This window comes from Leucopleurus acutus, assembly GCF_964270905.1.
Source record: "Leucopleurus acutus genome assembly, chromosome: 2".
NCBI lineage: Eukaryota > Metazoa > Chordata > Mammalia > Artiodactyla > Delphinidae > Leucopleurus > Leucopleurus acutus.
In genome coordinates, this window is record NC_139143.1 from 167,970,290 (window position 1) to 168,034,973 (window position 64,684).

Here is a 64,684-nt window from a genome sequence, read left to right on the forward strand (position 1 = left end):
ATAATCTCTTACATTGATTACATGCTGAAATGATAATATTTTGAGTATGAGTTAAACAAAACATATTAAACAAATAATTTTAACATTAATGTTATGTAATCTCTTTTCTTTTTAAATGTGGCCACTAGAAATTTAAATTTTTTATTTTTTAATTAACATACAGTAAAATTCACCCTTTTTGGTGCACAATTCTGAGTTTTGACAAAGGCATAGAGTCACGTAACTAGTACCACAATCAAGATGCAGAACAATTCTCTGTCACCCCCCAAAAAACCTCCCTTATGCTGAACCTTAGTAGTTAACACCCCTCCATCCCCCCCATCTCCTGGCAACCACTGATCTGTTCTCTGTCCCTATAGCTTTGCTTTTTCCAGAATGGCATATAAATGAAATCTTACAGCATATAGTCTTTTTGTAAATTGTGAGATAGATATATAGATATCTATCTATATATATGGATAGATAGATATCTATCCATATATAGAGATATATATGGTTAATATTTGCCATTTTAAACATTAAGTGGTAGTTTTTTTGTTTTGTTTTGTTTTGTTTTGCGGTACGCGGACCTCTCACTGCCGTGGCCTCTCCCGCTGCGGAGCACAGGCTCCAGATGCGCAGGCCCAGCAGCCATGGCCCACGGGCCCAGCCGCTCCACGGCATGCGGGACCCTCCCGAACCGGGGCATGAACCCGCGTCCCCTGCATCGGTAGGCGGACCCCCAACCACTGCGCCACCAGGGACGCCCCAAGTGGTAGTTTTTTGAGTCTGATTTCTCCCCCTTCACATAATTTATTTGAGATTCATCCATGTTGTTGCATGTAACACTAGTTCCTCCCTTCTTTATTGCTAAGTAATATTCCATTGTACAGATGTAACACCCATTTATCTATTCACTAGTTGAAGAACTTTTGGATTGTTTCCAGCTTGGGACATTTATGAAAAACAAAAAAGCTGCTATAAACATTCACAATGGATTTTTTTGTGTGAACCTAAGTTTTCATTTCTCTTGGGTAAATACTTAAAAGTATTTACTTCTTAGGAGTAAATACTTAGGAGGGTTTCCAGGGCATACACTAGGTGTGCATTTAACTTGATTAAAAACCGCCACACTTCTTTCCAAAGTAGCTGTATTCTTTTTTCATTCCCACCAGCAACGTATGAGAGTTCCTGTGCTCTACATCCTCGCCAGTGCTTGGTATTGTCAGGTTTTGTTTCTGTTTTTAGCCTCTAGTAGGTGTGTGGTGGTTTTGCTTCGCATTGTGGTTTTAATTTGTATTTCCCCAATGACTAACGCCATTGACCATCTTTCCATGTGCTTATTTGCCATCCATATATCTTCTTTGGTGTAGTTCAAATCTTTTGCTCATTTTTTAAAGATTGAGTTGTTTCGATGTGTTTCAAGATTTTTTTTTTTTTTTTTTTTTTTTTTGTGGTACGCGGGCCTCTCACTGCTGTGGCCTCTCCCGCTGCGGAGCACAGGCTCCAGACACGCAGGCCCAGCGGCCATGGCTCATGGGCCCAGCCGCTCCGCGGCACGCGGGATCCTCCCGGACCAGGGCACGAACCCGTGTCCCCCGCACCGGCAGGCGGACTCCCAACCACTGCGCCACCAGGGAAGCCCAAGATTATTTTTTAAAGAAAGCTTCAGCCCTGCCTCCAGTCTGTAGTCCCGTCTTCATGCTGAGGTGTTGTAGACCTTGCCACTTTGTCTTCTTGTGTTTTAAAGTGTGTAAGGGACCTTCAGTCAACATCACAGAATTCTTGCAATCCAGACATCCACCAGAAAAGTTATCTTTTAATGATTGGCTGCTGACAAGCCCTTGCCAAAAGCCTGGTGTGTATGGTTGCTCAGAGGCTCAAAGGAATGTGCTTTTTTTCCTCTAGATTTTATGAGCTCTGTCTCTGCATCAAGCTACACACTTAGACAATATGAGTTTATTATTTAGTGTTGTGTACTTGAGGTTTATTGATGGTCCATATTAGAAATAGCCCTTATGAATTCTATAAAACTGCTGATAAAGAATTTGCCCATAATATTTTTTCAATATCCCTTTTATTTTATTTCATTATTTATTTATTTATTTCTGGCTGTGTTGGGTCTTCATTGCTGCTCGCAAGGTTTTTCTAGTTGCGGTGAGGGGGGGCTACTCTTCGTTGCAGTGCACAGGCTTTTCACTGCGGTGTCTTCTCTTGCTGCAGAGCATGGGCTCTAGGTGCGTGAGCTCAGTAGTTGTGGCTCGTGGGTTCTAGAGCGCAGGCACAGTAGCTGTGGCGCACAGACTTAGTTGCTCCGTGGCCTGTGGGATCTTCCCAGACCAGGGCTTAAACCTGTGTCCTCTGCATTGGCAGGCGGATTCTTAACCATTGTGTCACCAGGGAAGTCCCTCAATATCCCTTTTAGAGGGAACTGTTTAATAAATTCCTTTTAGAGTTTAGTGACAGAAAAATTACCTTTCTCCTGACAAATAGCCATTTTCCTATTATTATACAACAAGAACTATTACATTTAGCCATCTTTCTGCTTATATTTTTGGCTGCTAGAAAACTCAGAACTATATTTAATATTCAGTTATACTAACGACCTTTAGCTTTAATTATCCTTTTGCTCTCCATGGCTTTTCACTGGTCCTGTATTGAGACAGTATTGTTCCAGTTACTTTTGCCATACAGCATCCATCCCAAACTTGGTGGTATAAAACAACAACCACTTGGAACTTCCCTGGCGGTCCAGTGGTTAGGACTCAGCACTTTCACTGCTGTGGGCCAGGTTCAATCCCTGATCTGGGAACTAAGATCCCACAAGCCATGCGGTATGGCTAATAATAATAATTATAATTACAAAAGAACCATTTTATGGGGCATATTGATTCTGTGGGTTATGAATTCTGAAAGGGTACAGTGGGGGCTGCTCTTCTGTGCTCCACCCCATCCCGGGCCTCAACTGGTGGCTGACAGCTAGGAGTTAGAATGCTAGTTGCAGGAGTCACTCCAAAACGGCTTCTTCACTCACATGGCTGAGCCTGGGCTGGAGAGGCTATGTACATGGCCTCTCCACATGGCTTGGTTTTTCACTGCACGGTGGCTGGCTTCCATGGGGCAGCAAACCCAGAGGGAGTGTCCCAAGAGCCAGCATTCCAAGAGAGCTAGGTGGAAGGCACATGGCCTTTCCTAGTCTCTGAGCATCACTTCTGCCATACACAACATGGTAGAGCCATCATAAGCCCACCCAGATTCAAGAGGAGAGTATAAAAACCCCACCTCTCAATAATATAAGTATTGAAAAAATTAAATGTCACTTTCAAAACTACAGACATAAATAATACAAATAATAAACTCATGGCTGATCTTCAGTTAAAGAGATCTAAATAGAAGGTGTCTCAGCATTTATCCCTGCTCAGACCACATGGCTAGAGATGGGGGAGACACAAGGTAGGAGAGGCCTCTTCAGCTCCCTACCATCTTCCCACGTTTGTTATAGAACCATTTTCTTTTTTTGACTTTTAAAAAAAAATTTTATTGGAGTAGAGTTGATTTAGTGTTGTGTTAGTTTCTGCTGTACAGCAAAGTGAATCAGTTAGACATATACATATATCCACTCTTTTTTAGATTCTTTTTCCATATAAGTCATTACAGGGTATTGAGAAGAGTTTCTGTGGTATACAGTAGGTCCTTATTAGTTATCTATTTTATATATAGTAGTGTGTATATGTCAATCCCAATCTCCCAAATTAATTAATTTTTTTTTATTGAATGAAAGATTCTTTAAATTCTACAGTGCTGGGCTTCCCTGGTAGCACAGTGGTTGAGAGTCCGCCTGCCGATGCAGGGAACACGGGTTCGTGTCCCGGTCCGCGAAGATCCCACATGCCGCGGAGCGGCTGGGCCCGTGAGCCATGGCCGCTGAGCCTGAGCGTCCGGAGCCTGTGCTCCGCAAAGGGAGAGGCCACAACAGTGAGAGGCCTGTGTACCGCAAAAAAAACAAAAAACAAAAAAACAAAAAACTCTACAGTGCTTTACCATTTTCAAAAGTTTTACACACATGATTTCATAATCACCTTTTTTTCCCCTACCCCTATCTTGCCCCTCCTCCCTTCCCTCTCCCCGCTGGTAACCACTAGTTTCGTCTCTACATCTGTGAGTCTTATAGAGACATTTTTACAACTCACCAAAGCTGCAGAACTAAGGGGAAAAGCTAGCTAAAATTAGACATATTACTAACTTGGTAACAACAAGATTATCTGGGGCCCAAATAATTTTTTCAAAGGACTTTCAGAAGCTATTATTTCAGTCATGAAAGACTGATGACGGACATCTTTCCTTTTAATGACCAGTGAAAAGACATCTTTTCCTCTAGTTGGGAATAATAAGTTCAGCAAACACCTGCAAAGAGACAAGTCTAACAGCCATTATTCCTCGTCCTTTTCTTCCTCCTATTCCCTTCTCTTCCCGAATTATTTGGAAGAAATTCCTTTATTAAGCACCTAAAATGTGCTATTATTTTTGTCACTCAAATAATGCTTCAAAGCACAGATTTAGCAGCTAATTCAATAATGTGATTAAAATACAACATTTCGGGCTTCCCTGGTGGCGCAGTGGTTGAGAGTCCGCCTGCCGATGCAGGGGACACGAGTTCGTGCCCCGGTCCGGGAGGATCCCACATGCCGCGGAGCGGCTGGGCCCGTGGGCCAGGGCCTCTGAGTCTGCGCGTCCGGAGCCTGTGCTCCGCAACGGGAGAGGCCGCAAAAGTGAGAGGCCCACGTACCGCAAAAAAAAAAAAAAAAAAAAAAAAAAAAAAATACAACATTTCAGGGGTTAGCAAACTTTTCTGTAAAGGGCCAAATAGTATTTTATACTTTGCGGGCAACACAGCTCTTCTACAATGATTCAGCTCTGCTGTCATAGGGAAAAGCAGCCATGGACAATTTATAAATAAGTATGCATGACCGTGCTCCAATGAAACAATTTATGGACACTTACGTTTGAATTTCATCCAATTTTCACATGTCACAAAATAGTATTCCTCTTTTGATTTTGTTTCAATCACTTAAAATTTAAAAACCAATTTTAGTTCATGGAAAAATACAGGCAGTGAGTCAGGTTTGGCCTGTGGGCTGTAATTTGCCTATCCCTGCAAACTTAAATGAAAAAGCAGGGTACAGAATTGTATTCACGGTATGATTTCCTATAACTTTAAAGAGGAGACTTACACATAAAGGAAAAGCTGAAAGTAAATTTACAAAATGTGGGTTTTGTTTTTCATTTTAATGCTAAGATGGTTGATTTTCCTCCATGCAGTTTTTGGTAGTTTCAGATTTTATTGATAGGAATACTTTAATGATGGAAATAAAAGTTTTTGAAAGGATAAATGTAGTAGTATTCCCCTTAACAGCACATACACCAAAAATCAGTAAGAGGGAGAAAATTAGAATGAATTCTGTGCTGTTGGGCTGGAATTGGGTTTACCTGTCTGTATGTCAATCTATCTCTCTGTTTATCTGCGTATCTATGGAAATATCCGCTGAGAGGGCCTGAAAACAGCAACTCTCATAAGCAAGGAACACACCATGCATCCAGATTTTGGTTTCTAAATAACTGTTCTCCACTAAAAAGAACCAAAGCTCCTTGGAGAAGTATCTGATTCTGGGGCTGGGGCAGGAAAAAGGGACACGATGAGCCTGGAACATCTTGTGTAAGAAAGGAATAAAGTGTTCAAATAACTATAGGGACACATCAAATGGACACAAAAGTTGGCTTCAATGGGCTTCCACTGGCCAAATCTGGGATACTTTGAGTATTAAAATAAATGATTGCAACAGATTACAGCCCAATGAATAAGCAGGAATCCATGAGTCCATATGACTTAATAAAATAAATAGTTGAGGGAGATTAAGAAGTACAAACTTCCAGTTGCAAAATAAATGAGTCACGGGTATGAAAGTTACAGTGTGGGGAATACAGTCAATAATTATGTAATGCCTTTGTGTGGTGAGAGATCATAACCAGACCTATCCTGGTGATCATTTTTGAAATGTATGGAAATATCTAATCACTGTGTTGTGTAGCAGGAGCTAACACAGTGTTGTAGGTCAATTATATGTCAAAAACAAACAAACTCACAGAAAAAGTGATCAGATTTGCGGTTATCGAAAGGGGAGGGGGAGTTTGAGGGGGTGGGGGGGAGGTGGGAATTGGATGAAGGCAGTCAAAACAGACAAACTTCCAGTTATAAGTACTAGGGATGTAATGTACAACATGATAAATATAACTAACACTGCTGTATGTTATATATGAAAGTTGTTGAGAGTAAATCCTGAGTTCTCATCACAAAGAAAAATATTTTTTCTATTTCTTTAATTTTATATCTATATGAGGTGATGGATGTTCATTAAACTTGTGATAACCATTTCATGATGTATATTACTCAAATCATTATGCTGTACACCTTAAACTTATGCAGTGCTGTATGTCAATAATATCTGAATAAAACTGGAAGGAGGGCTTCCCTGGTGGTGCAGTGGTTGAGAGTCCGCCTGCCGATGCAGGGGACACGGGTTCGTGCCCCGGTCCGGGAAGATCCCACATGCCGCGGAGCGGCTAGGCCCGTGAGCCATTGCCGCTGAGCCTGCGCGTCCGGAGCCTGTGCTCCACAACGGGAGAGGCCACAACAGTGAGAGGCCCGGGTACCACAAAAAAAAAAAAAACAAAAACAAAAACAAAAACAAAACTGGAAGGAAAAATTAATGAATAAAATTTTAGCGGTTTGATGAGAAATGCGTGATGTATATAGTTTCAAAGTATCTCGCTACAAATGGGAAAAGTGTACCTTTACAGTGGAGAAGCTCAGCAGACATCATTTTAATCAAGGATCAAAATGAACGTCATCAGTAATGAAACAAATTGACAAAGTGGGCCACTGATGTGATGCTTTGAGAAGAATGCATTGAAAGTCCTGTGAGAGTCCTGCCTAAACGCATAGCCTGAATCTAGTCGAGATGAGACACACAAAACCGAGAGGGAGATGCTACAGATTAGCTGGCCTGTCCTCCCACCCGCCACCACCTCCGCTGCTCCATCCGACGGGCCGCTCGTCACTCGCCACGCAGCCTGAGCCTGGCCAGACGCCGACCCTCCGGAAGTCCTCGGCGTCCAACGGCTACAGTCCTCGGCCCCGGCTCCGCGCCGCCTTCCCGCCGCCGCCGCCGCCAGGAGGCTCCGCACGCCTTCCCGCCTTTCCTGGCGCCGCGGCCGAGCTGGGCCGAGCAGCCAGGGGGGCGCGGCGCTCGGCAGGGGCGGCCCGGAGGGCGCGGCCATTGTGCCGCACACCCTCTGAAGCGCGCAGGCGGGCCGGGCCGACGTGGCGGCCGCGCAGTCCGGGAGCCGGTGCGCCCAGCTACCACCCGCCTTGCCGCCGCCCCGAGGCCGGGTCCTCGGAGCCGGACGGCCGCGTCTCCTTTGTGACCGTCTCCAGCCCCTCCGAGCCGGCGTGCCGCCGCCCCTGCGCCCGAGGCTGCAAATGGTGCCCGCTCGCCTCTGCGCCTCCCGCCGCTCTCGGGCCCCGGGGACTTCTGGGGGGCACCGCACCCGGGCCGCATCCCGCCGCCACCGCCGCCGCAGCCGCCCGGGGCCAGAGCCCGCGGCGCCTCCGCCCGCGCCTGGGCCAGCAGAGAGGCTCGCGGGCCAGTCCCGGGGCTGCCCCGACGCCCTCCCGGGAATACCTAACGGGAGTCCTACTAAATAGACTTTTTTTTTTTGTAAAATGCATATAAAATTTATCATTTTAAAGTACAATTCAGTGGCATCAAGTATATTCACAGTGTTGTACAATCATCACCACTATCTAGTTCCGGAACTTTTTCATCCTCTCAAAGGGAAACCACCCATTACATCTGAGTGGTTATATCCCTCCCCAACCAGCTGCTGGCAACCACTACTCTGCTTTTTGTCTCTATGGGTTTGCCTATTCTGAGTATTTTCTATAAATGGAATAATACAGTACGATATCCTTTGTGACTTCTCTCAGCATAATGTTTTCCAGGTTTGTCCATGTTGTAGCATGTATCAGAACTTCATTCCTTTTAATGGATGAATAATATTCTGCTGTATGCATACAACACATTTTGTTTTTATCCTTTCATCAGTTGATGGATATTTAGGTGTTCCCACCTTTTGGCTATTATGAATAGAACTGCTAAGAATGTTTGCGTACAAGTTTTTGTTCGAACACCTGTTTTCAAATTCAATTCTTTTGGGTATATAACTAAATAGACTTTTGCTCCCCTTCTAATCAAAAACACAACAGCCATCTGCAGCTTTCCTCCCATTGATTCTCGGAATTCTTGGAGCTGTATGAGGCATGCGCCCAAATTTCCTGTCTGCCTTGACTTTCTTGGTATAGGAGACATATATGTCAATATAGCTGCCCTCTCTAAGGCCCCTTCTTAGGGGCTCTGCCTCTCATACTGTCATCACCCACCCAAGTAACATCCAAATAATATCCCCTGACGCCTTGACCCCCAACCCTCATCTCCAGCCAGAGCCCTCCTCTGCCCAAGTTACCATGTGACCCAAGGGAACCCATCCTTTGCTGGGCAGAAACTGAGGTGTTTTCCTTTGGAGGATTTTAACTGAAGGACAGGTAGGGGCTGGGGCAGTCATTTAGAATTGATAAATGGGCAGAAAAAAAGCTAGTCTGAGAATGGCTGGGGAGCCTCACACAGGCACAGCAAGGTGGACAAGGACCATAACAGCCTCAGTCCTGACTTTCTAATTCTGGGTGATCTGCTGACTTCCTCTCCTAGAACACTCACAATGTCGCTCATTTTACTCTTTTTTTTTTTTTTTTTTTTGCGGTATGCGGGCCTCTCACTGTTGTGGCCTCATGGGCCCAGCCGCTCCGCGGCATGTGGGATCTTCCTGGACCAGGGCACGAACCCGTGTCCCCTGCATTGGCAGACGGACTTGCAACCACTGCGCCACCAGGGAAGCCCTCATTTTACTCTTGAAATAAGTCCTCTTAAAACTGATCTCAAACTTTAGCTTGAAGCAGAATGCTTCTAGGGATGATGCTGATGTTGCTGGTCCTAGAACCATACTTTGAGAACCATTGTCTTAAGCTTGCTTGAGTGCTTGTTCCTTGAAACCAAAAGTGCCCTGACAAAGAGGGGCACTTGGATGTCTGCTGCTGCTGAATTCAGGGGTGCCTGGGAAAGCTGACATCCCAGCTGCCTCCACTGCTCACCATTAGAGGCTGTCCAGCTGGATTTATTTATTTATTTGGCCACACCACGCAGCTTGCAGGATCTTAGTGCCCATGCCCCCTGCAGTGGAAGCGCGGAGTCCTGACCACTGGACTGCCAGGGAATTCCCTGTCCATCTGGATTTAACCTCTCTTGCTACTGCCTGTGAGCCACAGCTGTGCTAAGAATACATCAAGGAAGTGCAGAGTTACAGAAGTGCAGGGCAGTCAGTGCTCTTGCCCTCCCACTCCGTCTCAAGCTTTGGCATCAGATGTTCAAAGCAGTGAAGTTTGAGCTCCCAGCATCTCACCAAGATCTTGGATCATACTCACTGAGTTTCTGCCTGTAGCTCTCACACTGAAGGCTCAGGCGTACTTCATTGGAGCTGAGACAAATGACTCTCTTTTCTCCTGGTCAGATCCTTCCAGCGACTTCCCCCCAAAACTTCATACACATCAGCTGTGCCCTTTCACTGACTCTCATACATACAAGACATGTTTAAATCCTAGTGATGTTCACAGATTGGTTCATACATACCCAGATTGGTTTAAATGCTTGTGATGCTCACCATATTGGTGGAACCTACCTCATCTCCATCATCTCCACATAAGGAATACCAGATCTCACGTCCCATCCAACATTCTAGATCACAAGTGGGCAAGCTATAAAGTTCTGATAGTAAATATTTTGAGCTTTGTAGATGAAAGGTGTCTGTTGCAACCACTCAACTTTGCCCCTGTAGCGCAAAAGCTGGCATATACAATACGGAAAGGAATGGGTGTGCTTGTGTTCTAAGAAAACTTTATTTGCCAAAAACAGGCAGCAAGCAGATCTGACCCAACCTCTGCTCTAGACAGTAACTTTTTTTGCTTATTACTAAATGAAAATGAGTCTCCAAACAGATGGAAAGTGTATGTAGTGTTAGCAGTTCTATATTGTTATGAGGGAATCTTTTTAAAATCTATAGGCTGTAAATGCTTTTCTCAAGAGCTGGCAGTGAGCCCAGCCAATCTTAAATAAACCTGCCTCAACATTTTTTAAAATGTAAAATTATATCAGTACATTGCTAAAACTGAACCAACTTCCTGTCTTCAGAAGATAAATATTTGAAACTGTTTAAGCAGAAATAATATTTAAAACACGACTTAAAGATTTATGTTAAAAATGGAATGCCAAAACAACAGAAATGAGAAGTCACATCTAAATTATATAGATTATATCCACCAATTTATTACTTCATTCTGTCTTATTTGTAGTTCTTTATATATAAAGAGTAAAAATGGCAAAGCAACACACTTGGGGACAACATTGAATCATATAAACAGATCTGGTACATAACCACTATAACATCAAGACCAATTCAGTTCTAAAAAGCAGAAAATTTCCCACTCCTTAAAAAAGGTATCAGTTGCTATTGTTTTAATGGTCAGGATCACTTCCAACTTTGTCTTTTTTTTTTTTTTTTCCTGATAGTTTTGACAAATGCCTTTGTTAGAGGAACTAATCCACTTGGTAACTTGGCAGCCAAAGATAAAGTCAGTTTCTATTTTTCTTCTAAGAGTTGTTGGAAAGTGTATGCCTGTAGACCTAAGCACTTAGAAAGGCTGCACCTTTTCTGATTTTTGTGTTATCTGCCATTGCTTTTGCTTATATTGCATCCCACATCACCCACTCATCAAGGAGTGGTCAGTCTTCTTTCACAGAATCTAAAACGTCCTGGCTTGGAATACTCTGCCCGGAAACTGTTTAATATAAGGAAGTAATTGGTCCCAATACCAGGGGACAGAGGTGGGAAAGGATGCTGATGGAAGCTTCTGTTTAGAGCTCTATTTAATAGCTCTCATTGTTTTGTGGGAGGTTTTTCTTAACTAATATTATATTCATAAAATTTCATGTAAAATAATTGCCCTGAGAAAACCAATTAACTAAGTTTAAATGATGAAGGATTATTAACTCATTCATGTGAGAAGCTCAACCCTCAATATATTTCATTCATTCTAAAGAAATTGTTTTGACCATTTTGACCTTAGCCGTTGTAAAACTTGCAGTTATCTAATTTGGGTCAATTTTAAATCTGGGAGGTACAGAAAATAGTTAAATTACATTTGTTTCTGAAGACAAAATGAGCAATAAAGGAACAAAAGACTTTTCCTTGAACCCAGAGGAGGCTGTTCCTATTCTAAATTTGTCACTAGGTGTCTTAATCTGACTTTTTATAAATCAAAACAAAAATTTAGTTTGAGATTATTCCCTGTTTACCCCCAGGTTTATTTAACCAAATTAAAGATGATTTACATTAATTTTAATCCCAATCTTGAGATCATTAACAATCAGGATCACTGCTTCTACATATTTTTAGATTGTCAAGTCACTAATCTTTTTACTTTTAACTTTTATATATTATCACAGAACTTTAAGTAAAAATAGCTTTTGCAGTAGCTTTGTAAAAATCCACTGAGTCAAGAAATACCTAAAATACATTTTCACTCAATACCATAATATTATATGGGTTGCTGTCTTAAAAATATGTGGGTTTTTGTTTCAAATATGATTGTCCTTGTCACCTTCCCGGAATCATACCCAATTTATATTTCAAAATATCTGCTAGAGAAGTTGGCAAAAGTAATTTCAAGATAATGTAAATTTTTTAATTTGAAAGTTTTTACAAAGTGAATACATTAATATCAAATACCTGATACATATTAGATAAGTGGACAATAAAATTTCGATTTGCCGTGTGTGTGTGTGTGTGTGTGTGTGTGTGTGTGTGTGTGTGTGTGTGTGTCGATGGTGGTTATGCTGTTTCAAATATGTGGGGGGGGGGGGGGCTTCCCTGGTGGCGCAGTGGTTGAGAATCCGCCTGCCAATGCAGGGGACACGGGTTCGAGCCCTAGTCTGGAAGATCCCACATGCCGCAGAGCAGCTAGGCCCGTGAGTTACAACTACTGAGCCTGCGCGTCTGGAGCCTGTGCTCCGCAACAAGAGAGGCCGCAACAGTGAGAGGGCCGCGCACCGCGATGAAGAGTGGCCCCCGCTTGTCGCAACTAGAGAAAGCCCTCGCACAGAAACGAAGACCCAACACAGCCAAAAATAAATAAATTAAATAATTAATCAAAAAAATATATATAGGGGCTTCCCTGGTGGCGCAGTGGTTGGGGGTCCGCCTGTCGATGCAGGGAACACGGGTTCGTGCCCCGGTCCGGGAAGATCCCACATGCCGTGGAGCGGCTGGGCCCGTGAGCCATGGCCGCTGAGCCTGCGCGTCCGGAGCCTGTGCTCCGCGGCGGGGGAGGCCGCAGCGGTGAGAGACCCGCGTACCGGAAAAAAAAAAAAAAATATATATATATATATATATATATATATATATGTGTGGGTATTATAGGAAAAGAAATTAAATTAACTCCCTCATGTTCAACATGTGATTTTCCCCCTCCCTGTCTAAGCATTACAAGAATTCAGGCCAGGATCACACAAAGCCACATGAGGCTAAAATAGCCATTTCCTCTTCTGTAGTTTTAGTTTGATGGGTACCCGAGGAAACAAATGCTGTCTACAGATGGTCTTTGCTGCCTGCCCAAACATGTTTGTTTGTTATCAGCGTTGGCCTGACAGGATCTGGTTTCTGATGCTAACTAGCTGTGTGGGAACTAAAAACTAGTCATTTCATTTCTCTGTAAAATCTCTCTGGAGGAGACTATCCTCAAAGTCCTTTCTATTTCTCAAATCCTTTGATTTAATGGTTCTGTTCCATATCTATCTGGTCTGGGAATTAACTGGTTTACATGGTCAACCAAGACCCGATCCATATGCAATAGGGCTCCTCCACATCTGTCACAGTAACAATACCTTTCTTCTAACTTATTACAGGGGGTGGAGAAGTTATTTGTTGGTAGATTATTTGTTGCTCTTTCTTTTCTTTTTTTTTTTTATGTGGACCATTTTTAAAGTCTTTTTTGAATTTGTTACAATATTGCTTCTGTTTTTTGGGGGTTTTATGGGGTTTTTTTATGTTTTGGTTTTTTTGGATGTGAGGCATGTGCGATCTTAGCTCCCCGACCACATATCGAACCCGAACCCCTTTGCATTGGAAGGTGAAGTCTCAACCACTGGATCGCCAGGGAAGTCCCTGTTGCTGTTGTTTCTTGAATAAGAAAACCACAGCATCTGGGCTTCCCTGGTGGCGCAGTGGTTGAGGGTCCGCCTGCCGATGCATGTGACATGGGTTCGTGCCCCGGTCCGGGAGGATCCCACATGCCGCGGAGCGGCTGGGCCGGTGAGCCATGGCTGCTGGGCCTGCGCGTCCGGAGCCTGTGCTCTGCAATGGGATAGGCCACAACAGTGAGAGGTCCGCGTACCCCACACACACACAAAAAATCCCACAGCATCTGATGCATATTTTCTAACAACTAGGATATTCTGAATTTTTGTAATATTTTTATATACCTGAATAAAGCATGTAATTTAAACACTGTTAATGTCCAAAGCCACCATGTTTGGAAAAGGCAGGAAATGTCAGAAACTATTTAAGTTGCTTATAAATTGTATCCCAAAGCACGAAGTTTACTGGATGGGAAGGACCACCACAACAGTAGCTTAGACAAGAAAGACTTCTCTGAGGCTTTAAGACTGGGCTGGTTGCTCTACCCAAGCACTTTCAGGGCACCCTGTCCTTGCCCCTATTGTCACACCCCAAACTGTGTTGTTTGTTGGCCCCCCTGATTACACAGTGCAAGTTCTGCGAGGACAGGAATTGTTCATTGATGTACCCTTGCCAGTACATCAGGGGTACAGTGCCTGACACATAATAAGGACTCCATAAATAATTATTGAATAACCGTTGAATAAATAACTGGCTGTCCTCACTTATTGCTCTTCCAGGAGCAACAGAAGCAGGCAAGGGTAGCATCACATGATACAGTAATAAGAGGCACCATTATCAAGAGCCTAGTGTTTGGTGGTTGCCAGGTGGACATAGGTTCCTATCAAAGTGTGATTGATAGGATCCCCAGAAATTTCCATTCAATGATGTCCCTATAGTATGTTATACTATACCTGCCTACTCTGAGTAGCACCAAAGGACACAAGACATTTTGATGGGATAATTTTGACGGGACCATTTATCCAACTCTTACACATACCTCAGCAAAATTTGCAGTGTATTAATCATGAGTAGCTAAGCACAAAGAATGAATACTCTTCAAGGAAAAGTGAGCTGGTGTGGGCTACATTTTAACAGGAAATTCCTCTGGCTATATTTCATAGGAACTAGGTGCAGTAACTCTTATGTAATTGCTCAGCATACCGTTTGGTAAAGGATTAACAAAACCTTTTCCCCTTCTGTGTGAGAATTTAACCTTGGGTTAACTTTCTAGCTCTGTTCCCCTGTCAACCTAATAAACAGTAGTATATCAACCATGTTGCTAGGCAACATTACATATGGTAGAAATGACCCCGAACTGGTGAACTGTATCCAGACTGGGAGAACTACAAATGCCTGATAGGAAGCCACACCTCTGGGCTTCCTGAACCACAGTGACTCTTGGAAGAGACATGTCTCTTGTGGGGACCCTGGAAGTTATTTCTATGGGGTTGTTATAAGAGATACTTGCCCCCATGGGACAAGAGGCTTTTAAGCCAGAATAGCTTCCATACTTGCCAGATGTGTGTCTGTCTCCTTGCACCTGAACCACAGGGACAGATGCAGGGACTCCGACGGAGGAGCAGCGACTGGCTCTGCCCTGCTGGTGACCCGTGCTTCCCATCCTATGTCCTTCTAAGTGAATCTGCTGTGGTAGTTTATGAGTTTGAATGTTTCTAAACATTCGATTGTGCCTAAGTAGACCCCTGGAGGGCACTATATTACTATTTGCTTGCTTTTTCTGGTGGCAGGAGAAGCTCCTCAGAGACTATGGATAATAGAAAGAAGTGAAACTGTCTGGCATATTCTTCTGCTTCCAAAAAAATCCTAATCATACCCTTCACAGTCTGCATGACAGATAATCCATATCCATTACACATGATCAAGACATATATCTCAAATTGATGCCTTCCCTTAAAATTCCCAAGCTTGTTACTGCTAAACCTTCTTCATCTGAACACATAATCCCAATCCTAACCCCCAATAATTTTTAATATGCTACTGACAGAGGGCCAAAATATCAAATGATGGATATAAAAATAGTTTCCCCAAACCACAGCTGTCAATGAAGCATTGGCAGTAGTAAAATTATCCATCTGGAGGGTCAGAACAGATGCTAAATGTCCTCCTCAAGTTATGAAGCTTCCATATCATCTGATCACAATGGTGTGAGTTAGTGTCACCTTTGAAAACTAGGACGTATTAGAAACCAACCAAACTACCCTTGCCAAACAAACAACTTTTCATTTAACTCTATAGAAGCATTATTTGAAGAAAAGAATTCAAATTTTCATAGCTTTAATGAAACGTTTGAGGAACACAGCAATATTTGGTGGAAATATTGGGCACAAATCAATGAAAACATTGCCTATCATAAGCAACTGAATAAAGCACCCCCCTTTTGGGGTTAAAAGACAGCACGAACACATGAAAGCACAAAGCAAGTTACAAAGGACCAACAATGACAGGAAGTACAGTGGTAATGCTCAAAACAGAGCGTAACAGGAACTTCTCACCCACCCCATCCCCTTGCCCCTCTCTACCCTATTACATTACACTTCACAGAGATAATTCTATTGTCAATGCACAAAGGACACACAAGAAAAACCTAGACGTCCAAATGAAACAGTAAGAATTCAAGTGACCAAAGGCCACTCCATTCTACCCACCGCCCTCAGAATCAGTGCATGCAGCCCTGCCTGTTGCCTTTCTCTACGTGGGGTTTATTACAACATCAATTAACAACAACAACAAAATAAAAAAACCCTTCATAATATTCTGAACCTCCAGGATACTCTATTTCACAACATTCTGCAGACCACTGGGTCAATAGCTTTCTTAAGGAATATTCAAAGTATAGTGACCACCAAAATATTTACATCAGACTGGCATCTTTCTGCCAAATGACCAGAAGCCATGATGCTCTATGTCATTTCTAAAGGTATTACAGATCCAGGCCTTATTTATATTCCTTTCCAACCCCTGTGAAAGCCTGTTTCCTTCTCCCAAAAGAAACAACTTCCCAAGGGTGCCGCTTTTCAATCCCATTACAAGTAAAAATCCTGTTCCCATCCATGCAGTATATGTAATATTAGAAAAAAAATCCCTTTGCAAACTTGGACTGAATATGCCAGAAAGATGCCTAATATAAACTAAATCACTAATGGTCTGCGTTGGGCCCAATTGTGAATTTACTTATAAAAATATCACCAACTCCACAAATTAAACCTCAAAGACACTGTGCAGATTATAAATACTGACCACCAAATGGGAACATAAATTTAAAACTGAGGACAGTTTATTATCTGATAGTCCACACAGAGGAATTATCTCCTTTAAAAGTGATAGAATTCAGTGACCGAATTCAGCTATTCCCAAGGCCAACACGCAAACTCCAAACAGCCAATGTCTCCAGACATTGCCAGATATATGTCCTCTGGGGGGCAAAATCACCCCCAGTTGAAAATCACTGTCTTAGAGTGTAATCTCTAATGTAAAATTTTTTATTTGGCACCCAGTGATGTGAATAGGTTATGGGGTCACCAGAGAGGATCACTGCTCTGCCAGAGAAAGCAGGCAGAGCGTTGAACTGTGAGGTAGAAAAGTCATATGAAAACATCAGAAATGCTTTGAACGGAGAGAACGAAAATATCAAACATAACTCCCTGCAAAGTATATCTTCTACACCTCCTTTCAGGTTTCCCTTTTGCTAAGGTCCTGCTTTTAAAACAACGCTAATATTTTCATTTCTGGTAAGAAGTGTTTCTGGTCCTTGAAAATTTTCAATGTGTAATTCTTGATCTAGAACAATAATTTTCCGACTATCTCTGTTAATAGACCGGTTTTTAAACTTCCAGTCTACTTCAGGCCAATGTGTGGTCCTACTGTGTGGACTGGGGTCCAAGAATTCAGCTGCTGTCTGAGGCTAGCACCATCCTAGGGTTCTAAACTCTGTTCAGTTTAAACACCTTCTGAACCCTTCAATGCTAACATTTATTTACAAGCCAATTTACAATTTTTTGATTATCTCTTTTTGTTCAAGAGGCAGAAAGGAAAGTGTTTCTTTTTTTTTTTTTTTACCGTCTTTTGAAATACAACTATAGTAAAATTAAAGGAAGAATATTCATTTTGGATACTTTAACATAAGACAAAATTATGAAAGTGCCTTAAATATCTTTAATCCCTAATATTTCCTGCTCTTTCGACTTTTAAAGAAGTACAGTCTCTTTTGTTAGAATAATTGCATGGCTGCAAAGTGGGTGAAAAGCAGACTCGTTTTAAAAACCTGTTCTTCTAGTAACCTTCCCTTTCCCTCCAAAGGATCTTTTAAAAGGTAAACAATTTAGACATATAACTTGCTTATATTGGCTTACCCTTTCCCTCCAATTAAAGTTCTATTCATAAATGAAGTAAAGGAATGTCAGTGCTGGCTGCATTTCCAGGTTACACAGTAGTGGCTTCTTGGAAATGGCTGGAAAACGCATAGGAGCATTTTGAGTTTTGCCCAAATGCCTTGTTTTATGATCATAAAACAGGTTATTTGTGTGCACAGAATTGTTAAATCCCAAGCCAGACAGGGAAACCACCCAGACCTGGGCTCTCAGGCTCCCTTCCCGGGGCTAACTTAAAATTTAATTCAACGGGGCAAGTCACAGTGCCATAAGGAAACTTTCAGCTCATTTCCATGCTTGTCTGCACATAAACACGCCCAGCCTTTAACACTGCAATCTTAGATTTAGAAAGTAATTTTTACAGTCATATAGCCAGACGACCGTGTCTGCCTTATATCAAGGAAACTTTCTCCTTAATACTTCACCAGAAAATTAAAGTATGGAATTCATTAGAAGAGGCTTGGCAGAAGTAAGATTGATCTCAAAACTTAATATATTCTTGCCCACCTTTTCAGAGCAAGAGGATGACGACATAGGAATGCAGAAAGATTGAGACACTATGAAAAAAGTATGGAGATTTTGTTATCTTCCTTCAAACCAGAGTTTGGATGCATGGCAGGAAAAACGGGACGCCTCAGAGCCAACCTTGATTCACTCAGAAAGCTTTCAGAAATCAAGGGCGGCACTAAAAAGTCCTTTGAGTCACAGAATCCAACCTCCACCATGTAGTCTAACAGAAATGCAAATAACAGTGAAAAAACGTTCTTCTCAGGGTTCCACAAAATTGGACAAAGGGTGGCTTTCAACCACAGGACTGGCAAGAACAAATTCTAAACCCTCTTCTCCACTAATTTATTGCTACATAAGCATCTCTCCATCTGATAAGCTGGGCTGAATTTGGGGTCTATCATCTGAATCCTCTCCGCCGGGGTCGTTTTCCTCACCAGACTCCACGTAGATTGGCCAGTCATTGTCTGTGTCACTCTTTTCTTGGCTCTCGGACGAAGCCTCCACCAGGCTAAGGTTGATGGGCATCAATTCGTCATCATCATCATGTGTGTCTGTAACGCAGGTGCAGCTGTCACACAGCCCGAAGCGCCGCAGCCCCTGCGACAGGTGACTTGTGAAGGTTCTTCTGCAGCCCTTGCAGATAATTGGACGGTTGGACCTATGGACCTAAAATCACCAGCACAGTAAATGTCACAGAAAAGGGGTTGAGTCATGGCCTTCAGGGCCCCATGAGACATGGTCCCTGGCTGGCCCTCCAGTCTCATTTCTCACCACTCTCCCTCTTGCTCTCTCTGCCAGTCTCAGCCTCACCAAGGTCCTTTCCACCCCAGGGCCATCGGACATGCGTGGAGTGTGCCCTCCTCCCCACGGTCACCCCTCCCTCCTTACTAATGCCTTTTTTATCCACCCCCCAGCTGTGCCGCGCAGCTTACGGGGATCTTAGTTCCCCAACCAGGGATGGAAACCCACGTCCTCGGCAGTGAAAGCTCAGAGTCCTAATCACTGGACCGCCAGGGAATTCCCACTAATGACTTTCAAGGAAGTCTTCTCTGATACTCCAGGCCAGATTAGGTCCCCCAGCTATATAGTCTCACCTATACTTCTCCCTTTGTTTTATTTCTAACAAATCATTGGTAAAATTCCCTAGATTCTAAGCTCCAAGAGGTCACGGACTATCCTCATTCATGTTCTCTGTCCTCTGTCACATTTGTTACTATATCCCTAGTGCCTGGCACATAAAGGGCACTCAGTGAACCGATTAGGATTTTAGGCATGGTCTCTTACATACCTTGGATTGTTTAGCCATTAGGAAGGCAGATTTGCCAGACAGTGTATTCTCTAAAAGTGTCAGCAGACGCTTCACCCTTGATTTTTTCATTGATAAATGCATTCCTTACTTATGAAAAGAGCTTTGCATACTAGAAAAGAGAACCTAATCTCCTACTCCGTGCAGCTCCTTATGAGGGCAGCAGTCCCAGGGGTCCCCTCTGTATAAGGAGCTATCTTTCTAATGCATGCACTTTTCAGGAACTCCAGCCAATAGGGGATCTGTGAATCAATCAGAGCCTCTCTTTTAGAGAGCTCTGGATGCAGGATACACACAAGAGGCAGTGACAGAGAGAGGCTGATGTAGAAGAAGGGTCAACAACAATACCCAGGTTGCTGGAGTTGCCGTTACATCCTGACCTATGTCCCTGCTTCCCCTGAGGTTTCCTGGGCTTCCTATGCTAAACCCCCAATGCCTGAGCCAACCCGAGTGTGTATGTGACCCTTGCAACCTGATGGAGCCTTTGAAGACTACGTCTTTGGGCTGCAGTAGACTGGGCCTCGTACAAGGTGGAAAAATAGAGGGAATGAGGATTCCAACCAATGAAACATCTTAAAGGTACCCAGGGACCTATTGTTGTCAAGATGGACTGGAGATATAATTTGAAGAAAAAAAAAAAGACAAACAAAAACTTAAGGCCTTGGGGTAAGGCCACTCTCAGACAAGTATGCTAGGGCCAGCACGGAGAGCAGAGGCAGTCAGTAACCTTGTATTTATCTTAAATCTGGATTCTTTCGAAACCATAATTCACATACCATAAAATTCACCCTTTTAAAGTGTACAATTCAGTGGTTTTAAGTATACTCATAAGGTTGTACAACCGTCACCACCATCTAATTCCAGAAATTTTCATCACTCCATAAAGAAAGCGTGTGCGCATTAACCGTCATGCCTCTTCCATCCCCCATGCCCCAACCACTAATCTACTCTCTATCTCCATAGGTCTGCCCACTTTTTATATTTCATATAAACGAGATCACATAATAGGTGGCCTTTTGTGACTGGCTTCTTTCACATAGCATAATGCTTTCAAGGTTGTTCCATGCTGTAGCATGTATCAGGAACTCATTTCATTTTATGGCTGAATAAAATGTATCCATCGTACAGATATGCCACATTTTGTTTATTCATTCATCAGTTGATGGACATTTGGGTTGTTTCTACTTTTTGGCTATTATGAATAATGCTGCTATGAACATCTGTATGCAAGTTTTTGTGTGAATGTCTGTTTTAGTTCTCTTGTGTAGAATTGCTGGGTCCTAATGGTAACTTTATGCTTAACCTTTTGAGGAACCGCCAAACTCTCTTCCACAGTGGCTGCACCATTTTATGTGCCCACGAGCAGTATATGAGGGTTCTAGTGTCTCCACATCCTTGCCAACACTTTGTTACTATCTGTTTTTGTTTTTTTTATTATTATTATAGCAATCCTAGTTTGTGTGAAGTGGCATCTCATCGTGGCTGTGATTTATATTTTCCTAGTGACTAATCATGTTGAGCATCTTGTCATGTGCTTATTGGCCATTTGTTTATCTTCTTTGGAGAAACGTCTATTCACATCCATTGTTTAATTGGGTTGTCTTTTTATTGTTGAATTATAAGAATTCTTTTTTTTTTTTTTTTTTTTTTGCGGTATGCGGGCTTGTCACTGCTGTGGCCCCTCCCATTGCGGAGCACAGGCTCCGGACGCGCAAGCTCAGCGGCCATGGCTCACGGGCCCAGCCGCTCCGCAGCATGTGGGATCTTCCCAGACTGGGGCACGAACCCGTGTCCCCTGCATCGGCAGGCGGACTCTCAACCACTGTGCCACCAGGGAAGCCCAAGAATTCTTTATATATTCTGGTTATTAGATCCTTAGCAGATAAATGATTCACAAAGATTCTTCTCCCATTCTGTGGGTTGTCTTTTCACATTCTTGATAGTGTCTTTTGAAATCCAAACCATTTTCATGTTGGATTTTCCAAAGACTGATTGCCTTGCTCAAAGACGATCTTAAATGCAATGCCTTTCTAAATGGCCTGAATGCTTTTTAGCAGGTAGGAATCACCCACTCACATGGGAGACAGAATCCTAGGCGGCAGCCAGTGGGAGGGGAGGTCCGCTTGGGCTGGGGTCCTCTTTGCTGCTCACAGGTAGCCCTATAACTGGCAGTATATCTCTTCCCCACCCCGGGGTGCTGAGGTTGGGTGGGAAACCGAGAATGCAGCTTACCTCTGGCATCACACCACAGGGAACAGACCCACAATCCCCTGTCTAAGCCTCAGTGTTCTCTGCCTTTTGACAACCATTCCTGACTAGGATCTAAACTTTCTTAACTTTCCTCCTAAGCAAACTAGTCTGTTACCATATAAGTTTTAACTTTCTCTAAGTGCCACCAACCCAGGTGTAATTTAGTAGCAGAAATACATGTTTAAAATTCTCTGGAAATACCCCAGTGGACAGAGAAGAGAAATACAGGCTGGCCTTGTCCTCACATTAGACGAACGTCATGAACCACCGCCACTCCCACCCCACCGTCCCGAGAGAACCGCCAGCTCCTCCACTTACGCTGAGCGCGTGGCCCCGCAGATGCTCCTGGCGGGTGAACCTCTTGCCGCAGGTCTCACAGGGGTAGGGCCGCTCCCCTGTGTGTGAGCGGATGTGACGCTTAAGGATGCCCTTCTGTTTGGCAGTGTAGGGGCAGAAAGGACACTTGTGCAGCTTGATGGGCACCACCAGCACACCACCTGGGGAACCAAATGGTACTGTAAGCAGCAACAACACTGGCCGCCCTCCGATGGATGGGATCCAGAGCAGGGGAGTTCGACCAGCCCAGGTCGAGAAGAAGGACCCCAACTCCACCAGCAGCTAACAGCGAAACAGTGTCTGCAAATTGCCACTCTGGCTCCCAGTCAGCCAGAGGAGAAGGTGGGCTTCTGATATAAGATTGCAAGGAATGCTGTAAGGCCTCAGCTTTGAAACTCTCTGTGGCTCACAGTTAGAAAACACAGCTTATATTACAACCTTAGAACACATATATCTTCATGTGGACAACTTGAAAAGCTTCCCAAAGTAATACTCAATCTGATAATGTCTATTCTCTTTGATTTCATTTTAGGACAATAATGATTGAGACCCTGTTCTAGACTGAATTTCATCCCCCTCAAATTCATACATTGAAGCCATAACCTCCAGTGTGACTATATATGAAGACAGGGCCTTTAAGGAGGTAATTAAGGTTAAATGAGGTCGTAAGGGTAGAGCTCGAATCTGGTACGACTGGTGTCCTTATAAGAAGAGGAAACTATGCCAGAGATGGCTTTCTCTCCCTACTCTTGTACAGAGGAAAGGTCATGTGAGGACCAGCAAGAAGGCAGTCGTCTGCAAGCCAGAAAGAGAGCTCTCACCAGACACCAACCCTGCTGGCACCTTGATCTTGGACTCTGCACCTCCAAAACTGTGAGACAATAAATTTCTGTTGTTTAAACTGCTCAGTCTGTGGTATTCTGTTATGGTTGCCTGAGCTGGCTAATACAAACCTCCTGAGTTGATTTAATGATCCTCAAAAGTTTGAAAAAACTATTATGATGGAACAGACCACTGGGTCAGTATTCATGCTTTCTTTGACAGCAGCTCCTAATAATAGCTTCCAGGCATGTGTAGAAGTGATTTGCTATGATGCAGACCCTACATTGTTTGGAGTTCATATTAGCTCTATATATCTGAAATCATCAAATATCTTAAAAATTCACTTAAATATTTTAGAACTCTTTTTTTTCCACCTTGCTCATACACCCGTTAAGGTGACAACATGATTATCACCCACATGTATAAAAACTGTTCCTTTCAAGTTTCCTGAGTTACCCTTATTGTAGTATTCCAAGATTTGTCTCCTCTATCCATGCCCTTCAGAATTTTACAGACTTTGATCACATCATATTATATGTGGAGGCACTAGTAACTCAAACTTTCCAGGCACAGAAACCTGAGTTCAAGTCCTGGTTCTACCACTTACCAGCTGTGTGACCTTGCACATCTCACTTAACTTCTCTGTGCTTTACTCATCTGCAACATAGGGATGATAATAGTTCCCACCTCATAGGATTGTGGTAAGAATGAAATGAGGTAATGCCTAAAGCACAGCAGCTGGCATATAGTAAGCTCTCATAAATGTTAACCATTTTTGTCACATCATCATCACCTCGGTGTTTCTTTTCTGATTAAGCTGGCCAGGCTCCTGTGGTCTCTCTCAACACGGGAGTAACTCCTTTTCTCTGGGACCTTCTCAGGACACCTAATAGGGCTTTACCTTTCCTGAGGTGCTGCCAAAAGTATGGCAAACTGAATGTCAAGTGAGAACCCAACATCATTCTATGTATGGGTGAAGATTATTCTCTTTAGTTTCTAGCTCCCATCCTGATAATGCTTAACATTTTGCGTAATCTATAGTGACTCCAAAATCTGTTTCCCAGAATAAAAGCAGCAGCTCATGGCTCAACACTGCATATATATGTTGGATTATTTGTTTGTCACTGATCACACTGGTGCTGAGATGCCAGTTTCCTGCTCACTCCTCTGGTACGGTGGACTCTTCCCGTCATTTATCCCCATCAGCCTGGCATTTTACTATCACCTTCTTCCTGACTATAAAGACATTCAGTAAAATGGGTCCAGTGTTAATCCTTGGAAAAAAACAACTGTTAACTATTTTTCCATCAGAAAGGTATGAATTATCGCAACACTTTCCTTCCTCTCTTATGATCTGATTGCTCCAAAAAAAAAAAACAGTTCACCTGAATGCCTATTACATGCGAGGCACTGTGTCAAGGTGCATCTTTACCAAGATACCTGTTTCTTCCCTCAAGAAGTTAAGTCTAGCAGGAGAGAAAGACATGGAAACAAATTCATACAATATAATATAACACAGGCAAAGTTCAAAGTGATGAAGAAATGTAGAAAAGAAAGTAATGAATTCTCTCCTGGAGTTCAGAGAAGATTTCACAGGAGAGATGACCTTTGAGCAAGGTTTTAAAGGATGAATAGGAGTTCACTGGGAGTTTGAGAAAGAGAAAGGTATCTCAGGCAGGGGAACAACACATGCTTAGGCACAGAGGTAAATGAGAATATGAAATATTAAGTGGGGTGGAGGGGGATGAGGAATGAAGCCAAGGAAAGGGCAAGGAAAGGTCAAGAAGGTCACATTCATGCATTTATTCAACAAATTTATCCTGAGCACCTATGATGTGCCAGGCTGTGTTCTAAGCCCTGGGGATACAGCAGTGAACAGAAAAGACAAAAATCCCTGCCTCTGCAAAGCTGATATGTTAAGGAACTTGGACTTTATTCTCTAAGCAGGTGGGGTTTTAAGCTGGGAAGGTACAAGGTGAGACTTGACCTTTAAAGGATCCCTCTGGGGATAATGCAGGGGAAGGATTTAAGAGAGGCAAGATTAAAGGTAGGAAGTCCAGGTGGGAGGGGATGAGCAATGACATGAATTAAAGCCAGTGCTGTGGAGGTGGAGAGAAGGAGAAAGGTTTGAGAAGTAAAATTAATAGCACTCGATGACCACATTGGGGAGGAGAGAGCAGGGAAAGAGAAGATTCTAAATGACACTGATTCTGGGTTAGCTGACTTGGTGGGTGACGGTGGAATAAACCGAGGCAGGGAACACAGGAGGAAAAGCAGGTGCAGGATGGATGAGGAGGTCTGTTTGGGTTTTACGATGTTTGAGGCAGGCTCAGAACATCCACGGGGAAATATCTGGGTTAGACAGATAAATCTGGAGCTCAGGGAAAGAAGAGAAGCATACAGTTTTGAGAGTCCTCAGCAGATTGGAGTGGTTGCTTTAACTGAGGTCTGGCTCTCCCCTAAGCACCCTGCTTCCCTTAACCCACTGCCTTGACACCCTGGATCAGGGGAGGGTGGTCTTCCTTGTGCTTCACTGTCATCTCCAGACCACTGTCCCTCCCTCCTTCCTTAAAAACCCTAAGATCTTTTGGAGTTCATCCCATCAGATGATACTGCTACTCATCCTTGTTACAGTCATCCAGGGGCCCCTAGATCATCCCCTCACTCCTTGGAGATTTGATCACATTGCCTTCAGGCTCAACTCCTGGCATAATTCTTGGTGTGAATACCGAAAATGACCCTCGCCATACCCTGGCCTGTTCCCGGACCTCCTTTCTTCCAAAGTCCTTATCCTCCACTCCACCTCAGCCACCCAATCCTAGACAAAGAGCTCCCAACTCTGCCTGCATATTAGAATCATCTGGGAAGCTTAAAATGAAAATAAATACTGATATCCAATCCCCATCCCAAGCTAATGGGTGGGGTGGGACCCAAGCATCATATTTTTAAAGCATCCTTCCCAGTCTAATGTACGGACAGGGATGAGAATCATGACCCCAGGCCTAGATATTGCCAATAACTGTACTCACTCCATAACCCACATTTCAAGCGCTCCACTTTCCAATCACCGCTTTATATCTTTCCAGCTCACCCCGTAGGTGTTCCTTCTCTACCGGGACGTCCAAGCCATGGACTATACTTCCATTTTAGTGCCCTTCTCCTCCTCGAGTCCTCACTCCCCTCCTTCCCCAGCTGAGTGCCTATAGCCCATCAATGAAATCACTCCTTTGCATATGCCCTCAGCTGCCTTGGTCCACTGTCTCCCTCTATCCGTATTCATCTAGTTCAATATAACTCTCTGCCTATTCTGTAGGTGAAACAAGGCAAGTTCACGTCACTGGAAAAAAATGCACAACTCTGTTCCGGTCTCGCTTTAAATCAATCCAACCATCACCATCTGACTACTATAATATCAAAAGAGCCCTTGGGGGGCTTCCCTGGTGGCGCAGTGGTTGAGAGTCCGCCTGCTGATGCAGGGGACACGGGTTCATGCCCTGGTCCGGGAGGATCCCACATGCCGCGGAGTGGCTGGGCCCGTGAGCCATGGCCGCTGAGCCTGCGCGTCCGGAGCCTGTGCTCCGCAACGGGAGAGGCCACAACAGTGAGAGGCCCGCGCACCGCAAAAAAAAAAAAAAAGAGCCCTTGGTTCTGCCCAAGAACCCTAAGTATTTCCCTGGTTCATTCACTCTCCCACTCTTCTCAGTGACTATTTCATACCTTCCCACTGCTCAAATCTCCTACCCCTCCTACCCCTTCCTCACTGTCAGCTGCTGTCCTTGCTTCTTATTTCATTGAGAAGGAGGGGCAAGCAGAAGAGAATGTCTACATGGTCCCAGCCACCCCCCAACCTCCAATATGAACACATCTCATCCGCTTTCACTCCTGTTACTATGAATGAATTGTTCTCCCTCCCATCCAAGGCGAGACCATCCCTCCACTTATACATGGGACCCCCATCTCTCCTCGATCTATCCATTGTCCCTCACTCGTCCATTATCATTTATCTTCCTCTCTCCTGGATCATTCTCATCAGTAGAGAAATGCTTTTAGATCCTCCACCTTAATAAAAACCTTAACCTCATACGCCCTTTCAGCCGGAACTCAGAACCCCTGAGTTCTCTTTTAAGGCTACTCTGTTTGGTCTTTTGTTCACCACTTCATTGATACTGCTCATCAACGACCTCTCCATTACTAAACCCAATGATCAGTTCTCAATCTGCCTATACACAGTACTGGACATAGTTGATTTCCCCTTTTTCTTGAAACATTTTCTCCTCTTGGCATCTATCACTCTTTTGATTCCCTCCTACCTCACTGGCTGCCCCTTCTCTGTTTCCTTAGCTTGTTCCCCTATTTTCCTTACCTCTAAATGTTGGGTCAGGACTCAGTCCTTAAATCTCTTGTCTTCTCCTTCTAGATCTATAGGTTCATGGAACATAAAGGTTTTAAATTCCATGGACCCATTAATGACTCCCAAATTTATATCTCAGCTCTGATTTCTCCCCAGAACTCCAAACATATAGATGTAATTACTTACTGCACGTCTTCAATGGGATATCCAAAAGGCACCACAAACATAACATTTAAATCAATCACTCAAGCTAAAAACCTTAAGGTCACCTTTAATGCCTCTTTTTCTCATACCACTTATATAAGCCATTAGCAAATCTGGTCAGCTCTACCTTTCAGAGACAGTATAGTCCTAATCCAACCACATCTCACCTCTCTACTGCTACCACACTGATTCAAGGAGCACAGCCGTCACCTGGGTTATTGCAGTCACCTCCTAAACGGTCCTGCTGCTTCCACCTATGCTCCCCTCTAGTCAACAGGAGAGCAAGAGCGGAAGGAAGAGGCCCACTTAGGAGGTGACAGCACACAATACCCAGAGGGATCCTTTTAATATATGTCATCTGAAGTCACTCTCTGCCAAGAGCCTCTAGTGGATTTCCTTCTAAGAGCAATATTCAAAGGCCTTCTCATGGCCTTCAAAACCCTACCCAGTCCGCCCTCACTCAACCTCTCTGACCTTATCCCCCACAACTCTCTGCCTTGCCCACTCCACTCCAGCCACACCAGAATCATTGCTGTTCCTTTCATTCAGTTGCCAAGTGTGATCCTACACCTGGGCCTTTGCACCTTTCTCTTCCCTCTGCCTGAAATGTTCTCCCTGATAGCTCTACAGTTTGCTCACTTAAAGGCAACCTGTTAGAAAGGCCTTCCTGGTCAACACTAAATAAAACAGCATCCCCTTCACTTTCTATCAACTTTGTCCCTGCTTTAGTTCTTCTTCATACTATATATGTCCTTATTGGTTTATTGTCCGGCTCCCTACGCTAGAGTATCAGCTCCATGAGGACAAAGACTGTCTTCTGTTCACTGCGATGAATAGTGCCTGGAATATAGGAAGTACTCAGTAAATCTCTGTTAAATGAATGAATGAACAGGAATAAGATGTTGAAGAAGCAAGGCAATGGTGGAATGCTGACACACTTACATTAAATGACCCCATGATAAGGCTGAAAAGGAATGGGCAGGGACTTCCCTGGTGGCGCAGTGGTTGAGAGTCCGCCTGCCGATGCAGCAGACACGGGTTCGTGCCCCGGTCCGGGAAGATCCCACATGCCGTGGAGCGGCTGGGTCCGTGAGCCATGGCTGCTGAGCCTGCGCGTCCGGAGCCTGTGCTCCGCAACGGGCGAGGCCACAACAGTGAGAGGCCCGCGTACCGCAAAAAAAAAAAAAAAAAAAAAGGAATGGGCAGAAGTAAGAGCAATGGGTACATGTAGTGTCAGAAGCCAGGGGAGGAAAGAATTTCAAGAAGGAAAGATCAGAGTTAACTACCAAGAGTAGTCAAGAAAGATAACACCTGAAAATCACTCCCTGGATCGGCCCTGGAAATGTATAGCTGACCTCTATGACAGTGGTTTCAGGGAAGGGGGAGTTGGTGGTAGTGTCAGAGCACAGTGGGCTGAGAAAAGATTGGGAAGTAAAACAGTGGAGGTGGCCGATATAGATGAACTTTTCAAGAAGCAATGGCAGGTGCTGGAGCTGGGGATGGGAGGTCCAGGGGAGAAGATGATAGGAGGACCATGTGCTTTGACAGTGTCTGCTAGTGTCAGAGATGAGCGATGTGAACACAGAACTACTGTAACAGCCTCCTGACCGTCTCCCTGCCCTCATCTCCCATCTCTGCACCATCTTGTGCTGAGGCCAAATTAATCTCTCCTGTCCACTCCCAAGCTCAGAAACTACTAAAAATCCTCCTGTGCCTACAGATAGAAACCCATATTTTAGCATTTAAGTTTTTCCATGATCTGACTACAATTTCTCCCCATGTCTTCTCTTCTTACCTTCAGATGCCACTTTTTTTTAAATTGAAATATAGTTTGATTTGCCATATTATGTTAGTTTCAGGTGTAAAGCAAAGTGATTGTTATACATATACATGTATTTTTTTCAGATTCTTTTCCATTATAGGTATAACAAGATACTGAATAGAGTTCCCTGTGCTATACGGTAAGTCCTTGTTGTTTATCTCTTTTATATTTAGTAGTGAGTACTCAGATGCCACTCACAAAAAGCCTCTCTGACCTACCAGTAGGAAGCCAGTTCTGCTTCTGGACCACACAGTGCCATTTACACACCTCTTAACTCCTCTAAGACACCATCAGTTCTTTGAGAGCTGGAGCCACATCTGACTTATCTTTGTATCTTCACAAGGAAGGTGCTCAGATATTTAAGCAAATAAAGGAATAACCAAACAAATCAGTCCTACTCTGTGCCTTGGCGCTTGGAATAAATGTAGCCCAGAGCCAGGTGAACCGAATCAACACCTGGCGGACAACAGGCATGGCAAGCGGCTGGGATGGCTGCCTTGCCACAGATCCCTGTAGCTGGAAAGCTGCCTCTACAGATGGACAGATGGACTTGAATGAGGGTGACATACAGTTGAATTACTATTTCTTGATACTTGTGCTTACAGGCAGAGGGGTTGACAGACTAAACCAGTGCACTGAAATCCTCTAATCGCTTGTACTGCCTTCACAGTTTGTTTTATGAGTGAAACGAAGCCAGCCAGGGTTGCTAGTATTAGCTGTGACATTTACCAGCTCTGCATTCTTAAGAAACTCACTAAACCCTCTTGGGTCTCAGTTTCGCCACACTTCCTCTACCTAACTCATGTGGCATTATGAGGGGCTGCTGGATGGGAAAGGGGGACACTGTCTGTGAAGTGCTACTATATACACGAAAATTAGATTTCAACAAGTTCCCACAGTGTAGTCACTGAAAACAACCACTACCTTTTACATGCTGGTTAAGCCACTGTCTCTGAGGACCAGAAACCGTACTTTCAAGTTTTTCAAGTCAAGTTTTAATCAGACATACAGAGCATTCTTGATTTTTTTAAAAATGAAATTTAGATGCAGGAATGAAGTAATCTTTCATTAAAAACTGTAAAAATGAAAAAAAAAAGAAAGAAATTAGAAGTCTTCAGACAGACTCAGTTTTCCTGGGTCTCTCCTACGTGTTCATGTTATTAAATTTCTGTTTGATTTTCTCCTGTTTAAAAAGTCTCCCAAAGGATACAAGAAATTTACTCATATAAAACCAAATTCAACTCTAAAATATTCTCCAGTAAATCACACCATCAACTACAACATGTTAACTGAGTGTCTACGTGGGCCAGGCACCATGATTGACACAAAGAAGGATAAATTTCCTACTTGTATAGAACATGTTCTCATATGTGAGAAAAAATTCTGAAAACCTTTTCATTTGGTCCTCAACCCTGTGAGAAAGGCAAGGTGGGGGTGATTATCTCCTGAACAAAAAGCGTTCAGAGAAATTTCATGATTTAACCAAAGTCTCTCTGCTGGTTAGTGGAAGAGAATGGGTTCTTTCCATGTCTCCATACTGCACTCAACATGCTTATACTCTAGTTGCAGAGGTAAAAGACAAACATACGTGAAGAGGCAATGCCCTGCACACAGCAGGTGCTCAATTAATACCTACTGGCGGTGGTGGCAGTGATAACATGGCGATAACACTGGCAGTGGTGATGGTGGTGATGAGGATGACAGTAGTGACAGTGCCAGTGATGAGGATGACAGTGGGAGACCAGAGGGCACACAAGTGCGTGCTAAATGAGTGGCAGACGATGGAGGCTCGTGGAGCTCACCTGAGTCCTCTCCATACCAGTCAGTCTGCACATCCATCATGGAACTCATGGCTGCTACTTCTGCACCACCTGGTCTTCCCTCCAAACTCCGAGAAAAGTGTTGGTCCGCGTCCTCTTTGCTCTGGACAGCACCGTGGCGCAGGAGCGCCTCCAGGAATTGCTTCACATGGTAGTTACTATAAGCCAAGTCGACCGCCTGGCCTCTGGGCAAACCCTCCTCCCCGTGGGCCAGGCTCAGCGGGGCAGTACGCTGCTGCAGCTGTCCACCCACCTCCACCTCCACTTCCTCGGCATCGAACTCCACCTTGGGCTCCATCTGTTTGGGTCGAATGGAGCGGTCACTGTCCACTGAGCCACTGCCCTGGCTGTCTTTCCCCACCAGTGCCAGAGGGTGGCAGCCTCTGCAGTCACCACAGGGGGACTCTCTGGGCCGATCCACACTCTCTTCCCCCTCGGCTGGAGAGACCAAGCTCTTGGTCTCACAGGAGGTCCCTTCCCTGCCTGAACTGGGGCTTCCACTGTCCACCCGATGAGGCGCTGCTGCCGCTGCCGCTGCCGCTGCTGCCACTGCTGCAGCCACAGCGGCCTCCTTCTCCATCTTTCCGCAGATGTCTAGGGATGATCTGATGTATGTCTTGCAGAAGTTCACCACGTCGTTCATCTGCAGGTAGCTGGCAGCCGACATAACTTCAATCACGTTCTCTCCACACAAATCCAACTTCCCAGAATAGAGGAAGTCTAAGATGGTGGAGAAGGCGTCGGAGGTGACGATGTCCAAGGAGGCGGTGCTGTGCCGCCCGCTATCCTGGATGTAGTGAATGAGCAGGGCTCGGAAATAGCCGCTGTTGGCAAACAAGATGTTCCTGTGGGCCTTGAAGATCCGCCCTTCCACAATGATGCTGCAGTCACAGAAAAAGTCCCTCTGCCGCTGTTCATTCAATTCCCCCAAGAGCTTGGCGTAATAGGATTGCATCTCCATTTCTCCACCAGCTGCTGCCGCTTGGAGGAACCTGGATCTCTGCCAAGATTTTTTTTTTCAGTTAATTCACAAATCCCAACCTTATAAATAAGATGTTCGTTTTTTGTTTGTTTTGTTTTGTTTTTCTTTTAATTCTTCCATAAACCCTGGTTGAGTAATGTCTTTATAATATGGGCTGTTTGCGATCTAACAAAAATCAAAGGTTGTCTAACTGGGTTAACTGATGAAAACAAGAAAAGTAACTATTCCTAACTGTACATGGGTGCAGTACTTAGTATTTTACATGGATTCTTTCAATGAATTTTTATAAAAACCCTACAAGTAAGTACTAATATTATACGTTACAATATTGTACTTATTAATACTGTACTTTTGAGACTCAGAGAGGCTAGGAGATGATCCAGCTGCAACAGAGCCAGGACTCAAAACCTCCAGAGTTCATGCTCTTATAAATTACATTCTACTTTCTTCAAGGCTCAAAATATAGATAATACCTGAATCTAAGAATTACAGTCTCCAGGGAAGTCTCCAGTGTCCCAATACAGAACTAGAGACTGGCAAGTACAGTCTCAGCTCACACCCATTACCATAAGTTTGTGGAAACATTTAGTGGATGGTTGGGCTAGCCAGCATGCATTCATCATTCTTATGGTTTTAGTGCCCTTTTTGTCTTTGGTGGAATCATCCTTGGCCCCAACCACAGCCAACGTGCTTTGCATAACGCTGGCACCATCCCCAGGCTCCGGACGTGTAAGAGGTAACATAGGCTAAAACCATCAACACATCTTACCCTCTGACCACAGTGACTGGCTCAGAGACGGTCATGTGACTTGGTCAGAGCCAATGAAAAGCAATGAAATGTTTGCTGGGGTCTCCAAAAAAGAGCACTCTCTGTGGGCATGTGGGATGTGAGGGATGCTGCTGCCACACCACAAGGGGAACCAGACTAACACAGATGACAGCCCAGCTCAAGCAGGAGCAACAGATGGAGCCCAGGAACACCATCTGAGCCCCAGCTCATGCTGTGCCAGAAGCCAATTGAGTCCCTTTTTGCTTTAGCTGGTCTGAGTTGGATTTTCTATCTCTTACAACAGAGACACTCCTAATTGATTGACTCCACAACCCTTGGTTCTCTCCTCTGTATTTTTATGTCCTGGACCTTCTCTGTCAGTGGACTATAAGCCCTTTGAAGGCATGAGCCGTGTCTTACTTCATAGATTTCCCCCACAGCTTCTGGCAGAGTGCTTTGGACAAAGTAGGTTTGCTAAATACAAAGGAATACTCCTTTCTTACCTGCTAAGTAGAACAAGTATAAATCAAGTTTAAAATCCATCTGCTAATGAGGAAGACAGAAGCTGACCTACCCCGAGCTCTCCTCTCCATCTTTTCCCATCACACAAAGCATGCAGCCATCCATCAACTTACCCCTTTTATTTACTGACCCACTGAGCTCTGAGAAGTTCCTACATCTTCTCCCTCTATCGGAATCCCAAAAGGCCTAGTTAGAGCTGCCAACCACAGCTAACAACTCTTCAGCACTCTTTCTTTCTACAAATGGAACACAACAATTACCTCACCCAACAGAAATGAGGCACCTCCACCCCCCAGAAAGACTCTTTCCACTGGCCAAATAGATCCCTCAAGGCCTACGTGCTAACCAAACAGACTTTACTCATAAAAGACCAACAACCTCGTTAAATGCCAATTTACACCTACTTTACACATATTTATAACAAGTGATGCATTAAGTTTAGAAGCTAGAGAACCTGTTAGGAAAAGAAGTAGAGGAGCCTCTCTAAGCAAGTAAACTGACAAACTTAAAAGTGAGAACTGACAGCTAGGAAAAGGTAAAAAAGTTATAAAAAACAGACCCAGAAATTTTTTCAAAATATCAGCCTGAGGCCACTTGACTAAGGGTATTAAATGCTCCTACATATTCAAAATGGCCTGAGGACATCACTAAACTATAGCCCAGGGCTATAATAGGTGGGACTAAGTCATCAAGATGATTCTTTTTATATTCATTTTAGACTCAAGGAAGTTACAATTTGGGGAATTGTTTTTTTCATCCAAAGTAGTCATAATTAACATTTTCATTCAGAAAGGAAGAGAACTGTCAGATATCTGAAAAATTCTACTCTTCCCAAATAAATCAGCTCTGAACGTTTTCACAGGACTAAGATTTCACTGTCATTCTCACCTCTTCCAGCCACTCCAAACCTTCCTGGCTTTGGCAATCAAAATATTAAGGGGAAAACAAGACACAAGAGAATGCTACATTGAAATACCACATTCTGTTCTTCCTCAGAACTGAAAGAAAACCTATCAGACTGGCAAAATCACATTTTTCAATGTAATAATATCCACTGTTGATGGAACTGTCCTTTGGAACACCATTTTAGAGGGGAATTTGGCAATATTTATCAAAACTTAAAATGTACACATCTTTTGTCCCCAAAATTTCATGGCTAAAAACTTACCCTTTTGAATGTATTCCCAAAAGTACATCAAGTCAAAAGTACAGAGATATCCATTGCATGAGGTTTTTGTTCAAGTGCAAAAGTAGAAACAATCTGAACGTCCACCAGTAGGGGACAAATTAAATCAACGAGGTACAGTCACACAGTGGAATACTATGCAACCATGCATTCAATGAGCTAGAGCTGTCTGTGTTCCTATAAAAAAGTCACCAAGATATATTAAGGAAAAAGGCAAGATTCAAAACAAAATGTACAGTATGATCCGATCTATGTACATGTTTCTGCTGGTATATGTAAGAATTTTTTTCTGGAAGGTTTTATGAGCAAGAATTAACAGCAGATATCCTTGAGGAGAGGGACTAGGGGTAAGAGGTGTGTGGAAGGACCTTCATTTTTCATTTATAAACTTTCTGTACTGTTAGGATCTTTTACTGTGTGCATATATTGCTTTTTTTTTTCCTTTCCTTTTTAGCGAAGAAGAAAAAGGAGGAGGCGCAGAGGGATAAGGAGTTGGTAAATCAGAGAGATAAATACCTAAGTAGGCCCAATACTTCTTAACCTGTAGAATGGTCTTATCTACAGGGCCTCCTCCCAGGTACTTGCATTTTTTCACTGTAAGATGCTCCTTTCCAGCAATAATACCCAAAACCCATTTCCTCTGGCTTCCTCTCTGCAAACATTCTAGATTCTACCTGGTTGTATAAATACCCCCTGACTTTGCAAAACTCTATCCACATACTTTCTTCAAACCTTTCTCCAATCCTGCATCTGGCATACAATGTGGAAGTATTTATTCACATCAATCCCACTTGCCTTCAGTGCTCTGCATCCCTGGCACATGCTGAGCAGCACCACTTCTCCTGGAAAGGAAGCTCTTAGGGCACACTGCTCCCAGAAGCACATTCATCCACATTCTGGCAGTGACACTCCCAACCTTCCCACGGTTCCAATTCAATAGTTACTGGCTACAAGCAATGCCTGACACAAGGAAGATGCTAGGAGTAGAAAAATGAACCAAGTACAGCTCATGTCCTCCAGGAGAGGGCAGATGCCAACACTAGTACCTGCAACCAACTCCAACATACCCCCGGGGGGATCGCAAGACTTTCTTCACTCCAGTGCCAGAAGCAGCTTTGAACTCCACCCACTCTTTCTGACAACACTCCTCCAGTATCACCAACAGGAGAATCATGGACACCTGCTCATCAATTGGTAGCATGTACTGAGTGCTACTCCTCATGAAGCACTGTAAGAAATACTTCACAAGCATTAATTAATTTTAATCTCACAATAACTCAGTGCAGTAGATAAAATCATTATATCCTCTTTTTCAGAGAAGGAAATTGAGGTTCAGATTTACAGATAACACGCTGAAGCTAGGATTGGGACAGAGATTCGTTTGAATCCCAGAGTTGACATCCTTAACCACTATGCCAAATTGATTTCCCAAACCCTCCAGGAAACCGCGAGAAGGGCTGGAGAACTCACTCACTCCTTTCCCCAACGCATGGAGTGCTGGGGAACTACTCGGAAGAAGAGTTTCCACTTTCACAGAAAGTATTTCTGGGTCAACTGTATCGTTGATTCACCAGCTAAACTGATCGCAAGACAAGGGGATCCTTCCCCATCCGGAGCCAGACGACCCTGCAGAAATCACCAGAACCCGTTACTGTACATGGTCTTTGGCCCCCGAGGGTGAGAACCGAGGCCTTGCCCCTCCCATGGCTTCTCCCGGACAAAGTGACCATCGCTGCGACGGTCACTGCCCCAGCGACCTGGCGCCATCAGAATGAGCGCGTGCCCATACCACCCGCTGGACGACGCCCGGGGTAGGGGGCAACCCAATGTCAGGGAAGGAGGGGAGGGGGGGGTCAGTCATCGAGTGAGGGTTCGCCCGGCTGGGTCTGGGGATTCGCCAGGGCAGGACGGTCCGAGAGAGGCCGACCGAGGCGGAACATCCCTGCCCGCTGCCCACCTCGGGCCCCTCCCCGCGCCCCGAATCCTCCCCAAGCCAATGAAAGCGGCAGCGTAAACCCTCTTCTCAGCTCTCACCTTCCAGCGCGTTGCAGCCCCGCCGCCGCCGAGCTACGCGCACCGGCACGCCCCCTTTCATTCACCTGTCGCCCCCTCCGGTGAGAGGCTGGGCAGCCGACTAATCATGGGTGCTCCTGGGCTGAGGAAGGCGGGCCCTTGGGCCAGAAGGTTGGTCAATGGCTCTGGTGCCCCCTCCAGAGGATGCGCTCTGAAGGCTCCAGTTCTCGCGGGGTGATGGGAGTTGTGGTCTCAGCGTTCATTTTTCGGGCAAAGATACAGTGGACAAAACTACAAGTACCAAGATGCCAAAAGGGGCAAGGGCCAGCGCTTGTAAAAGGCTGGAGCTCGGTTCGGTCTTCTGAGTCCCACTTGAGGGACCTGCGAAGTAACGGTCTCTTTGTCCGAAGAGCTAAAAGCACGTCGTGCATATTAATACCGCCTGGAGAGTAAGAGCTATGACCTGTCAGTCCGCACACATTTTACAACCGCCAGCGCTCTCCGCAAAAGTTCTGGAAATGAGTGAAATGGTTTAATGTACTCAACAGGTTCTTCTTCAACACCCGCAATACTCTCTTCCCTTGAAAGGATTTCAGGTTTATATATACAAGTGAAACTGATAAACATCAGTACTGACATGTTCCAAGTAACAGTACAGGCACGTTCTGGGACGGTTGTGAAATAGACAAACCAGGCTACTGCTCTCAGAGAGTTTAGTTCTAATGAAGGGTGTATTCGTTTGCTAGGGCTGCTGTAACAGAGTACCACAAACTGGCTTAAACAACAGAAATTTATTGGCTCACTAATCTGGAGGCTAGAAATCCAAAATCCAGATGTAGGCAGGGTTGGTTCCTTTTGAAGGAAGAATCTGTTTCAGGCCTCTTTCCTTGGCTTGTAGATGCCCATCTTCATGCTCATACACTTCTGTGTTCAGACTTCCCCTTTTTATAAGGACACCAGCCACATTGGATTAGGAGTTCACTGTACCCCAGAACCACCTCATCTTAACTAATGACATCTGTAACAGCCGTATTTCCAAATAAGGTCACATGCTGCAGTACTGGGTCGTTAGGATTTCAACATAGGAATTAGGGCAGTGAAAGGGGACACAATTCAACCCATATCAGGGACAGATAGCCAATAAATAAATAGACAACTTAAAAAAGGAAATAGGTAAAGTACATGCCAAAGAGTTAAGACAGGTGGTAAAGCAGCAAAGAATGATTCGGTGGCTAGGTTAGGTTGAAGGTCATGGATGGCCTCTCTCGGTTGGTAACATTCCAGCTGAGACCCTGACTAGAAGAAGTGAGCCAGGCTAAGGTGAAACAGAAGTGCATTCCAGGCAGAGGAAGAGTTAGTAAAGGCTCTAAAATAGAAACAAGAGGATGACCCCTGGCGTGATCCCTGGAGTGACAGGCAGACCAGCTTAATGGGCGTGCAAGCTGTGCGATCCTACGGAGCCCCACTCTCAGAAAGGCCCCAAGCTTGGTTTAATGTTCTGCTGCCTTAATTGCCCTTTTGCAATTCTTAATAATTTTTTAACAAGGATCACTATATTTTCACTTTGTACGGGGCCCCACAAATTATGTAGCCAGTACAGGTGACAGGAAATGTGAATGGATAGAGAAGCAGAGGCCAGATCACCTAGGGATTTGTAGGCCAAGTTAAGGGGTTTGGATTTTTTTGTCTGTTTTACATGAGATGAGATACCTTTGAAGGAACGTAAGCAAGGGAGAGATATGATCTGATAGTAGTGGTCACAGTAAAAGATGCTAATCGGTGAGGTTAGGGTAGAGGTGGTAGAGATGGAGAGGGCCGGTTTAGAATATATTTTAGAGCTTGTCAACGACTAAACTGCAGCTTACTCTAAAAATAACTTAGATAATTTAGATAAAGATAATTTAGGAGGTAAAATGTCAGCCAAACATCACTGTACAATCCATCAGAGAAAAGCAGTTTATTTATCCCTTGCAAAAGCAGACACCCAGAGAAGGACAGCAGCAGTTACATCTTTACTCTCAGGGTGCCTCTCCTTGTCACCCAGTTCCCAATGACCAGCTCAGGACCCAAGGATGCTTGATCCTCATGGCAGTGGAGAAGTCATCAGAAGGGAGGAATCTCCAAGCTAGCCTCTCATATCTTCTAACCTGGGAAGTCATGTAATTGGTGCCTTAACCTTAATTACAACCATATATGAAACTCACCCTGTGTTAGTAATTCTACATTTCCTGCATCCAGTATCCAAATTTAAGGTATCAAATTTTATGGCTGTGACACATATGCCCTGTGCTAGATAACTTAATAATAGTCCAGGCTACTAAAATAAAGGGGCTTTTAAGACATGGAAGCAACCTAAATGTTCATTGGCAGTTGAATGTATAAAGAAGATGTGGTATATATACAATGAAATATTACTCAGCCATAATAAAGAACGAAATAATGACATTTGCAGCAACATGGATGGACCTAGAGATTAACATAGTAAGTGAAGTAAGTCAGACAGAGAAAGACAAATATCATATGACATCACTCATATGTGGAATCTAAAAAAATGACACAAATGAACTTATTTACAAAACAGGAAGAGACTTACAGACATAGAAAACAAACTTACAGTTACCAAAGGGGAAAGGGGGGGAGGGATAAATTAGGAATTTGGAATTAACAGATACATACTACTAATAGAAATAAAAGCAAAAATTTTAAAATGGGACCTAATCAAAGTTACAAGCTTTTGTACAGCAAAGGAAATGATAAACAAAATGAAAAGACAACCTACGAACTAAGAGAAAATATTTGAAAATTATGTGACCGACAAGGGCTTAATCCAAAATATACAAACAGCTCATACAACTCAACAACAAAAAAAACAAACAACCCAATCAAAAAATGGGCAGATGGGGGCTTCTCTGGTGGCGCAGTGGTTGGGGGTCCACCTGCCAATGCAGGGGACACGGATTCATGCCCCGGTCAGGGAGGATCCCACATGCCGCGGAGCAGCTGGGCCCGTGAGCCATGGCCGCGGAGCCTACGCGTCCGGAGCCTGTGCTCCGCAACAGGAGAGGCCACAACAGTGAGAGGCCCGTGTACCGCAAAAAAAAAAAAAAAAAAAAATGGGCAGATGATCTAAATAGATATTTCTCCAAAGAAGACATACAGATGGCCAACAGGCACATGAAAAGATACTCAACACCTCTAATTATTAGAGAAATGCAAATCAGAACTGCAATGAGGTATCACCTCACACCAGTCAGAATGGCCATCATTAAAAAATCTACAAATAAATGCTGGAGAGGGTGTGGAGAAAAGGGAACCCTCCTACATTCTTGGTGGGATTGTAAATTGGTGCAGCTACTACGGAAAACCATATGGAGCTTCCTCAAAAAAACTAAAAATAGAATTGCCATATGATCCAGTGATCCCACTCCTGGGCATATATCCAGACAAAACTGTAATTCAAAAAGATACATACATGCATGTTCACAGCAGCACTATTCACAATAGCCAAGACATGGAAACAAACTAAATGTCCATTGATAGATGAATGGATAAAGAGGTTGTGGTACATATATAAAAGAGAATGAAGTAATGCTATTTGCAGCAACATGGATGATCCTAGAGATTATCATACTAAATGAAGTAAGTCAGAAGGAAAAAGACAAATACCATATATCATTTATATGTGAAATCTAAAATATGACACAAATGAACTTATCTATGAAAAAAAAACCAGACTCACAGACATAAAGAACAGACTTCTGGTTGCCAAGAGGAGGGGAGGTGGGGGAGGGAAGGGATGGGAGTTTGGGATTAGCAGATGCAAACTATTATATATACAATGGATAAACAACAAGGACCTATTGTATAGCACAGGGAACTATATTCAATATCTTGTAATAGCCTATAAAAGAAAAGAATCTGAAAAGGAATATATATATATATGAATCACATTGCTGTATACCTGAAACATTGTAAATCAACTATGCTTCAGAAAAAGCTTTTTTTAAAGGGGCTTTTTAGGTGGCCTGAAAAGGGGATATTTCTGGCAATGAGGTATAGGAGATATTCTTATGATCCCTGGATTTGATATAGTCTGTTGTGGAGCTCATTATCTCCAGACCAATAAAACCTTCAGAATTAAATACCCTGAACCTCAGTATATCATTCAGCGTTCAGTTGTAGGAAGCAGAAACCGTCCTGGCTAGTTTAAACACAAAAAGGTTCATATAAGAAATTAGGTGATACCAATTCTTGAGAAGGCTAGAAAAGTGGACTCTGCAGGAATGACTCCAAACTATCCCACTAGGGTAGCTGCTACCTTTGCTGAAATCAGGAATGAGAGAAGTCAGGAGGCCACCACTGTACCTGTTGAGTTTAACAACACACCTCTGTGACTGCAATCTAGGGATCACTGGATTCAGGGATCACTGCAATCCAGGTACCACCACTGCCTCCAAAACAGCCTCTCAACCCACAAGGCTAGTGACTGGTACCCTGGAACCCAGTTGCAGAGACTCCTCACACCTCCACTGCCATGTTTGCCATCAGCAACAAGCAGCAGGAAGATGGCCCCCACCTCACTTCCGCCTTCCAAATCTTGGCATGGCATTTTAGCTTTCCAGTTTCTGCAGCACAGGGACACTGGAGGGAGGTAAGAAAGGATGCTGAGTGCCGATCAACAATATCCAGCACACCAAACACCATGGACGGCACAGCACTGTGACACTGATTATAAAACCTGGGAGCTACAAAGCAAAATAGAGAAAAACTCCCAAGAAACTGTTTCCTACAGAAAATCAACTCTATCTTCCCAAAGAAACATGAAAAACTGATGCCACAGGCACCATTTGTTTCCCTTGCCATTTTAATCATTTTGATTAAAAATATAATAGGATATTTTGAGCTGCTGATTATTAGCTTCTGCCACACCAGAGCAATTGATTTAAGTATCAGGGTATACCCCCCACTTTCTGGTAGCTAACAAGTTATTGACTACTGTCTGATGTTACAAGTCTGCTTCTGTCAAGAAGCACTCTTTCTGGAGTGCTGCAAAGGATACCTTCATGAAAACCTCTAGTGGTTATGGACAAACTGTGAAGACCCACAAGGTAACTTTTGCTATGTAAAAAAGGAAAAAAACAAATCCCCTACCCCTGACATCAGGACATATTCTGGCCCGATGGTGCCCTGTGGAAGCACTTGCTCCATCTGAATGGAGGGCCAGTGTCACGATGCCAGCCAGTTGCAAGTACCCAGTGGGGCAAGTACTTGACCCAATGTCCCAAGATCAGACATTGTAGACATTGACCCAGGTTCGGTCCTCACCGAACCACAACGGTCCTCCCACTAATACGTGCACAGCACCAGGGACCTTGTGCTTTACCCAGATGGGTGCCAAGTAGGGTGAGGAGCAGACTCCCTTTTAACGCATGTCAATGCTTTGCATAAAAACAGAGTAGGATAGAAATGTGTGATGCCTCCTTTTCTGACCTGTGAGTATCCCTCAGATGATGCCTGGTTAGGAATTATCAGCTGGCTAAAAACAACACTTTTCCTACCCTAGGTGGCCCAATCCATAGGCTGTGAAAAAGAGGTTTCTAAAAAGGTGGCATTCTATGATGATACCCAGCAGGCTTCTTCCCCAGGTCCCTTTAAGTTGCTTGCCTTCTCTATGGATGTTCAACTTCAAGGTGTTCAGTTTCCCACCTTGGTGCCATATGTATGGTGGACAGAGATGTACAAGGACCAATAGACTGATGCCCAGAGCTTGAGTACAACGAAATCACTGAACAGAGTCACAATAGGACAATATATATTCTCCACAGACTGAATAAAGAATGACAATCATGGCTGCATGTTTAAGACCATGGAGTCCATATGGACATACCCAACTACCAGACTGTATACATTAACTATATTTGATTTCTGTTTTGGGAAGATGGAAAAAGGTAGTTACTTTTTATTACGGAGATTTTTTGTTTGGGGGGTTTTTTTGGCCGCACCGTGGGCTTGTGGGATCTTAGTTCTCTGACCAGAGATTGAACCTGGGCCCTGAGCAGTTAAAGCATGGAATCCTAACCACTGGACCACCAGGGAATTTCCTGGAGAATTTTAATATACAAAGTACATTTATTGTAAATATCCTGTATGGGATTAAGGAAGTTCCCTAATGGGAAGGAAATAGGGCCTGTAACACATTCCCTCTTTCTCCTGGGATCTAGGGGGAAAGAAATGTCTCTGGTCAAATCTTGTAAAAATGCTAATAACTCATGCTCTTGGTAAACACATTAATAGTACTTACTAGCAGAAAAATAACAGAGAATCCTTATCTATGAAAAGGTTTGTTTTTTGTTTTGTTTGTTTTTTGCAGTACGCGGGCCTCTCACTGTTGTGGCCTCTCCCATTGCGGAGCACAGGCTCCGGACACGCAGGCTCAGCGGCCATGGCTCACAGGCACAGCCACTCCACAGCATGTGGGATCTTACCGGACCGGGGCACGAACCCGTGTCCCCTGCATCGGCAGGCGGACTCTCAACCACTGCGCCACCAGGGAAGCCCTATGAGATGTTTTTAATAGGATATACCTGCCCTGTCTAAACTGCTTACCATATATAACCCTGGAATTTATGAATTTATGGGGAGCATGGAGAATGGGGAATATAAGCAGTGTAATTAATCAGGTGTAAGATGGAGATGTTCCAGAACCAAAATAATCCCCTCTGTGTAAGCAATGGCTTCCTACACATTGCTCAGAACAAACCTCACCTGTCAGATCTGAAACTAGGACACATCTTATTGTTAGAGAGGAAGGACACTCTCTCTAAATGGGGAGCTGCATCTGACAGTATTGGACTTCTCCAAGGGAAGAATAATTTGCCTATGCTTTGTAATTGTTTTTATCCTTTAGATCATTAGTCTAGCATAGGGTAAGAACTATGACTTATGTGAGTCTGATTCAACAATTCAATTCCTCTTATTACCACTCTTCAGTTTGTTTTTTTAAATCATGAATAGATGTTGAACTTTACACTTCTTCTTCCTTTATTGAGGTGAATGTATGATTTTTCTCATTTAATTTGCAAATTAAATGAATTATATTAATTGATTTTTAAAATTGTCAAATGCATCTTGCATTCCTGGGATAAAATTAACTTGGTCATGATTTATTTACTTTTTCATAAATTGCTGGACTTGACTTGCTAGTATCTTTTTTTTAAATCTTTTCTTTAAAAATATTTATTTACTTATTTACTTACTTACTTGGCTGTGCCGGGTCTTAGTTGCGGCATGCAGGATCTTCGCTGCCGCGTGTGGGATCTTCATTGCGGCATGCGGAAACTTTAGTTGCGGCATGCAAACTCTTAGTTGTGGCATGTGGGACCTAGTTCCCTGACCAGGGATGAAACCTGGGAGCCCTGCATTGGGAGCGTGGAGTCTTAGCCACTGGACCACCAGGGAAGTCCCTTGACTTGCTAATATCTTGTTTAGGATTTTTGCATTCATATTTATGATTGAGATGGATCTCAATTTTAATTTTTATTCTTGTCCTATACTCAGTTTTGGTTTCATGGTAATGTCAACTTCATAAAATGCCTTGGAGAATGTTCCCACTTTTTCTCTTCTCTGGAAGAACTTATGTAGGATGGTAATTACTCCATCTCTGCACAGTCCACCTCTTTAGATACCAACATCTACACTCATTCTTCTTCCCAAACATCAAAGATGCTCATCTCCTCCCTGACAGACCACCTAAAGTCCCATCCAATTATTGCATCTCACTGAAAGTCTCTGTGTGATGTGCAGTCTTCTCTATCAAGTCCAGATGCAGAAAACATGATCTGCCTGTCATTCAACACTCCCAATATACAATGATAGAGAAGAAACAGGAAACCTGCAATTAAAAAAAAACAACAACTATCATTCAAAAAGAAGAGATTGTGAACCCCCAGAAGTCATGGCAATTGTCCAAGGCATTTATTAAAAGCTCTGGGGCAGGAATAGTGAGGATTCCCTGCACAGTCGATATTGTAAATTCTTGATGAGCTCATCAGCCAGCTAGCACCTGGATCTCTTCTCTGGAAGGATCTTCTTAGTCCATTGTTTTCTGTGTCCACATCTGAGGTGGGCATTGGAGAAAATGTCCTTCTTGGCAGCTGCCAAGCTTTTATTTTTGAAGTCTCTCGGCTTCAAACCCACCCTCAAAGCTCTGCTTCGTGATGCCAGAGCTGAGACTCCTGGAAAACACAGTTCTTTTTTGCCAGCTGCCAATAGCAGATCCCAGAGGGAGACTGCAGTTCTGGAACAGGGTGAGGGTGTATCCTTCTTCCTGTCTACTTCTTATTCCCTCCAGCATCACCTCAGCAATGATTTTTCACTCTGGACACTGCAGTTTGTTCCAGTAGCGGCGGTTGATTTGGGTTTGTACTTTTCTAACATTCAAGAATCTATTTCATTGTGCCCCTCTCAGAGATACCAGGGATGGCAAGCAGCTCCTCTCCTCAGAGGTCTAGGTTCCAGCCATGGTTGCCAGACTTCACAAAGAAAACACCGACCACCAGAGAAATTTGAATTTCCGATAAACTACGAATAATTTTTAGTATATGTATGTCCCCTGTGATATCTGGGACATATTTACATATAAAATAACTCATTGTTTATTTGAAATTCAGATTTAACTGGTGTTCGGTGTTTTTCTTTGCAAAATCTGGCCACCCTAGTTCCAGCTTCTAAATTGAAATGATTCCACACTCTTTCCTGTAATGCCACAGCGGTATGGGTGGTAACTCCTTTTTTTTTTTTTTAATTTGTTTATCTATTTTATTTGTTTTTGGCTACGTTGGGTCTTCGTTGCTGTGCGCAGGCTGGGCTCTCTCTAGTTGCGGCGAGCGGGGGCTACTCTTCGTTGCGGTGCACAGGTTTCTCATTGCGGTGGCTTCTCTTGTTGCAGAGCACAGGCTCTAGGTGGGCGGGCTTCAGTAGTTGTGGCGCACAGGCTCAGTAGTTGTGGCTCGCAGCCTCTAGAGCGCACGCTCAGTAGTTGTGGCGCACGGGCTTAGTTGCTCCGCTGCATGTGGGATCTTCCTGGACCAGGGCTCGAACCCTTGTCCCCTGCATTGGCAGGCTGATTCTTAACCACTGCGCCAGCAGGGAAGTCCCGGTAACTGCTTCTTGAAGTTACTCTTTTTATGATACTTTAGTTTCTTTTTGCCTTTTTGGTTCTCTAACATCTGCTTAAAAATTATTTATATAACATGCTCTCTTTTAAAATAACTGATATGTTTTCTGTCTCCAGATTGGATCCTAACTGATAGACCAGCGCAGCCCACTTCCTGGTGATGTAGATTCCAGGACCCAGGAATGGCCTCAAATACAATCCCTTAAAAACTTAGTAGCTTCTAGTCTCTTTGCTTCCGGTAAATTTGCTTCCATATGTAAACAAACAACTACAGCCAAAACTCTCCTCTAGAGTCGTTGGCTTGTTATTGCTGACCTCTGAGCTCTGCCCATCAACCCCTCTCTTAACTTAATGGCCACTGTCATAGAAACAATAGATGAGCTCATTCGCGAGGGCTGGCAGGTGAAAGATGCTTTAAAAAGGCCTTAAAGCCACAGTCTTATCTCCTTCCAAGGTAAGCACTTTGCTGGCACCACCAATGGCCTGTCCAATTTGGGATACAGAAGCAGATGGCTTTTTCAGCTGTGCAAGGGACCAAATTATGGAGTTCTAGTCAATTTAGATTTCAGGCTTTTTAGGCAAAGTTCCTTCCTTAGTAAAGCTATGCTCCAATCATCTCTTCTTGCAAACTGGCTGGCTCTACTGTGAGTTCCTCTTTCCATCAAAGAAACACACCAACAATCTGAATTTTCCTACCACTGCCCCTAAAGCTACTGCCTCAGTTGGTTTATGATCTGCTTTCCAAGATAAGACAGGCAACACTAGGAATAAATATTTCACTTCTGTCACTTTATTTTTTTTTAATTTTATTGAAGTATAGTTGATTTACAATGTTGTGTTAATTTCTTCTGTACAGCAAAATGACTCAGTTATACATATATATATTTCACTTCTGTATTAAAAAGTTCACCTTGGGAATTCCCTGACAGTCCAGTGGTTAGGACTCCACGCTTTCACTGCTGACGGCCCGGGGTTCAATTCCTGATGGGGAAACTAAGATCCCACAAACGCACGACGCGGCCAAAAAGAATCACATTTTCCAGCCTGCAAAAATCTGTTTCTTCACTGCCCCAGACCCTACCCCCTCCCTGATTCCACCTTCTCTAGGTTCTGTTTCCTGAAACAACAGATATGAAATTCTGATTAAAGTAGGAATTGTTATGTAATAGAGATCTGAAAAATCTATAACTTAAATTCTGGATTTAATTTTTCTAATGAAAAAAGTCCAGAGGTAGGCAGCCAGGTCTGTGTAGTTCCATAAAATCATCAGGGACCCAGGTTCCTTCTGTCCTTCTGTCTGTCATCTAGCACACAGCTTTCATATTTAAGATTCCCTTGGAGGTCATAGGACAACTGCTGGAGCTCCAGTCATTAAAGCCAACCTCCAGGAAGGAAGAAGGGGAATGTAAAAGGGCAAAAGATATATACTAACTGAGCTAGCCCATCTTGTAAAGGAGTTTTCCTGGAAGCCCTACCCAATAATTCCTACTTAGATTTTGTTAGCCAGAATATAGTCACATGCCCACTCCTGTCTCCAGGAGAGGCTGGAGAATATAATTTCTTAGCTGGGAACATTGCTATCTCAGGATGGTGTTAGTAAGAAAGAAAGTGGGAAATGAATATTGGTAAGTACATCTCAGCTGGTGGGATCAGCATTGACAGGGGATACTAGAGCGTAGCCCACAAGCTACAAGCATCCCACATGCTGTGGGCATCAGTAAGTACATTTAAAGAAAGCATGGACACCCCACAAGAATCAGTTTTGATTCTATATACCAGCAATGAACAATCTGAAAGGAAATCAAGAAAACAATTCCGTTTACAATAGCGTTCAAAAGAATAAAATACCTAAGAATAAATGTAATCAAGAAGATGAAAAACTTGTACCCTGAAAACTATAAAATATTGCTGAAATTAAAGAAGACCTAATATAGCAGAAAGTAACACAACATTGTAAATCAACTCTACTCTAATAAAAAATTTTTAAAAATCATATTGTGGCTGTATGTTTTAAAAAAAGAAGACCTAAATAAATCAAAAGACATTCCATGTTTACAGATTAGAAGATTTAATATTATTATGATAACAATACTCCCCACAGCAGCCTACAGATTCAACACAATCCCTACTAAAATTCCAATGGCCTTTTTTACAGAAATAGAAAAGCTGATTCTCAAATTCATGCAGAACTGCAAGGGGCTCTGAATAGGCAAAACAATATCGACAAAGAAAAACAAAGTTGGAGAACACAGACTTTGTGATTTCAAAACTTACTACAAAGCTACAATAATCAAAACAGTGTGGTACTGGCATAAGGATAGACATATAGACCAATGGAATAGAATTGAGAGTCCAGAGATAAACCCAAACATCTATGACCAATTGACTTTCAGCAAGGGGGCCAAGACCAATAGGAAAAGAATAGTCTTTTCAACAAATAGTTGGTAATTGGAACAACTTGACAACCACGTGCAGAAGAATGATGTTGGATCCCTACCTCACTCTGTATACAAACACTAACTAAAGTGGATCAATGACCTAAATATAAGATCTAAAATTATAGAACCCTCAGAAAAGAACATAGGGAAAAATCTTCGTGATCTCAAATTTGACAATGGATTCTTAGATTTGACACCAAATGCCGAAACAACAAAAGAAAAAATAGTTTGCACTTCAAAAAATTTAAAATTTTTGTTTTATTAAGAATGTGAAAGTGGGGAGTTCCCTGGTGGTCCAATGGTTAGGACTCGGCACTTCACTGTCTTGGCCTGGGTTCAATCCCTAGTCAGGGAACTAAGATCCTGCAAGACGCACAGCATGGCCAAAAAAAAAAAAAAAAAAAAAAAGAATGTGAAAGCAACCTACAGAATGGGAGAAAATATTTGCAAATCACATATCTGATAAGCTTTCAGAATATATAAAGAACTCTTAACAACTCAACAACGAAAAGACAAACAACCCAATTTTTAAATGGGCAAAGGACTTAAATACATATTTCTTCAAAGAAGATATACATGTATGTCCAGCACACACATGAAAAGATGCTCAACATCATTGGTCATTAAGGAAATGCAAAATCAAAACCACAATGAGATGGGAAGCAGCAGCATAGCACAGGGAGATCAGCTTGGTGCTTTGCGATGACCTATGACCTAGAGACGTTGGATAGGGAGGGTGGGAGGCAGGCTCAAGGGGGAGGGGATATGGGGATATATGTATGCACTTTGTTGTACAACAGAAACTAACACAGTATTGTGAAGCAATTATACTCCAATAAAGATCTATTATTAAAAAGAAAACCACAATGAGATACCACTTCGCATCCACTAGTATGTCTTTAATGAAAAAGACAGATAATGTAATAACAAGGATAACAGGTATATGGAGAAATAGAACACTTGTACATTGCTGGTGGGAATGGTATAGCTACTGTACCATTTGAAAAGAGTTTGATGAGTTCCTCAAAAAGTTATAGATAGGATTACTCTATGACCCAGAAATTCCACTCTTAGGAATATACCCAGAGAAATGAAAACATTTGTCTACAGAGAAACTTGTACACAAATATTTTTAGCAGCATTATTCATAATAGCTGAAAGGTAGAAACAACACAAACGTCCATCAGCAGATACATGGATAAGCAAAATGTGGTACATACACACAATGGAATATTATTCAGGCAGAAGAAGGAAGAAAGTACTAATATATGTCACAAGTTGCATGAACCTCAGAAACATGCCAAGTGAAAGAAGCCAGACACAAAAGGTCATATATTGTTTGAGTCCCTTTTATATGATATATCCAAAATAGGCAAACACATAGAGACAGAAAGAAGGTTAGTAATTACCAGATAATGAGGGGAGGGGAAAATAAGGATATGAGGTGTTTTTCTGGGGGAATGAAAGATTTGAAACTAGAGAGAGGTGGTAGTTGTACAACATTGTGAAAACAATAAATGCCGCTGAATTTTTTATTTTTTGCCTGTGCCGCAGGACTTGCAGGATCTTAGTTCCCCAACCAGGGATTGAACCCAGGCCACGGCAATGAAAGCACCAAGTCCCATCCACTGGACCTCCAGGGAACTCCCTGAATAGTATATTTTTAAATGGTGAATTGTACGTTTTGTGATTTTTTTTTTTTTTTGCGGTACGCAGGCCTCTTACTGTTGTGGCCTCTCCCGCTGCGGAGCACAGGCTCCGGACACGCAGGCTCAGCGTCCATGGCTCACGGGCCCAGCCGCTCTGCGGCATGTGGGATCCTCCTGGACCGGGGCACGAACCCGTGTCCCCTGCATCAGCAGGCGGACTCTCAACCACTGCGCCACCAGGGAAGCCCCGTTATGTGAATTTTACTTCAATTTTCTTTAAAAGCATGGAGAAAACAACTGGTCACAGAGAGTATAAGTTAAGCAAGCAAGTCAGTTAAGTGTAGGTCAATTAAGAGAGGCTTCAGGCTTCTTCAAGCTTCCCTGGTGGCACAGTGGTTAAAAATCTGCCTGCTAATGCAGGGGACAAGGGTTCGAGCCCTGATCTGGGAAGATCCCACATGCCGCGGAGCAACTAAATCCGTGCGCCACAACTACTGAGCCTGAACTCTAGAGCCCGTGAGCCACAATTACTGAGCCCACGAGCTGCAACTACTGAAGCCCGCGCGTCTAGAGCCTGTGCTCCACAACGAGAAGCCACCGCAATGAGGAGCCCGCGCACCGCAACGAAGACCCAACGCAGCCAAAAATAAATAAATTAATTAATTAAATTATAAAAACAAAAAAAACCATTGTTTAAAAAAAAAAAAGAGAGAGGTTCTTCTAGGGACTTCCCAGGCAGTCCAGCGGTTAAGACTTCACCTTCCAATGCAGGGGGTGTGGGTTCGATCCCTGGTAGGGGAGCTAAGATCCCATGTGCCTCGGGGCCAAAAACCAAAACATAAAACAGAAGCAATATTGTAACAAATTCAACAGAAACTTGAAAAATGGTCTGCATCAAAAAATCTTAAAAAAAAAAAAAAAGAGAGAGGTTCTTCTAATACATTTAATCCAAGTTGTGAGACTGGACTAAATTTCTTAGCAGGAGTGTAGAGGGTTATCTATTGAGCCACAAGGAAGCGTTCTCTCTTCCCTTGCCTGAAGGTTTCTATCCTCCCTTAATTGATAAGACTGAACACTCATTGCTGGAAAAAACTTAAGTCCCTTCTTGCCCTCTGGCCAGAACCAAAGTCCAAACCTAACACGTCTTATAGGATGAAAAACAGACCAAAAAAATAGGGAAGAGGAAGAGCCGGTAGGAAGCATGGGGCGGCTGGGCCGGGGTCGTGGGCGCTGGGCGGGAGTGGGGAGAGTTGACGGCTCGGGGCGGTGAGGCCGGGAGGGGGTGGGGGCGGGGACAGAAAGGGGGGAAAGGAGGGAGGAAAGAAGGGAGGGGGCCGGAGAAAAAAAAAAATAGGGAAGAGGAGGTCCACCAAAAGAAAAAATTGCAGCAATTTGCTATTTTATATAATGAAAAAGCAGGAGACTATTTATGGTGGTGGATTTGGAGGGTACTTAAGGAAAGCCTGAATATAATTTCAGATCAAAATGAGTGTATTGATCTGAGTGTACTTACTGGAGAGTCTGCATTCAATGTGCATCCAGCTTGCGCCTGTTATTCTAGCAGTTTGAAGTGGTGGTTTATGCAAACGTGGATACAACACTGACCCATCATTAATTTGTATGACAGTAGAAAACTCTTGGCATAAACCAGAGGAAGAAATTCAAAGACCTCAAGAGGCAGGATGATTTACTGAATTTATATATGCATCTTGCTGACCAAGCCAATATTATATTCCGTGAAAAGGCCCAAAATTCACCTCCTTTACCAAAGCTAAAGGACAACTGATGAGGGAAATGCCAAAAATCATTAAAAAGCACTCTCCTAACCATCTTCTGTAAGCCAGGAATGGTGGTAGATGGGTCTACAATTGAAACAGACTCTCATCTCAAGGACGATAGGAGGAGTCTAGGGTGGTAGAGCCCAGGTGGTAACAGTTACCCATCAAATACAAAGTGGGAAGGGTTACCAGTAAGGAGCAGAGTGGGCATGAAATCAGAGTGGTTTGATCCACAGAAGTCTTTGGCAACAACTAATCATAAACAGCCTACTAAGTTCCCATTTAGTTTTTATAACACTAACAGAAAAAAAAAAAACTTCTGTGTCTAGTGAACAAAGGCCTCTATTGACATAACAGACAAATTTGATCTTTCATCCAATCCCCATACCCAAATTAATTTACAAGTGTACTGACCACTGAGAAAAAAGAAAGTTAAGGATCCTTAAGGAAAGATACAACAAAAATACCCTAAGACCATACTGTGAGTCTTTCCCCTTGTCCAAAGAACTTATGCTCAGACACTGGCCACACTTATTCCTAGGCACCCACAATGTCTCTGTGCTGCAAAAGAGTGTGGGCTTATGGAAATGTGTGAATCAGTACCCAGTTAGGAAAACAGAGACCACCCTACGTATTTCAAGAAGAGAGGAATTTAATTCACGTATTGGTCACAAAGATAGTGGAAATGCTGGGAGCTAGGGGTAAAGGGTGGCATTCCCCAGAGCCCAGGAAGCTGCTGCCACCCTTGGGCTGATGCCTGCAACCCCACACTCACTACTGACAATGCCAGAGGACCCACTGCTGCCAAAGACAAGGCACCTCCTGAAACAGAAAGAGTTTCTCCCTTCCTCCCGCCTTCAAACATAACCAAGGACCTCCCATTGGCAGAACCTAACTGGGACCCAGCTAGCAATGGAGTCTGGGAAATGGAGTTGCAGGCTTCTAGGCCTGGCTGCACAGAGGAGATGACAAAGATACGGATGAGAGACTAAGTACCAAGAGACAATATGAAGTATAGGGAGTCAGGCCGTAAATGGAGTTTTGACCAAAGTCCCCTTACGGAGAGATCTAGGTCCCAAATCCATGTACTAGTTTTTGTGCTCATTTGTATAATTGGAATAGATATCTTAAACCACTGACAGAATGCTACATTGGCTCCCAGACCACAGGTTAAAAGCTTTTACTGCAAGAAAAATGAAGTAGATGTCGTTGAAGTTCATCATTCCCACCAATATGTAAATTAAAATTAAAAATCCTGAGAGCATTGCAAAGATTAATGCCACCATTAACAACGGTAAATATGCAGACATGGTGAAATTTGTAACATCATTATCCATTCTTCAGACAGTGGAAAAGACAGATGGTCATGAAGAACACAGAATCATATGTAAACTTAATCAAACGGTGGCTCTAATTACAAATGCTGTTCCAGATGTGGCTTTTGGGGGGGGAGTGTATCAGCACAACCCCCAAAACTTGATTAGAAAAAAAATGTATATTTTCCATTGTGACAGAGAATATAAGAAGCAATTAGCTTTATAATCTTGCTCCAGAGAAAAGCCAACCCCTCTGCTCCATGCCCTAATTTAGCCTGCAGGAATCTTGATTCTGCCACCATCTAGATCAGACAGTTCAATGCAGGAAACAGAAACCACTCCAGGTATTTCAAGCAGATCTTGCTTGCCAGTAGCCACTCCTGCAGAAAGATGTCTTCTGCCTCACTTCTGTTTTCCTAAATCTCATCTAGAACATTAGCTGCAAGGGAGTCTGGGAAATGTTTTTAGCTTTACAACGCCTCAAATAGAAGGATGGTGGAATAGAGGTCAAGAGCCAATCCAAGTATCTGTCACTTCATCCCACAGGCAGTCACACTGGAGGCCCCATATGGACAGAACACAAAAAGTAGAAAATAGCAGGTACCAAAGGGTACAAGATGAATTCAGTGAAAATATAGCATCATGACACTTCATTAAAATTCTAGAGTCATACGGCCTGAAACACGTCAGGACATTAGCTCCAAAGCAAAGGACAGGGCTGCTGCACTTTAGCCTTCCTTCCTCATAGAAGGAGTCCCAATGCTTGGTGGATCTCTTTGGATTTGGGAGGAAACAATACAGTATGATTGGTCCACTAGTCCTACCCGTCTGCCAGTTACCCGCTTTGAGTAAGGCACAGACAAAGAGAGGCAAGAGAGGCTTCTCCAGCTGTCCAGGCCGCAGTGCAAGTAGCTCAGCCTTTTGGCCCTGATGACCAAACAGATCCACGGCTCAGAGTGCCAGGTAAATTAGAATGCTCTATGGAGTCTATTGCAAACACTGATAGAGGGATCTCTGTAGACGGGCCCTTAATGTTTAGGGGTAAAGCCATGCTTTATTCATAAGAGAGTATTTTTCTCTTGTGAACTAGCTTCTGGAGTTTTAATGGGCTCTGATAGATTGTACACCTGACCAAAGGGCTCCAGATGACCTTGTAATCTGAGCTTCCCATCATGGACTGGATGTTTTCTGACCCCTATGCCTGCAGTTCTCAAGGGGAAATGGTCCATGTAAAACCTGGCCCAAACAGCCCTGAAGAGGCAATAAGCAGGTCGTCCTCACTCTCAGTGTGTCCATTCCTGCAACACTGTTACGACTAGTTCAACCCAGGTGATTGGGAAGGAAAAAATGTAGAACTGCTTTACGCATGGCTCTGTACAATGTGCAGGTACCAGCCAGAAATGGAGACTGCTGTGGCTTGAGCACCCTGCTCAAGATGACCCTGAAGGAGAGCAGAAGGAAATCGTCCTGGTGGCAGAACGTGGAGCAGGGCATATGGTTTTCCACTTTGTCTCGAAGGAGAGATGGCCTGAAATCAGGATCGACACTGAATCCCAGGAAGTGGCTACTGAAGGAAACAAGATGAGAGGCTTGGGAACAAAAGTTGGGGACAGAGGCACAAGGACAGACCTGCTGGAATAGGCCCAGGCCATTATGTTCACAGCTATGGGATGATTGCACCAAGGCTCCCTGTAAAGGAAAAACTATTAGAGCTTGGTTTTCAGATGGCAGACTCTGAAAGAGCAAGAAATGGTTTTATAGAAATGGTTATGTGGCCCCAAAGACTAGTGAAAAAGGAAATCCCTCAGCAGGTAAAACTGTAAGCAGTATAGCTCATTGTCCACTTTGCCTAGAAGGAGAGAAGGCTTGAGGTCAGGGTCTGTACCAGGTCACGGACAGTGACTAATGATGTGAGCAGCTCAGTCATAAAGACTGGAAGTTCATGAGAAAGAGGTTTGCAAAAGATGGATTTCTAGAATGATCCTAGATCATAAGACAACAGATATGCCATATGAATGCTCACCTTGGGCCTCCACTGGGGAGAAGCTTTTAATAACCAGCAAATAACATGCTCTGTGGATGTTAACTTGATGGCCTTTTCCCCCAGCTAGTCCAGCTCTTGTTCAGTGGGTTCATGGACAAAGGACCATGATGACAGGGGTGAAGATAAGGCTTGGGCTCAAGAACAGGGATATCCCCTTACCAAGGCCAATAGGGCTGATACCCAGTTTGTCCAAAGCAGCTAACAGCCCTGGACTCTTGATTTGGTGTCACACCTTAAGGGAACCAGCCAGCTACTTGGGCAGATTGATTATACAGGACCCCCATGATGGAGGCAGGAATTTGTCTCACTAGAAGAGACACTTATTCTGGATTTGGATTTGCTTTCCTTGCCTCATATGCCTCTGCCAGAACCTCCACCTGTGGACCAGGTACACAGTCTTGGTATCCCACACAATATTGTTTCTGACCAAGGAACTCACTTCATAAGAAAAGAAATGAGACAGTGAGCTGACATCCATAGGAATCACTGGTCTTACCATGTGCTCCATTAGTCAGCCTTCTAGAATGACAGAAAGGCACACTGAAGGTCCGGATAAAGTACCAGCTGTTAGACAACATTTTGGGAGATAGAGAGCCATCTGCAAGATGCAGTAATGCTCTGAACTGTTTCTCCTTTAGCCAGACACAGAGTTCAAGAACCAAGGGGCTGAATGTAGGGGTGGCTTCCTCTAACAATGCAATTTTTTTTACTCACTCAAAAATTATGTGCTTCTTGGGGACTTCCCTGGTGGCGCAGTGGTTAAGACTCCATACTCCCAATGCAGGGGGCCTGGGTTTGATCCCTGGTCAGGGAACTAGATCCCACATGCATGCCACAGCTAAGAGTTCGCATGCCACAACAAAGAAGGCTGCATGCCGCAACTAAGGAGCCAGCAAGCCACAACTAAGAAGCCTTCCTGCCCCAACTAAGGAGCCCACGTGCTGCAACTAAGGAGCTGGCAAGCTGCAACTAAAGGAGCCCTCGAGCTGCAACTAAGGAGTCCACCTGCTGCAACTTAGGACCCCACATGCCACAACTAAGGAGCCAGTGAGCCACAACTAAGGATCCCGAGAGCCACAACTAAGGAGCCTGCCTGCTGCAACTAAGACCGGTGCACAGGGGACATGGGTTCAAGCCCTGGTCTGGGAAGATCCCACATGCCACAGAGCAGCTAAGCCCATGCACCACTACTACTGAGCCCACGCACCACAACTACTGAGCCCATGCACCACAACTACTGAAGCCCACGCACCTAGAGCCCGTGCTGTACAACAAGAGAAGTCACTGCAATGAGAAGTCCACACACCGCAATGAAGAGTAGCCCCCACTCGCCGCAACTAGAGAAAGCCCACACACAGCAATGAAGACCCAATGCAGCCAAAAAGAAAAAGAAAAGAAAAGGGGACCTGATGCAACCAAATAAATAAACAAACAAATAAATAAATAAATAACCTGCTTCTTGACCCCATGACTGCAGGGAGGGGAGGTATGTTAAAAGCTTCTAGTGTCCAAGGGGGGAATGCCTCCACCAAGTGATGCAATTTTTCCACCATACTGGAAGTTGAAACTGCCACTCAACCATTTTGAGTACCTCATGCTGCTGAAAGATAAGCAAAAAAAGAAATCAAGGTATTTTCTGGGGTTCAAAACTTTGGCTATCAAGGAGAAATAAGTTGTCACCACACAATGTGTGTGGGAGGCCTAGGGATAGACTCACCTGTATTCACTAAGGATCATAGTCCTACTATAAATCCTGTGATCAAAGTTACTGCAAGACTACAGCAATTCTGTACAAGAGGATCTGGTTCTTCCATGGAAAAAGAACTTGACCATCATTGCTGACCGAAGGCAGAAGGAATCTGGGATAGTGAGGAAGGAAAGTCATAAATATAAGATCAGCTTTAGAATAATTCAAGGAGGTGAAGATTACAGCCTCTACTTGAACTTCCTTCCGCATATATATTTAACATATTTTAAATACATTTTCTTCTCTCCTTTCCCTACTATTGTCTCTTTGTGGTTGTATATGGAGACTATCTTCACCATTCAGTCATAGATTACAGCTTTTTGAGAAGGGATTCAGAGAAAGCTACAGGGGGAACATCAAGGCATTGGGGTGCCTTTCCTGGGGGGTTAAGGGTATTTTTAATTACAGGAGTGATAGCCGCTTTCTACTCATTGGGAAGCAAGTCTAAGTTTGAGACACAGGGTATATATGTTTGGCAGCAAATGGGGTACATAGTTAATGTTTGGGCCATCCACATTGCAGGGAAGGAAAGACTTTCCCTCTACTTCCCAGGTTCCATAGCTGGGCCTATGAAATAAACTGGTAACAGGCAGATTAACAGGAGAAAACGTATACAAATTTATTCCTTTTTAATATTATGTGCATAGGACATCGCAGGAAAAAAAAAGTAAATACCAAAAAAAGTGGTGAGATTTGAAAGATTATATACTGCCTTAATAGGAAAAAGGGAAGGAAGAAGTAAGGCACTTAGGGGAGAGAGTAAATGATTTTTGGGGGGAAAGATGAATGGGCCCTTAGAAGAATATATGGTAGATATGACAGTTTATGACAGTTTGTCTGAGTGTGGGGTCAACTTCTAGTCTCCCTATGATAAAAGTTTATCTTCCCTGGTTAATGAAACTCCAGGGGTGGGGATTTATGATAACTGAGTTCCTTTTGGAGGATTTGTCCCCAAACAGATGAGGGAGGTTCAGAGAAAGCCTCTCCCTGAATTTGCTGTTTTTCAAGTGCCTTCAGTGCAAAATAATCAATATACCAAGGCAACATATTTTGGGCTGACATTTCCTGTACTCCTTCAGCATCCAACCGCAGTCTCCCTTTTGGGAAAAACCCTCACTGTCTGTTGTCACAGTAGGAAGGAAATGCTAGTTCTCACCTCCCACTGCTAGGTCCTACAGAAGCAGAGCGGGCTAGCTCTTTCCTCTACCCGCTCTCAGATACAGCCATGGAGCAAGCTTATGATGCACAGGTTCCAAGTACAATGCTTGGAAGCAGCTGGAAATATATTACTATTATTGTTGTTGTGTTGTTCTCATTTTCCAGCGCAAAAAAAGAGGCACAGAAAGGTGATGTGGGGGCTTCCCTGGTGGCGCAGTGGTTGAGAGTCCGCCTGCCGATGCAAGGGACACGGGTTCGTGCCCCGGTCCGGGAAGATCCCACATGCCACGGAGCGGCTGGGCCCGTGAGCCGTGGCCGCTGAGCCTGCGCGTCCGGAGCCTGTGCTCCGCAACGGGAGGGGCCGCAGCAGTGAGAAGCCCGTGTAAAGCAAAAAAAAAAAAAAAAAAATCTTCCCTGAAGTCAGTCCACAGCGCCACCTTCAGGGAGCCTTGGTGACAGCCACCCTGGGAGCCAAAGTCATCGGCTCTTCTGCAGAAATATCCTTTGCTCTTTGGACCACAATAATCTACCTCCTGAATTGCTGTAAGAGTTACATGAAACAACAGTACCCCTCACAGAAAGGATGCCCCCCTTTTGTAAATTATAAAGTGATGCATAGACTTATCAGAGGCTGGAAGGAACAGGGCTCTGCCCAAGATAATACAACACAGCGTGTTAGGAGTACAACGAGGACCAGGGGTGTACTGAGAAAAGTTTAACAACTGGCTTGGGGGCGGGGTACATGATTTGTCGCGTTTGTAGATTTGATGATGTAAACACTCCCACCTTCATTGATTTTGAACTACCAATGTGACATTATCTAATGCAGAGTTGGGAAGAGATTACAGTAACACATCATTATATAGTATTTCTTACATATAGATACAAAAAATGCAAGTTATTTCAAAAGCATAGATGATAATGAAACGTATAAAAATATGAGTTTGGGGTATTTATTACCTTTTGCTTTTATTTCATTTAATTGTAAATTTTTATAATTTACGTTTTTGTAATGGCTGTGTTCAACAACCAGCTCATAAAATTCCCAAAGTTCTAACAGTCAGCTCTAGAAGGCTGAACTAGAACCATTCTGCTGGCTTTTAGATATTTCCTGTGCTGCTTCCACCAGCAACTTAGGCATTTTCATTTTGCACTGGGTCCCACAATTTATGTAGTTTGTCCTGCTGCCAACTCTATGCTGGAATTTCCACTGCAGAACCAGGGCGGGCTTTGGAAGCTTCACCTCCTAGGATCATCCCAGGCCTGGCTGCCTTCCACTGAGGAAGCCCAGCCTCTCTAGGGGAACCAGAAGGTCATTCTAGGACCGCTCCCATCAGCCCGGCTGGAGACTAGACGCCAGCTTCACTTGAATGAGTCCATAGCACCATCTGGTGGCAGCTGGGTGTTAGTGTTCCCTGGGAGCCAAAGCTAGAAGGATCCAGGGAAAAGAATTGTTGGCCAGGAGGGATCCAACAATGCAGGAGAGGAGATGTGGGTCAAAGGAGGGTTAGAGGGTCAGGGATGGTATAAAATGATGCATTCATACTTCACCTGAGAGATAGAAGAGAACTTGGAGGTCCTAAGGATGGTGAAAAAACAGTGCAAGAGAGAAAAAATGACCAATGCCCATGACCCAGGATTAAAATCTACCTCTGTTGACTCCCAATGCAGTGATTTTTCAACATAACATTTAATTCAACAGATGCTTATAAATCCTATACCAGTGCCTAGGACAGGGGTAAGGCTAAGACAATAATAATTACCACATTAAGGACTTTACGCCATAAGATATGTTGGGTGTTTTACTTTTTTTTTTTTGGCAGAACTACGTGACTTGTGGGAACTTAGTTCCTGGACCAGGGGTTGAACCCGGGCCCTACAGCAATGAGAGCATGGAGTCCTAACCACTGGACTGCGAGGGAATTGCCTGTGTTTTACTTATTTTACTTAATTCTCACAACAACCAGGAGTGGTATCCCCATTTTAATGATGAAGACACTAAAGCCAGGGAAAGTTAACTTGCCCAAGGCCACATTGCTGGGAAATGGCTGAGCCGGGATTTGAATCCAGATCTGCTTGATGCCATTGAAGGGAGCCAAGGGTCAAGGTGCAGGGATGAACAGATGGGGAAGACCAAAGAGACCCAACGAGAGTCCTACTCAGTCCACACACACTGAGAACCTCATGGGCAAGCACTGTGCTAGGCCTGGAGGTGAGGGAAGGAGGCAAAGTGAGTAGAGAGAAGGAGAGGATGCAGTCCTTGTCTGTCTGCAGCTTGTGGCTGGGTGGGGAGACAGGACACGAGACTGGACAAAGTTAAGGCATACGCTATGTGCAGAAACTTGATTTTATCAGAAAGCCTTGGACTCAAATCAGAGTTCTGCCATTTCCCAGCTGTGTGACCTTGGAAAAAGTCATTCACTCCATCTCTCTGAATCTCTCAATCTCTCTGAATCTCAGCTTCTTCCATGACAAACGGAGATCGGAAATAGTTCCTACCGCATAGGACTATTGGGAAGATTACACAAGGTACACTGTGTAAAATGATCACCTGATTAATAAATGGCCCCATTAGTGCATGGTCACTAGGTCACATCACCTTCACAGCACAAGTCACTTCCTTATTCAAAAACCTCTGGTGACTCTCCTCTGCCCATGGATTAAGTTTGAATTTTTAGTTCTTCATCCAAGGTTCTCAGGAATCTAGATGTTAATGACCTTTACAGCCTCACCTCCATCTTCTCTTTTCCCTTTTCATTTTAGCCACTCCAGCTCGCTCCCAATTAGACTTGTCTTTGTCCTTACTCTCCTTACATTTATTATTTCACTTGCTCAACAAATATTCTATTCCAGGTACTGTTCTAGGTGCTAGGGGTAGACAGGTAAACAAGATAAATAAAAATCCCTGCCTTCACAGAGGTCATATTTCTAGTTATAGTGGGGCAGACAATTTTTTAAAAAGTAAAAACTGTAGTACATCAGATGGTGATAAATGGTGTGGAGAAAAAAATTAAGCAGGGGAGAGGAATGGGAATACTGTGGGTACAAGCAGCAATTTTAAATAATGTGGTCAGGGTGGATAAGAAGATGATATTTGAATCAAGACTTGAAGGAGGTGAAGGTTTGAAGCACATGAATGTTTGGGGGAAGAGCATTCTAAGCAGAGGGAACAGCAAACTCAAAGGCCCTTAGTCAGAAGAGTGCTGGGAATTTTCAAGGAACATCAAAGTGGCCAGTATGGCTGGAGCAGAGGGAATGAGAGGCCTTGTAGGTCAAGGTCAGATCAACTATGTAGGGTCTTAAAGGAAACTGTGAGGCTTTAGTGGCTTTTCCTCTGAGTGAAATAAGAAGACACTGGAGAATTCTGAGCAGAGGAAGATTGTGATCTGATTTACATATATATTTTTTATTGTGGTGAAATATATACAACATAAAATTTATCACTTTAACTATTTTTAAGTGTACAGTTCAGTGGCATTAAGTACATTCACATTGCTGTGCAGCCATAACCACCATCTATCTCCAGAAATTTTTCACCTTCCCAAACTCAATCTCTGAATCCATTAAACAATAACTCCCCATTCCCATCTCCCCCCAACCCCTGGTAACCACCGTTCTGTTATCTGTCTCTATGAATTTGACTATTTTAGTCATCTCATATAAGTAGAATATTACAATATTTGTCCTTTTTGACTGGCTTATTTTACTTGGTATAATGTCTTCATGGTTCTTACATGTAGCATGTGTCAGAATTTCCTTCCTTTTTAAGGCTAAATAATATTCCAACATATGTATATACCACATTTGTTTATCCATTCATCTGTCAACAAACACTTGGGTTGCTTCCACTTCTTGGCTATTGTGAACAATGCAGCTATGAACATGGGTGTACAAATACCTGTTTGAGTTTCTGCTTTCAATTCTTTTGGGTATATACCTGGAAGTGGAATTTCTGGTCATATGGTAGTTCTGTGTTTAATTTTTTGAGGAATCACCATACTGTTTTCCACAGCAGCAGCACCATTTCACATTCCCACTGTCTTATGCTTTTTAAAAGATTACTTTCAGGATGAATTAAGACTAGACTAATGGGGTGCTTCCCTGGTGGCGCAGTGGTTAAGAATCCGCCTGCCAGTGCAGGGGACACAGGTTCGATCCCCGGTCCGGGAAGATCCCACATGCCATGGAGCAACTAAGCCCATGCACCACAACTACTGAGCCCGCGTGCTGCAACTACTGAAGCCTGCGTGCCTAGAGGCCATGCTCCACAACAACAGAAGCCGCCACAATGAGAAGCCCATGCACCACAACGAACAGTAGCCCCCGCTCGCCACAACTAGAGAAAGCCCACGCACAGCAATGGAGATCTAACACAGCCAAAAATAGATAAATAAATAAATTTAAAAAAAAAGATTACACTAACGAAGGCACGAGTGGGAACGCAGAGATACCAGTTACCCACGTGAGAGATGATGGTGGCTTGGACCTGCATAGTAGCAGTGGAGGTGGTGAGAAGCGACAGGATTCTGGTTTTGTTTTAAAGGTAGCATCAACTAGATTTGCCAAGGAATTAGCTTTGGAGTATGAAAAAAGTGCGGAATCGAATTGTCTCCCAGGTTCTTGGTTTGAGCAACTGGAGGGATAGGGTTGCCATTTACAGCTTTGGGGAAGTTTGCAAGAAGTTGAGGAGGATACATCAGGAATTTGGGGACATGTTAAGTTTAATATGTCTATTATACAACCAGATAGAGATAATGATCCTGGTGTTCCGAGAAGATGTGTGGGTTGGAGAGAAAATTTGAGAGTTTCCAGTGTATAGATGGCATTTAAAATCATGATACCTCATCTGGGGAATGATTACAGACATCGAAAAGGAGAGGGTCAAGAGCTGAGCCCTAGGACATTCCAGCGACAAGAACTGGGTGTGAAACGAAAACAGCAAAGAACACTGAGAAGGAGATGCCAGTGAGGTAGGAGGAAAGTCAGAAGAGCAAGATGTCCTGGAAGCCATGTGAAAAAAATGTGTGAAGGAGAAGGAAAGTGATCAATTGTGTTAAATAAGATACTGATGGTTCACGTAAGATAAGAACTGCAGGGAATTCCCTAGCGGTCCAGTGGTTAAGACTCCAAGTTCTCACTGCGAGGGCCTGAGTTCAATCCCTGCTTGGGGAACTAAGATCCCCATAAGCCGGGCACTGCAGCCAGAAAGAAAAAAAGAATTGCAAATTGGCCATTGCTCTTGGAACCCTACCAAAAGTGATTCAAAGGACCGTGGGGAGGCAAAAACCTCAGTGAAGTGGGGTCAAGAAAGAATGGAGACAGCGAGTATAGGAAATTCTTTCAGGAGTTTTGCTGTAAAGGGGCGTAGGGAAAGAGTGACAGATTAAGAGAGGGTTAGTTTTTGTTTGCTTGCTATTAAGATGCGAGAAATAACAGCATGCATGATGACAGAAATAATCCTGAAATCACCAGGCTTCCCTGGTGACACAGTGGTTAAGGATCCGCCTGCCAATACAGGGGACATGGGTTCGAGCCCTGGTCCGGGAAGATCCCACATGCCGTGGAGCAACTAAGCCTGTGCGCCACAACTACTGAGCCTGTGCTCTAGAGCCCGCGAGCCACAACTACTGAAACCCACGCCCATGCTCCGCAACAAGAGAAGCCACCGCAGTGAGAAGGCTGAGCACCACAATGAAGAGTAGCTCCTGCTCGCCACAACTAGAGAAAGCCCGTGCACAGCAACAAAGACCCAACGCAGCCAAAAATAAATAAATAAATGTATTAAAAAAAAAAAAAGAAAGAAAGAAAGAATCCTGGAAAGAGGGAAAACAAAATGACGGGGGATGGGGGGGAGAATTACTAAAGCTACACCCATAGACAAGGGATGATAGATAACTAATAAGGACCTACTGTAGAGCACAAGAAATGCTTCTCAATACCCTGTAATGACCTATATGGGAAAAGAATCTAAAAAAGACTGGATATGTATGTATGTACAACTGAGTCACTTTGCTGTACAGCAGAAACTAACATAACATTGTAAATCAACTGTACTCCAATAAAAATTAAAAAAAGAGAGAGAGACAATGGGATCTAGGCCAAAGTATGAGGGCGCAGATGCAGGCTGGTAGCAGATGAAGCAGTAAGAGCAGGGGAGGCCTCCTCCGGAAAATCTCTCTCTCTCTCTCTCTCTCTCTCTCACACACACACACACACTCAATCCCCCTCCTCCAGACTGTCTCAGGATTCCTCCAGACCACATCCAGCTCACGTTGTTTTGAGTTGGGTCGCCAAGGGCTGAGGTAACTAAATGTGTCTCCCCCATTTCCTGAGAGCCCCCCGCAGAGGCTGCATCGAAGTCACCTCTGCATTTTCCTCCACACACCTCCAAACCCCGGCCCAGAGCTCCGCAGACTGCGCTTGCTGAATTAGCCCGAAGAGACCCCAGGCAGCTGCTACGTGGCGGGTTTCATAAAGGGAGGCGGTCCTAGCCCTGCGCTCAGGGACGCAGACATTCGAGCTCCAAGCCGACCCGTTCCCTTCCTCCCCTCTACTCCCAGCAATCCGAGACCCCAGTCGCAGGGCTGATCTTGACCCAAAGCGGCCACCATATCGGATGTCACTGGATACCGAGTGAGGTTCGAAGTTGGTGGGGGTGGGGCTAACACTTGGGGTGGGGCCTGAAGACAGTGCTGGGTGAGGATTGGACCGAGCGTTC

At 43.8% G+C, this 64,684-nt stretch overlaps 1 protein-coding gene across 1 annotated transcript; it reads right to left on the reverse strand.

The window, feature by feature from the left end:
* Positions 1-18,626: 18,626 nt before the first annotated feature.
* Positions 18,627-36,729, reverse strand: ZBTB8B (zinc finger and BTB domain containing 8B; the record flags this gene model as incomplete). Its single annotated transcript, XM_082832905.1, has 4 exons — positions 36,683-36,729; positions 31,172-32,189; positions 22,153-22,331; positions 18,627-18,944 (listed from the first exon to the last, which is right to left on the reverse strand). Exons 2-4 carry the CDS (start codon positions 32,148-32,150, stop codon positions 18,627-18,629), a joined length of 1,476 nt encoding a protein of 491 aa, XP_082689031.1. The 5' UTR covers positions 32,151-32,189; positions 36,683-36,729.
* Between the last annotated feature and the right edge of the window lie 27,955 nt (positions 36,730-64,684).